The sequence below is a fragment of the Gymnoscopelus microlampas genome (assembly GCF_963454915.1).
Source record: "Gymnoscopelus microlampas genome assembly, chromosome: 2".
NCBI classification, from domain to species: domain Eukaryota; kingdom Metazoa; phylum Chordata; class Actinopteri; order Myctophiformes; family Myctophidae; genus Gymnoscopelus; species Gymnoscopelus microlampas.
Window position 1 is genome coordinate 44,236,120 of NC_139939.1, and position 72,089 is coordinate 44,308,208.

At 40.7% G+C, this 72,089-nt stretch overlaps 3 protein-coding genes across 5 annotated transcripts; 1 reads left to right on the plus strand and 2 right to left on the minus strand.

The window, feature by feature from the left end:
- Positions 1 to 11,725: 11,725 nt before the first annotated feature.
- Positions 11,726 to 45,069, minus strand: LOC311064933 (growth factor receptor-bound protein 2-like). Of its 2 annotated transcripts, none has more exons than XM_084085004.1 (5): positions 44,700 to 45,069; positions 24,159 to 24,256; positions 21,558 to 21,680; positions 15,976 to 16,150; positions 11,726 to 14,598 (listed from the first exon to the last, which is right to left on the minus strand). In XM_084085004.1, exons 1-5 carry the CDS (start codon positions 44,775 to 44,777, stop codon positions 14,416 to 14,418), a joined length of 657 nt encoding a protein of 218 aa, XP_083941130.1. In that variant the 5' UTR covers positions 44,778 to 45,069; the 3' UTR covers positions 11,726 to 14,415. The 2 variants fall into 2 exon arrangements, with proteins under 2 accessions (XP_083941130.1, XP_083941129.1); XM_084085003.1 differs by having other exon boundaries at positions 15,943 to 16,150.
- Positions 45,070 to 52,643: 7,574 nt separating this feature from the next.
- LOC311065212 (kelch domain-containing protein 3-like) lies at positions 52,644 to 53,888 on the minus strand (the record flags this gene model as incomplete). The annotated part of the gene is made up of 1 exon (XM_084085434.1): positions 52,644 to 53,888. One exon carries the CDS (start codon positions 53,886 to 53,888, stop codon positions 52,644 to 52,646), a length of 1,245 nt encoding a protein of 414 aa, XP_083941560.1.
- Positions 53,889 to 62,516: 8,628 nt separating this feature from the next.
- Positions 62,517 to 70,460, plus strand: LOC311062073 (monocarboxylate transporter 13). 2 transcript variants are annotated; one of them, XM_084080839.1, is made up of 5 exons: positions 62,517 to 62,640; positions 64,635 to 64,866; positions 65,296 to 65,439; positions 67,664 to 68,443; positions 69,880 to 70,460. In XM_084080839.1, exons 2-5 carry the CDS (start codon positions 64,665 to 64,667, stop codon positions 70,131 to 70,133), a joined length of 1,380 nt encoding a protein of 459 aa, XP_083936965.1. In that variant the 5' UTR covers positions 62,517 to 62,640; positions 64,635 to 64,664; the 3' UTR covers positions 70,134 to 70,460. The 2 variants fall into 2 exon arrangements, with proteins under 2 accessions (XP_083936965.1, XP_083936966.1); XM_084080840.1 differs by lacking the exon at positions 62,517 to 62,640 and having other exon boundaries at positions 64,794 to 64,913.
- The last annotated feature ends 1,629 nt before the right edge of the window (positions 70,461 to 72,089 follow it).

Genomic DNA, 72,089 nt, shown 5'->3' on the forward strand with positions numbered 1-72,089 from the left:
GTGTGATTTATTGTAGGAAAGAGGACAACTAACCTTTCACTGTTTTTCTCACCTGTGACATATTTTACACTTGATATTAGGTTTTGTCAAAGATTGTATGTTGAGTCATGTGCAATAGTAGGGCTGCGGAACTAGGTATATACTGGGCTATTAAATGTAGCTTGGTTTGGATTTTGTTTGCTGTGTTTTCTTTGTTACTACATTTGCTTTTTCTCTTGCATATTTATCTTATTTTGATTTTCTTATTTGTGGTGTAGGATTAGGTTAGAGGCCCCTTTAGTAGGCCCTGAAGCCTTCACCCCCTATCCCCTATTTGCCCCTTGCTGGGCTTAGTCCCATTTTAGGATCTTGCCTTCCCAGTTATAACAACCCCCCTTTCCCTTTGTATTCTAACCTTTTTATACTTGTTGAATAAACTTGACACTTTTGATACATCAGCCTCTGGTTCTGTTCATTCTGAACCCTGTTCAAGTACACTGTCCAGCGCATATATGTAATGTGTATGCATGCATGCGTGCATGTGATTCCTCACTATTTGTGAGGGGGTGTAGTCATTTCCTTATATAGCTGTGCCACACTCCCTTAGTGTTTATACAGTGGAACTGTATACCGTCCGGATGGCATTGGAGTGGGTGGAGCAATTCAAGCCTAAGAGAGCATTAATATGTAGTGACTCAGCATCTGCTCTGGTCAGTTTAAAACTAGGAACATCTAGGAATAGACAAGACATATTACATCATGAGATATTGGAAATTCATTCATTCAAGAGCAGTAAAGCAAGGCAACAGTCACATTCATCTGGATTCCGGTACATCGGCATTATGGGATATGAAAGAGTTGACCTCACCTATTAGCAAAGCAAGCATTAAAAAAAAGAAAGAAAACATAGACATCATAATGAATCTTTCCAAGGCAGAAGGAAAGTGCATTGTTTGGAGGGAAGAAAAGTAAGAGTGGCAGCAGATATGGGACCAGGAGGCAAGAGGGAGACATCTACATGACAGGTTACAAAACAGAGTAGGTGCTGAAAAGATGAGGAAACAAAAGAGAAGAGATCATAATGACCAGATTGATGATAGGGCATAGCAATCTTAATGGGACATTATAGGTAAACACCCAACTGGACTGTGAGCTCTGTCAGGCACCATATGAAACAAAACATATTATACTGCAGGAAGTAGCCTATACAGAAGAAAGGAAAGAGGAGCTGGATTAGCTAGGAGTAGGAATAAAAGGAACATTTGCTCAATTTCCTAAAGAGAACCAGACTGTTGGATAAGATTAGTGGCAGGTGTTAGTAGTGGGAGGTAATTAACTCCAGCAGGTGACAGTAATGCAACACAATTAAAATCAACATAACAAGTAGCACATGCGCAAAATACAACCTAGCGTTGCCATGTCCGCTTATTATAAGCGACTTTGTGCTTAGTTGCTTGTAAATATTGGTGGTTGCGGTTCTTTTGGGCTTGGTTCTAGTAGTGGTGTTTAAAACCAGTGTTTCTCAAACATTTTCAAGTCAAGGACAGCCAAAAATTATGTAATTAATGTATGTAAAAACTATATTTGTCTGAGGACCCCCATCTGAAAATAGTTTATGCCAGGGAGTGGGACTCCCATACAAGATTAAGATTTGTGATTGATGTACTTTATTTAGTAAGACATGAGAAACGGTACATGGACTGGATAACTCGTAAAAGCACTATAAGCTTGTTTAAAATGAGTTCCCATGCACACAAATCATGACGACATGAGACAGACAGATATACACTACTATACAGAACGTCATACGATCAGCTTCCTGTGTTGTTGTGAACAAGGCCAAAATTGTATCACATTTGACTTGCCAATATCTTGAGATATAGCACTCTTTGTTTTGTCCTTCAATAAATATTTCGAATCAAATTCACAACAATAAAATATCAATGCACAATAAAGTGCTGGGTGCGTAATTATTGTGAGTCCAATCTGAATACTTTTTGTTTGTAGACTACGCCACCTTTGGTAAAGAGGAAGGTCCCCTATAAACACTCTTTCTTTCACAAGCTTTCACAGGTTCTGGTTATACTGGTAAGTTTCAATACTTTTAGTTTGAGAACACACTTCAGAAAATTCCCTTAAGAAACTGGACAACGGATTCAAATCTATCAAAAAGGTAAGTATATTTATTGGTCCCTAATATAGTGGCATCTGTGCCTTAAAAACAATCAAAAATAAACACTATACTAATAAAACTAACTAAAACACAACAAAACAATTTACACAACAACTATAAAATAAATTATAAAGTTGTGCAAATTACGCAGGGCCTTTGTCAACAGGGTTTCAATTAGCAGGGGTTCTGTGCAACAAATACTTCATAAGTAAAGTGCGGTACCAATAAAGTGCTCTGGGATACTCAACACGGGTTGTTCAGGGGAAATGCATGTCCATATATGGGGGTGAATAGGAAGAGGGTTTTAGGCCAGTCGTCTTTGTCTTCTTTCTTCTTGTTCTCCTTCTGAAATGATAGAAACTTGGACCAGTTCACTGTGCATTTATAGAGTACATTTGCGTATTCTCAGGTAGTGGTTATACAAGGATATACGTTGCAAGGACCAGTACTTACTCACAGCCAGGTTTTTACACCTGGCGCTGAGTAGGTTGCGTGTGCAACGTTATCGCCACTCTCCGTCTCAGCGCTCCTTTTATGGTCTGGTCTGATATGGTCATCCGCTCATGGTCTGGTCTCGCTCTCTTCCTCCCCTTCAGTTCGGTCGCTTTCTCCCTCTTTTCTCGTAGGTAGGCACACCTCGGCCTCCAACTCCTAGGTGGCTGGTGTGTCTCACTCACGTTTCCTTCACTTTGTCCCGTGTCTCCCGCACAACCTCCTCTGCTGTCTCTCCCCGTATGACACCTCTTTCTCTCTGGGGCTCTACTTCCCCATTCAACTGTCCCGCCTCCTCTTTTGTACCTGTCAAACCACACCTTCCTTCTCTTTCATTCGTCCGTGGTGACATAACGTCTGGCGACATTGGCCATGACCGTGTCCATGGGCGTGCCCTCGTGACCACCTCTCTGCCACTGAATGTCTCTCAATGAAATGGACTAAGGAACCAGGGGAAAACAATTGTAAAACGCACAGTGCAAAATGGTAGTACAGAAAATAAGATGGTGTTTGTTAAATGGGAAAATAATTATACATTAAGCACCAATAAAAACATTTACACAAATTTTAAGAAACCCCCGTTTCACCTTTGTCACATTGTTAAAATGTTTCAAAAATATTCCTTTTTTTCTTTTTTCAAATTCTTAAGATTTTGTTTTTTTGAATGGTATGTTTAAAAGGACTCGCTGCTTTTGGGCTTGTTTTAATAGACCTGGTTGCTTGTTTCTCTCGCAAACAAATGGCAACGCTGATACAAGCATATCCTTGGCCTCAGCGTGTTCAGGTAACATCCCGTTTATTTTCAAACAGAACGCCGGGTAAACTTGGGTCAGTCGTGTCTGTCTCATTGATACCAGACGGTTTAATTATGGCATCGAACGCGGAGAATGTGGAGAACGAGGAGACCGTGGGGTTCATCGATTTGTCAAGCGTGGCAAGTGCAGCTAATTTGAAAGTATATGCCATGGTTTTGATGACTGGCTGTGTCAGTGCAAAACAATACGCCATCGATGTGAAAGACCCCACAGCGGAAGAAAATGCAAGTAAGAATCATACAATTAAATGTTCTAATATTTTTTTTGACACAGAATCCAATAGAATACAATATATGTATCCGTACTGCACATTTTTTTGCTAATTGACATTTTATTTTTTTAAGCATAATTTTCAGTTTTCTTGATCAAATGGTCAGAAATAACAGAGATATGGATAGGTTTCTGTTTCTCTCGCAAACAACGCTGATACAAGCATACCCTTGGCCTCATCGTGTTCAGGTAACATCCCGTTTCAAACAGAACGCCAGGTAAACTTCCGTCAGTTCAGTCGTGTCTGTGACTCATTGATACCAGACAGTTTCAATATGGCATCGAACGCGGAGAACGTGGGGAACGTGGAGCTCATTAATTTGTCAAGCGTGGCGAGTGCAGCTAATTTGAAAGTATATGCCATGGTTTTGATGACTGGCTGTGTCAGTGCAAATCAATACGCCATCCATGTGAAAGACCCCAGAGCGGAAGAAAATGCAGTTAAGAATCATACAATTAAATGTTCTAATATTTTTTGACACAGAATCAAATGTTTTATGGCCATGATTCACCAGGAGCATGGACGGCTTGGTTTCAGGCTTAAAATAATTGATATATCTTTGGAAATCTCTATGGGGCTTTCGATCTACGCCACCACGAAATGGCCGCCATGTGCTATGCCCTATGTCGTTCTTTTCAAGCGACACTGTCAACGTTAACTAGTTTGCTTGGCATGGATGCATAACGGGTTGTGTGAGTGGTTAAGTAACTGGAAAAGTTTTGTGCCTTTCACATTAAAGGGGAATTTGGGACCACGTTTTTTTGATTGATTGATGTACTATATTTGATTTATGTATGTAGCACCCGTATCGCCGAGGTTGACCACTGGACTAGTTCTAGGTTCTTGTGAGTGGGGAACAATTTATTAGACCAGAGACCACTTACTTTAGATGCAAAAGCCGGCAAACTTTACTACTACTAAGTAGACAAAACATACAACATACAATGACAATCACCTTTAAAAATAATAAAACAAAGAAAAATATCTTGCAGGTATCTAAAAAGGTAAGTTTCTCACTTTCCCTTTTTTATTTACTTTAAATCTAAATTTAGAGATAATCTAGTTTTTCTATTTTAGATCACTAGTTTAGGTTTATGAACTAATTTTTGTCAAATAGTTTGTTCCTATTTTGTCTCTATTTTTGTTTCAACTATTCTTGAGTTAACTCTCTTTCTCCAGTTAGAATTATATTCAACAAACCAGGTTTCAATAAATTCCACAGGTAGAGGTAAGTAACAATATCAAAAAAATCTAATCAAAATATGAACACTTCCAATCACAGCTTGATGCAAAATGAAAATACAATACAACAGATGTTATACTTAAATGGTTCAGTCGGTTCAGTTCAAAAACGTACTTCTGTATCAAACAAAAAACAATATATATATATATATATATAAACAAAATAAAGGTTATGGCACTTTAACTTGTCCATTTTCAGTTGTGCGTGAACTCAGTTCAGTCCAAAAATAAAATAGATTGAAAAAATAAATCCTAAATAAATCCCAACACTCCTACCGCTCTGGCAGTGAGTGTCACGGTGGTCTGACCATGCAAAGTGGACCCTTGCAGTGGGGTGTAGATCGGTTCCTTGAATCCTGGGCTTCCTAGCTCGCCATCTTGTATCTCCAAGAAATATCCTCACTGTTTTTCAACAGGGACAAAAAAACCTGACCTGTACAACAGGTCATAAAGAAAATAAATCACTATCAATCAGCAATGACTCAGATCACACAACAGAGGGCTTCAGGTACTGTGGGCCAATTAACACTAGCTGCAGTGGACAACTAGACCCAAATTGATGACTGATTGCTGTCAGCTGGCTGCCCAGCTAAGCTGCTTTGACCAAACAATTTGGTTTTTTACATGAATCTTTCCATTTTACCATCAAAAATCACACTCTTGTACTCAAATAATACAAATGTTTGCATTTAAAAGAGCAAGTACAAATATTTAGCAGTGGTAAATTAATTTGTTTCTAACTCACCAAAACACTTGGTCTTTACAAACACCAGCACAAACCAGGCAGGTGCTGCTCCTAAATTTGACTCTTCACAAAGGTGTTAAGACACTCTTTATGGCTGTATGAAACGTTTTTTATCAGTTTATTCTTTCTCAAATCAATTTAAAGTCACTTTCTGTCTTCTCTCTCCTTCCACTCTCAGCTCCAATATGACACCTTCTCTTCGCAGATGAGTGAGGCTGGGACCGAGGTTAATATGACACACTATGTGTCGTTAAAGGGGAAGTCAATTCACTGCCAGCCTTAAAGGGATGTGTTCTTTTTTTGTACAAGGTACAGTTTTACTGTTGACTCTAAACTTTATCAAACCATTTTCATTTCAATCCTTATTTATCATTTATGCATTTAATGAATTACTCATTCACATTTTAGTGACTTATTTATTCATTTTAATGAACTGGTTCATATTTATTTAGTTTGTCATAATGTGTACGCCCTAATTTGACATGGGGGTTCTCTTGCAAACAACTGGCAACGCTGATACAAGCATATCCTTGGCCTCATCGTGTTCAGGTAACATCCCGTTTACTTTCAAACAGAACGCCGGGTAAACTTGGGTCAAGAAGACACAATTCAGTCGTATCTGGTTTAAATATGGCATCGAACGTCAAGAAGGTGGAGAACGACGAGGAGAAAGACGATGAGAAGCCGAAAGGTCCGGTGGCAATTGAATTGTCAAGCGAGAATAATGCAGATAATTTGAAAGTTTATGCTGTTTGTTTGATGACTGGCTGTGTCAAGGCAAATCAATTCCACGTTTGTGTGAAAGACGAAGCGAGCAAGAAAACGCAGGTAAGAATCATACAATTAAATGTTATACTATTTTTTGACACAGAATCAAATGTTTATGGTCATGTTTCACCAGGAGCATGGATGGCTTGGTTTCAGGCTTAAATTGATATATCTTCGGAAATCTCTATGGGGCTTTCGATCTACGCCACCACCACGAAATGGCCGCCACGTGCTATGCCCTATGTCGTTCTTTTCGGCAAGCGACACTGTCAACGTGTCGTTTACTAGTTTGCTTGGCATGGATGCATAACGGGTTGTGTGAGTGGTTAAGTAACTGGAAAAGTTTTGTGCCTTTCACATTTAAGGGGAATTTGGGACCACGTTTTTTTGATTGATTGATTGATTGATGTACTTTATTTAGTAAGACATGAGAACATCATATGGAAGTGCAAATTCACAATACAAGGTCTACTAAACTGGAAGGCTCATAAAGCACTAAGCTTGTTTAAAATGAGATACCCATGCACACAAATCATGATCATGATCTTACCTTTTCTATGTTATGATATCTTAGGATGAATGGTACAGTATGGTACAGAGGATGGAGTTGGGATTTTTTTCTACTGTACCATTCATCCTAAGATATCATAACATAGAAAAGGTAAGAAAACCGTAGTCCAAAATTCCCTTTAACCACTTGAGTCTATTTTCCAAAGGTCAGACATTTCCAAACTTGCTTGATGGGAAGGAATTCAGCGATGACCCAAACGACATCTGTCTGTAAGTAATTAACCTGGAGTGCTTCCTCCCAGCTACTTAAAAATCTCTATATTTTATGTTGACTTCACTAAACACTCACTTAGCCACCAAGCACCAAAATTATAAGAATTGGTAATACAATATCCGTACTGCACATTATTTTTGCTAATTGATATTTCATTTTTTAAGCATTATTTTCAGTTTTCTTGATCAAATGGTCAGAAATAACAGATATGGATAGGTTTCTGTCATATTAGGTGATACAGGCTCATTCGTTGCCTTTACTGTTGTGAATACTGTAGTCATAACACGGATGGAGCATGGTGCCGTTATGGGTAGTCAACCTCCAAAGGCTCATTCTGAGCGAGGAACAAATGTCTTATGTATACATTAGAGATGCACCGATTGAAAAATCCTTGGCCGATACCGATTACCGATTTTTTAAAAGTCTGACCTGCCGATACCGGTTTTACCGATAACGATTTTCTGTCTAAGAACTAAACAACTAACTAGAATTTGTTCAGGCCAAGTTTAAGTACTTAATTTTGTGTATTTACCAATATAGAGTATCAATAAGATTAAACCAGGAAAAGAACACTTACTGTATGCCATATCATAATAGTACAATATCCACAATCACAGACGATATCCAGTCTAATATCATGATATGGCTATAATATTGATGCCCTAACTATATAACCCTATAACCCTCTTTGTTTCTTTAAACCAAATTTAGAAATAGACTTGATCTATTTTAAAACTAGGTTTAGTTCTTTTAGTGTCCTATTTTAGGTCAACTATTTTAGACAGGTTTCTAACTAATTTTTGTCAAACTAGTTTCTCGAGTTAACCCTTTCCCTTTTCTCCACAGGTAAAATAATAACCACAATTGGGTCACCACGTTTCACAGGTAGAGGTAAGTAAAACGTTTTTAAAAAAATTTAAAAAAATGTTCTCAATACCTTTTACATCACAACATGATGTTATGACCATAAAATAAAACAATGTTACATTTCAACAGGTTATAGAGATCAATTCAAAAATCTGTATCAAACTAAATATGTGACACTGTAACTCTGTCCTTTTTCAGTTAAGTTTGTGTCTTAAATCCAAAGAAATGTAGCACTTTGACCCTTGTCTGTTTTTCAGTTCAGGTTGTGCTGTCCAGTTGTGTTCAGTCCAAAAATAAAAATAATAGATAGAAAAAAAAAACTAAATAAATCCCAACACTCCTACCGCTCTGGCAGTGAGTTTTACAGTGGTCTGACCATGCAAAGTGGACCCTTGCAGTGGGGTGTAGATCGGTTCCTTGAATCCTGGGCTTCCTAGCTCGCCATCTTGTATCTCCAAGAAATATCCTCACTGTTTTTCAACAGGGACAAAAAACCTGACCTGTACAACAGGTCATAAAGAAAATAAATCACTATCAATCAGCAATGACTCAGATCACACAACAGAGGGCTTCAGGTACTGTGGGCCAATTAACACTAGCTGCAGTGGACAACTAGACCCAAATTGATGACTGATTGCTGTCAGCTGGCTGCCCAGCTAAGCTGCTTTGACCAAACAATTCGTTTTTTTACATGAATCGTTCCATTTTACCATCAAAAATCACACTCTTGTACTCAAATAATACAAAATGTTTGCATTTAAAAGAGCAAGTACAAATATTTAGCAGTGGTAAATTAATTTGTTTCCAACTCACCAAAACACTTGGTCTTTACAAACACCAGCACAAACCAGGCAGGTGCTGCTCCTAAGTTTGACTCTTCATAAAGGTGTTAAGACACTCTTTATGGCTGTATGAAACGTTTTTTATCAGTTTATTCTTTCTCAAATCAATTTAAAGTCACTTTCTGTCGTTCTGTGTCTGCTTCTCTCTCCTTCCGCTCTCAGCTCCAATATGACACACCAGGTGCAATGTGTCTTTAAAGGGGAAGTCAATTCACTGCCAGCCTTAAAGGGATGTGTTCTTTTTTTGTACAGGTACAGTTTTACTGTTGACTCTAAACTTTATCAAACCATTTTCATTTCAATCCTTATTTATCATTTATGCATTTAATGAATTACTCATTCATATTTTAATGACTTATTTATTCATTTTAATGAACTGGTTCATATTTATTTATTTTATGTCATAATGTGTAGGCCTACACCCTAATTTGACATGGGGGTTACATCTGTTTCTCTCGCAAACAACTGGCAACGCTGATACAAGCATATCCTTGGCCTCATCGTGTTCAGGTAACATCCCGTTTCAAACAGAACGCCGGGTAAACTTGGGTCAGTTGTTCAGTCGTGTCTGAGACTCTGTAATCTGAGTTCCCAGAAGTTTTCGCCAGCTCTGGCGAGGAGACTCTGTGTCTCATTGATACCTAGCCCTGAAACATGACTGTCATTCCACAAGCGTCATGTGAACCATGGCTAATTGATACCAGACAGTTTCAATATGGCATCGAACGTGGGGTTCATTGATTTGTCAAGTGAGGCAAGTGCAGCTAATTTGAAAGTATATGCCATGGTTTTGATGACTGGCTGTGTCAGTGTAAATCAACACGCCATCGATGTGAAAGACCCCACAGCAGAAGAAAACGAAGGTAAGAATCATACAATTAAATGTTCTAATATTTTTGACACAGAATCAAATGTTTTATGGTCAGAGGATGGAGTTAGGATTTTTTTCTACTGTCCATTCATCCTAAGATATCATAACATAGAAAAGGTAAGATAACCGTGGTCCAAAATTCCCCTTTAACCACTTGAGTCTATTTTCCAAAGGTCTGACATTGCCAAGCTTGCATGAGGAGGACTGTCCTGGATGACCCAAACGACATCTGTCTGTAAGTAATTAACCTGGAGTGCTTCCTCCCAGCTACTTAAAAATCTCTATATTTTATGTTGACTTCACTAAACACTCACTTAGCCACCAAGCACCAAAATTATAAGAATTGGTAATACAATATATGTATCCGTACTGCACATTTTTTTGCTAATTGATATTTCATTTTTTAAAGCATAATTTTCAGTTTTCTTGATCAAATGGTCAGAAATAACGGAGATATGGATAGGTTTCCGTTTCTCTCGCAAACAACTGGCAACGCTGATACAAGCATACCCTTGGCCTCATCATGTTCAGGTAACATCCCGTTTCAAACAACGCCGGGTAAACTTGGGTCAGTTCAGTCGTGTCTGTGTCTCATTGATACCAGAGTCAGACAGTTACCTCAACATTGTGCTTAAGTACAGTACTTGAGTAAATGTACTTAGTTACTTCATACCACTGGTCCACTGGTGTAAGAGGCCCATTCTCCTGGCATCTGCCTCACTAGTCTATTAATGTTTCCCGTTCTAAATCCTCTATTCCTTGACTTTCAGGATTCTACATACCCTCCTGTTGTGTGCTTCGTGAGTATGACTTCGTCAACTTGAAAATGACCTGGAACGATGCTCGGAGCTACTGCAAAGAGAAACACACTGACCTGGCCACCATAGAGAACATGAAGATGTGAAGAGTCTGAAAGCAGTCGACTATGATGGCAAATTGATATGGTTTGGACTGTACGTACTGTACTTAAAGTACCAAAAGTAAAAAGAGAGGGAAAGGGAGAGAGTGATGGAGAGATCGAGAGAGGGGGCGGAAGAGGGGGAGAGCTTTTGGGAGGGATGAGGGAGATGGAGGGAGGGGGAAAGAGAGAGGAGACAGACACAGAGGGATGGACAGAGATAGAGGGAGATTGGGTGGGGGTTATCTCCTTGTCCTTGTTGCACTCAACATGACAGAAAGACAGAGGCTGAGTCACAGGAAGGATTTTTTCTTGAGGTCGAGACAGAAATGAAAACGATCTTCTATTCCTCTTCTTCAGATACACGAAGCTCTAGCCAACCAGGGAGCAACGGACTTTCAACTGCGCTGGACAACTCAACCGGCAAAAACAGCAGAGACTCAACCGGCAAAAACAGGAGAGTCCTGAAGTTGAATTACAGCAAACGGCACTTTACGGCAAATTCCAGAACAAGCCTATATGATCTACCAGACAGACATACAGACAAACGGATAGATGGATAGATTATGGTTTCTGGCTTATAAAAATTTGCACAAGAAAAAATCTAAAATGTTTGTAATATGTTTGTAATTTACCTATTTCACTTTGCATAAAGTACACTGTAGCTACGTAACAGCAGTTTTCACATTTATTTTTATTGTAATATGTACGATTATTTAATATGGTGTTAAAGAAAACTGTAATTCCAACAGAATACACCCGAACCAAGTGTACTTCTGTTGGAATTGCAGTTTTCCTTATCCACTTTTTTTTGTTTTTACTGTCTATGAGTTCACTACACAAATTCTCATCTGAAAATAACATACTATGGGTGTCAGTATGGCTACAAATCTATTGTACTGATCTTCAGGGGAAAATATATGAAAACGATCTGCTGTTTAGATCTCCTAAAGAAATAATAAAGGCAGCAGTCACACATACAACAGAGGAGTGGAGTCTTTTATTATACGTCTTCTTCCAAAGATGATACATAATCACATCCAGAGTTCAACACTTGACGGAGAAATGTGTTTGCATCCACACACACGGATGAATGCATAGACACACGCAAACACAATCTTTTTTTCTTTCTTTTTTTAATAAATCTCCAGCATTGTAATTAATCACAGGTTTGTTACTGAGGGGCTGTGAAATTATGAAATTATTTAAATGAATGAAAATACACCTAAGCTGCAGGAGGAAATGAAACGAACAGAACCCTTGTGTAATTTGTAAGTATTGTGTGGATTGATTCCACTTTCACTAAAGCAAGTCCTTATCTCACAACATGTCCTTGTATCACACAGGGACATGAGGAAAAAGGGTGAAGTCCAACATAACGTCATCAGAAAATGGCCAACATAATTCAGCATAGCGGTAAAGGGGACCATGCAATGCAAAACAGTGAATCCTTGTATCGCCTTTTGAAAATTGACATCTTTTCACCCACCAAACATGAATTTCTAGCCTGCGCCTACGTACATCAGTGGTTCCCAAACCCAAAAGAGAAATGAGGTCCCGTCCCACTGTTTGGGAAACAGTGATATACATTGCACCAAATCACGCAGTATATCCCCTGTGACTTCTCCATAATACTTTAGGGGAGGTGGTCATGAAATGTGTGTGGTAAAACAATTTACCGTCCCCGATATCCAGTTCGTTACATTTGAACCAAACCATCTCCTGTTTTAACAACAAATTGCATTTAACAATAAGTACACAAGAGTTAAAAAGAAGCCCTTCTGATTATCGTCCACTTGTCCAGTTAAAAATTCAGTCCACTGTACATTGCAACAGAGTTGGACAGACACAACAAACACCACACATCTTGATTATTTCAAAGAAAGACCAAAAATAGATAGTTTCAAACTCGTAAAGCATTTTAACCCATTAAAACCGGTCATTTTAGATCTTAGCGTTGGGCTATTCAAAAATAGCAGATATACAAGCTCACAGCGTGTCACTTCGTGCCGCGCTGCGAGCTTGTACATCTGCTATTTTTTAACGTTTTGGAAAAAAATCTTTGAAAGCGTGATAACTACTGATTTAGAAGGCATTTGTAGAATCGGCCTCAGGTCTTGATGGGCTAAATGCATTTACGGAATAACACTTGTTTTACGTCCTGCGTTGTATGAGGTTACGGGTCAGTATTGCCGCCCCTGACCCGTTTACTAAAAAGGTCGGACAAAAGAAGCAGAAATGACATGCAATAGAGAAGGCACTACTGATTGAAATGTTAGAATGTCCTCAATTCACCTCCAATGCACTCAATATTTGTATTTTTGTTTTACAATAAATTGTTGTCATTTGAATTAATCCAGTCATATACTCCCTGATGCTAATAACCTATAGACCAAGATGGCTACATTCGTGTTCTCAGTGTGCTTTAATAAATATGACATTTTAAAATGAAAGTCTTTACGTCATAACCACACTAATAACTATTTTATCAGGTAATCAAGAGTGGGATACCAAAGAAATGTAAACAATGACAAAAATGTATACCATGAGACTTTCACATGCCCATTTGGATAAATTATACAAACATATTTCGGTAATGCATGGTGGTATGTAACAAATGCAATTTCACATGGTAAGCTGCTTGAAGATATGAATAAGTTGTATTTATGTTGGTACTGCTGGTCCACACAGAATACTAATATATGGCATGCTAAAATTATTGATTTGTTTTCTTCCTGAATTAATATTTGCTCGGCATCCCAAGACGCCAATGAACTTGGTAAAGACAGACTAATAGTTGCGTTCAGAATAAAATGGCAACAACCAAAACAGCAAATAGTCCATCAATCAAATAGATACAATACTGTACATTACACAGAATTCAGGCAATTAAAAAAAAAAAGAGAAAATAAATCTTGCCGACATCTAAAACAGGGCTGACATTAAAACACCAGTCTTTGGTTTCTGCAACCAATACCTTTTCATGAATCCACTTTTCCACAGGCGCCTTCAACAAATGGGTAACTAATTCATGAGGAAAGACACAACAAGAGAATACGAGGGGGGGGGAAAGTTGGGACATAGTGCATCATTTGAAAGAATGAAGAATTTCCTTCCCCAATGTATTCTACAGTAGGATTTAAGGGTGGCAAGAGGCAGAGCACGCTAGTGGTTAGAGAAACTAGCTGGCAAGCTAAAGGTTACAGGTGCAAATCAACATTGCAGAGTCAATACAGCCATTAACAGCTCTTTATGTCCTCAGACGTATGCACCCTCTACTGTAAGTCACTCACTAACTAATAATTAAAGCGTAATCCATGCAGAGGGCTCTGCTCTCTGAATCTTTTGCTCCTGAGCATCACGTGGTGTCCCGCCGTACGGGCAGCTGAACAATGTCTCAGTGTTGAAGAATCACAGTTTGCCAAAAATTCTCTGCTCGACTCTTTGTCTCCTTCCTTTATCCGCACAATCACCATTCTTCATCCCTCTCTTCATTTCAGGGGCGAAAGGAATAAATCAGAGCTCTAGCCCCTGTTTTCCTCAAAGTGAGATTCTCACCACGTGCCGTTTGTTACAGTGGATGTTGTTGATGGCTAGAAGCATGAAGGTGCATTTTTTTCCCCGTGTCCTCTCGATCGAGTTCCTCTGTGTTATTAGGATGAGCGTGGTTACATGTGATGGTTGACTGGCGTGACGTAATTGCGGGGAAAGGTTCCCATCTGGCCGTGGCACATACCTTTCCACCAGTTGGCATGGGAGTTGTCCAGAACGTGGATGATCTCTCCACGTCTGAAGCCCAGCTCGCCCTCCTCCTGAGGCTCAAAGTCAAACAACGCCTGGACGTACAAATGCTGCAGGAAAACACAAGAGAAAATGCACGTTAAGACGAAATGAAATACATGTACTGTAGGAGGATTTCACTACTGTACTGCAGAGAGAGAGAGAGAGAGAGAATTAGCTGGATGGTTTTACACAATGTATTATTGATTTTTTCTTTCACATTAAAAGGGATAGTTCATCCCCAAAATGCCTTTTTTATCTATCGATTAGTCACCCCATGGAACTTGAATTAATGGATATCTTTTAGTTTTTGTCGCATTCCTAAGCCAATAATTTGATGACCAGCAGCTGTTTCGGTAGGAGACACAGAGAGTCTCCTTTGTGTCTCCTACCGGAACCGCTGCCTACCGGTCCACTGGTCATCAAATTATTGACTTAGGAATGTGACAAAAACAAACCAAAATATATATTCAAGTCTCCATGGGTTAACTAATCGATAGAGAAAAAGTCTTTTTTTGGGGTGAACTATGCCTTTAAGTGGGGTTTAAATTTAGAGGTAAAAAAGCAAACACACAATACAGATCAGTTGTACAGATCAGATTTTATATCTCTGAAATTGTCGCGAATATATTGATTGTCAACAGTAAAGCTTTTGCATAACTGACTATAGGTGAAGACCTTGATTCAAACAAAAACATTACTTTGATTACTACTGCAAGCGGCTAAGTCCTGATGTGATGTAACATCATTTGTCCAACAGATGGCAACATAGAGGCCTTTTCAAAGAATGAAAATCCAGATTCTGGGGCTCCTTTTTAAACTATTAAAGTGGATCTGAATTACCCTGATATCTTTTTTTGCTACATACCTGGATCAGTCTGATCTTCCTGATTGTGTGCTGATTTTGTGTCAGTTTTACATTTGGTTTAGGTGGTGTGCCAGACAGCGACAACATAAATAAAGTATATTATTATTAGATGGATGAAGGTATATCTTGATGATGAAGGTATGGTGCAGTGTTGGAAAGTAACTAAGAACATAACTAAGTACTGTACTTGGAAGTACTTTTACTCCACTACACTTATTTGAAAACTTAGTTACTTTGTAGATGTTGATTATCATTACAAAACATACATCAACCACTTCAGCCCCATGTATACTTGTATACGCATTGTGAGCTTGTAGATCTGCTATTCTCAAAGCATTTTTATACATTTGGAAACTTGTGAAATGGGACATTCTGCATAATGAGTACTTTTTACTTTCAGTACTTGAGTATATTTTAATGCGAATATACTTTTGTACTTTGTACTCAAGTGCATTTTTGAATACCGGGAATTTGAATTTGTAACAGAGTATTTCTAACATTGCGGTATCGGTACTTTTATACTTTTATAAGTACAAAATGCGAGTACTTCTTCCACCACTGTGTCTGTGTTGCTTCGGACCTGCTGCAGCTGGACCTCCTCCATGTCTCGTAGCAGGATGGTCTGGCTGCGGGACACCGAGGAGGTGCGGTGGTACTCCACCAGCTCGTTCAGGGAGTTGAACTTCACCACCCACAGGAAGTACTTCCCGGAGCCGTCGCGCAGCACCTTGAAGTGCTGGACGTCGTTGCCGAACCTGGAATGAATGAATATAAACATGTGAATGAGCCTCTCAAAGCCTGATGATTTTAGTTCAGTTTAGTTCAGGGCTCTTCAGGCTAAGGACCCCTTAGCTGAGAGAGAGATGAAGCAGGGACACCCCCCAACTACATTGTATAAAATTGTGTTGCAGATTTCAACTTTTTCATAGCTTGAGACTTGTTTGACAGCACTATCATCAGTGTTGTGGAAATGTATGTTTTACTTTGTTTATTTGGTTTATTTACACACTTTTTTATATTTTGGATTCATGTTGATGTGTATTTTCAAGACATTTAACCACTTATAAACTCTCAATACTTGACTTCACATTTGGCTCTGTACTTTGTGTTGTTGTTTTTTGCCTCGACACCAAACTTCTTCACCAAAAAATTGCAGATCTACAAGCTGACAACGCTTCGCAGCGCAACACATTGTCAGCTTGTAGATCAGCTATTTTCGGTGAATGTTCCCGGCAGAATAGGGATGCTGGGGTTCAAGTGGTTAGTGTAAAAATACCTAAAAGAGAGAGAAAATGATCTATCTCAAATAGATTTGGCGGACCGCCTGTAGTAACTCTGAGGACCCCCTGTTGAGGACCCCTGGTTTAGTTTATTAGCACATTGTAATATAAAATAGAAACAATACATTTCAAAAGAAAACAAGAGTTATTGTGCAAGAAAAGGATGAAGCCAGCAGGCTTATTTGAAATCCTTTCCTTAAAAAGGAAGAGGTCATTAAATAGCATACATTAAAAGTTCAATAAGAACAAGTAGTGCAATAAAGAAACTAAAACTGCACAAAAGAAGGAAAAGACAGAAAAACTAGTCAGCATGAAAAAAATGCTGCCACCATCTGAAAATATGCGTGTTGTGAACCCCCTCAGGGATGCCACTTTGGGAAGCACTGGTTTAGACAGAACTAGTTACCACTGAGGAGATTCACTGGGGGAAAAACAGAAGTGTTACCGCAGGATGTTCTATCTGTCATTCAACAAACTGATGCAGTGCAAACGTTGATGTTGAACATTGGTAGAACCATGGAATGCATAGCTACCTGGACAAATATTAATCGTTTTATCAGACCCAAAATCTATGCTAATTAGCCTCGGGTTCCGTGAACAAAAAAATAAGAAATCTATTACCCCCCAAAAAAATCTATTTCAACTGCCCCAAGCGACCTAACGGTAAGGACAATGGAAATGGCAGTGGATGTGTTGGATGCAGCTCAAAGCGAACTTTACTCAGGTATCTACTTTGTCGCTGTGCAACCTTCCTAGCCTGTGTTATTATTAAAGAAAAACGTGCCCGTTTTCAATATGTTTTGACAATTATCTCTGGAATAAAAGGTCTGATCAGTTCAAAGCTTGTTGGATGTGTGACTTTGAGGACATTATGCACATAATGGCAAATGTTGTGTTTTTTTGGGTGTTCGGGCTTAAAAGTATGGTAATTGTTCGGGCCAAGCCTCGGGCCGGCCCAGTAGGGCCCAGTTAGGGCCGGGTCTTAATTCGCAGGCCCGTTGAGAACTCTAGTTACTCCCAGTGGGGTACAAGAAGTCAAGTTTGTTTCATAGTTAAGGCCTCTAGTTTGAGAGTGGTAACGAAGTGAATGTTTATCTGCAGCATGGCTGATCAGAAGGTTCAGAAGTTTCACACAGCAGTGGAATCGGTACTGGTGTTGATTTCGTCAACTAAAACTAAGGCGGAAAATATCGTCGACTACCTTTTTTGGACTGGCGAAAACTAAATAAAAACTAAGCTACGATGACTAAAACTAAGACTAAATATATTGACAATTTCATCAACAAATAAAAACTAGACTAAAATGACGAGTGGAGAAGAGATCCGGTAGAACTAAAAGACAAGTCATTTTATGTTTGGTTGCGCTCGGGTGTTGCGCTCTGAAAATAGCAGATCTACAAGCTGTTGTGAGCTTGTAGATCGGCTATTTTCAGCATGCAACCAATTGTATCAAGGCCCGCCAAAATGCATTTTAGTCGACTAAATCAACTGTAGATTTAGTCGACTACCTTATGATATTTAGTCGACTAAAACTAGACAAAAACTAAAACATTTCAGATGACTAAAATGGAATTTTAAGTTTTCTATGACTAAAACAAAATACAAATTTGCTGTCAAAATCAACACTGATCGGTGCAGCTGCCCACAACCCATGAGAACGTCGCCTTTTACTGCATTTTATTTTGCCATTTTATTATCAGTCCTATCCTGTCAGCGTGATTTTCCAAATAAAGGGGAAGAGGGATGTGATATTTGTTTGCCAGTATAGGTCTGTCATCAGTCAAACTTGCGCAGTGTCAGCGGAATATTGCTGACACACCTACCAACAGAGAGCGTTTAGACTCAGTCACTCACACAGTACTGAAGAGAGTGCAGAACGTCTGCATTGACAGGATATTTCCTTAGCGCCTGTGTGTGGAACCAGTGGTGGAAAGTAACCAAGAACAGGTACTTAAGTAAAATCTTTAGGTATCTGTATTTGCTTGAGTATTTCCAATTTCCAATACTTTTACTTCTTCTCCACTACATCTCAGAGGCAAATATTGTACTTTTCTCCACTACAATTATTCGAAAACTTTTGCTACTAGTTACTTAGTACATTTTGATTATTCTTACAAAACATACATTAACCACTTCAGCCCTAAATACATTTCGGCCATCTGAAAATAGCCGATCTGTAAGCTCACAATGCGTCGCATCGCGACGCAGATCTGCAATTTTCAAAAGATTTTAACCCATTTAGACCTGAGGCTAATTCTAAAAACTTATTCTAAATCCTGACCTAAGTTTTCTGAAATATTTGATGTTGCTATATACTGTACATAACAATTACCCCAAAAGAGGTTCCCGGATTGAAAGGTATAGTTACGTATAGGGGTTCCAGGTCTAAATGGGTTAATACATTTAAAAACTTGGTAATGGGACATTCTCCATAAGGAGTACTTTTACTTTTGATACTTTAAGTACATTTTGATGCCAATACTTTTGTACTTTTACTTAAGTACATTTAGTATTTCTGTATTGCAGTATTGATACTTTTACTTAGGTAAAAAATGTGAGCACTTTTTCCACCACTGTGTGGAACCCACTCACTCAGAGAGAAACAGTTCTGTGTAGTTATTGGCAGAGTATGCCAGTTTACCTCAAGAGCAGAAAGCTGTAGTGCAGCATCAATCATTTAAGGGCTTTACAAAATTACACCTAAATCATTTTTTAAATGGAAGGTCCATTAAATGATTCCCCAGTCATGCTGACACAGATTGTGGTTTTTCAAGCAGTTCCAGTCAGAATAGGTCACAAGTTCACTGTGGATCCTGCATGTTGTCTTCATGAAACATTTAAACCGGTAGTTCTCAAACTATGGGCCATTTGATAGTGTACAAATGGAACCAAACGGATCCTTAAAAGATCAGAGTTACAGACCGGTAATGGTCCATTTGGTTCCTAACTATCAATCATTTAGCTGGGGCACCTTGCAACCCCCTCAAAAGGTCCATTTGGTTCCTAACTATCTGCTCACTGGCTGCTCACCAAAACAAAGACGGTTTTAAGGTGTTGAATAGAATAAATCTTGTCAATAGAAAAAATCCATTTAACAGATCTGTAGGTGGCGCACTGGAGTAATATTTTAATATTAAAATGCAATATTTCATTTTCTGGGCGTTGTCACATATTATACAGCCCGAATACCCAATCTCAGCACCGGCCTCAATGGCTTGCCTCGTTAATCACAGGACTCCCAACCCACACCTCCAGGGTTTGTCTCCCACTGACACCGCTATTTTTTCCAATAACCGCGGACTACTTTTGTTCGCCGATAAAGTATGGTTTTGGATTGCGACGGAGGGGCGTAGTCTGAAGCGAACTTGAGCCACGAGAAGCACCACTGAGCATGCGAGTTGCCTCGCTGAACGTTGAGTAGGCTTGAGTCTGCTCAGCCCCATCCGAGTTATGTACCGATAGGCACAGAATCGTAAATGATCGCCCCCCCCCCCCAAGGCAATGCCAGCGCCGAATATTATTTTCCACCACAGAGTACTGCATGACTAGGGGCGAAGCAGGGGGGCGTGTCTACTGAGATTGGACGGGAAACACACGTTCGCCCGTTGGCGTCCGAGACCCTGTCTCAAGAATCTCCTGTCACCAAGGCGGGGGCAGCCACAGGATAAATGTTTGTTGTGATACATGATCCTGTTATCAGGCTTGGACTGATGTGTTTTCAACCAGAGATAAGTCACCGTATTGGGCCAAGGCAGGCGAACCAAGGACCATGCAGGCTATTTAACAGATAAGAATCTGCACAGAGGGAACAGGTCTGTTGAATACCGTTTATACCAGAGAACCCTCATTGGTCTTTTCTTGATTTATGGCAGCTATCAACTAAACATTAACTGTCTTAGCATGTCAGAACAGTTATGTGTTGGCTGACACGAGAGAGAGAGTAACTTTAGAGGAAAATTTGAGAGAAACCAAGTGCATGTGTGCGCACACACACACACACACACACACACACACACACACACACACACACACACACACACACACACACACACACACACACACACACACACACACACACACACACACACACACACACACACACACACACACACACACACACACACACACACACACACACACACACACGTGAGGCCCAACTGTCCTAACAAGTGCTGTATAGTGTATTTTGAGAAATAGACATTGTGAGGTATTTGGCTTAGAATGAGGAAAAGATTCAGGTTGGGGTTAGGATTAGACATTTCGAGGGTAGGTTTAGAGTTAGAATTATGCTTGATTATACTTAGTTTTGCGCTGGTGTCGTGCACCGAAAGATTGTGCGACACGTTGTGAGCTTGTAGATCTGCTATTTTTCAGCTTTAGGCTGCTTAACCCATTCAATGAAATGAAAAATCATGAGAATTTGTGCAAATCTTTGAATATATATCTTTTAAAGTGAACATTTGTAAAATATTTAGTTCCAGGGACCCCCAGGAGCAAAAATTAGAGTTACAAATGTTCGCTTTACAAAATGTATATTCAAAGATTTGCTAAAATGTTTACGATATATTTCTTTCTTTGCAGATCTACAAGCTCATAGCGTGGCACTCGGAGCTTGTATATATGCTATTTTTTAATAGCCAAAGAAATGTAATATGACAGAGATGCGTTCCCGGATTGAATGGGTTATAGTAAAAAGAATGGCATTCATAAAATCACCATCCTAATATGTTGATGTCCTCTCAAGTATAGCAATACAAACGTGTGTGTGTGTGTGTGTGTGTGTGTGTGTGTGAGAGTGTGTGTGTGTGTAGTGTACACAGTACTGTGTTTGTGTGTGCCCTTCCCCCCAAGCCTTGTCATGTGATGTGATGACAGAACCTACTTGACAGACAGTGAGAAGTCCCCCGGCGTGCTCTCGCTCTCTCGGATGAGGAAGGCTCCGTCCAGTCTCTGTTTGTTCAGCACCTCCTCAGCCTTGGCCCGCGGGATCTTCCCATGGAACCAGCTGTCGACAGGAGCAACAGCAGAAACAACCCACTGTCACTTATAGATGCTATTGTGAATGGAAAGCACTTCGGGTCAACTTCTGTTGTTTTTAGATGTGCTATACAAATAAAGGTGACTTGACTTGACATCGTCGCTGTCGCGCAGAAACCTTGTATAACTCCAAACCGTTTCTTTTCAAGAAATGGGGGCGGGGGGGGCCCGGTCCGCTGGCCTAGTGGTCCAGGCACCTATAGGCTCTAATGTACTGTAGCCTGACAGCGCATCATGGGTTCCGAGTCCTGTTGCCGACGATCTTTTCTGCATGTCGCTCCCCGTCTCTCTCTTTCTCCCCGTTTCTTGTCTGTCTTTACTGTAAACTATAAATAAAGACCAAAAAGCCCCCAAAAAATATATTTTTAAAAAATAAATGGGGGGAGAAAAATAACCTATGTTCCAGTGGATTCAGTGTAGTTATTATTTAGTTACAAGCTCTTGTTTAGCACTTTTTTAATGGTTAAATATTTAGAAAACCCACAGACAGACACTTACAACTTGGCCTCCCTATTTTGGGTATGTCATTATAGGCAAAAAATTATCATAATTATTTCTTTTTTGTTGCCGTTTAAAAAATAGTAAATCTATGAGCTCACTGTGAGGTTGTACATCTGCTATTTTTGCTACATTTGTATGACACTGTTTTACAATTAAGTATAAAATAGGCCATTCTTTATGAACAGACATAAAAAGGTGAAATATGGACATAAAAGGTTTCTGCCCGACAGTGACGGCATGTAAGCCAGTCTGGACGTGACTATTTACTAAGAGCTGCCTTTGAAGGCAAGGTTGACCTACAAATACAGTACAACATTGCTTACAGCATAACAACAGCACAGACATACAGTGCTATGTTTTTGATGATGTTGGGAAAATACTGCTATGGATGAGTGCTACTAAGGCACAGTGGGATGCAGTGGAAGCTACTGTAAAGTTTAAAACACTGTGGCAGTGACGAATAAACAATAAGAAAATCACCAGTGAATATCGCTTATCAAATCTATTCATATATTTGATGCCTCGCTGATACAGGTTGATGCCTTTATTTGTGGTGTAAAATCTACCTAAATAAAAATGTCATCGATTTAACGTCGAAGAATATTCATGACACAAACAGTTTGAACAAATATAAAGAAAAGGAACCCCCCCCCCCCTAAGGACCTTAAGAAGCGCTTGGAATATAAATGGCATTTAAAAGGTATAATGCAGTCAGGTATTGCATACTTTCTTATACATCCCCACCCAAAAGTGTATTCGTTGGCTGGCACTGGCAGCACTTAATATTTAATTAGACTATGCTTTAGTTTACAAGAAATTGCAGAATTGTTTCTTTTTTACTAACTTAAGGGTGCCACATCTTTGAAAAGGTAAGGCAAAGTGGCACAAAAAAAGAAGAAAACATCTTCTAGAGCCACAGGTAATGGACGTGTGTGTGTGTGTGTGTGTGTGTGTGTGTGTGTGTGGCTTTTGCACTGTAGGTACATCCTAAGTGTCCACAACCTCATTTTTTTCTAGTTATCTCTGGCACTCTGGGATATTATATGCACTATACAATATTGCCCCTCTCTAGCAGAATGGATGTGGACGCACAGAACACCAAGTTCCGATCGTCTCTGGAAGATGTCCAGAGAAAAAGGACATCATCTCTCAAACATTAATTACAGTGGGTCTACTGGCTTAGGGAACGAGGCTGAAGGGAATACTGAGACACACAGCAGACTCAGCAGAAATCATCTCGGCGCCAGATGATGAAGACCTTTCATACAGATAGAGGGCCCCTGAGCAGCACAAACCAGAGACAAGCGAGACCACAGGGATCTGACACACAGCCCAGACCGAACCCAGATCATATCCCCGTTCCAGGCCACACTGTAATAACAAACCATCCTTTATCTTTGCGCAAAAAGCAAAATCAACAATGTTGTCAAAGGTCTCATAGTCTAGTGGTCAGATAAATAGTGTCGACTTTGCTCATTTTGTGAGATCTCTATCTACAGTAATGTTTTTTGTTGAAATTGTGTTCCATGGGCTTCATTTGAGCAGAAATAATGTCACTTTTAAATGAGGAATTTATAATACATGATATGTAGAAGGCATCACTCTCTCACACTCACACACACACGTGTTATGTCTCTACCATGGTGCAGGGAATCAAATCCCCCAAAGCTCCAATTCTGAATGAAAAAAGTGAATTCCCGCACACACAAAAGGTCAACATTTCAGTCACAAGGACCTTTCTCAGGACCCTCAGCCTGATCTTAAGAAAGGTCCTAGTGACCGAAATGTCAGCCTTTTTCAATAAATCAACGTAGAGCTGATTAGTGTGTGTGGGAATTCACTTTTTTCCCTTTGGAAATTGACTTATGTATAACATGTACCATTAATTTGTATACATGTCAGCATTACCCTTGAACGGTTTTGACAGTTGCAATTGATGTCTTACCCACGAGGTTTAACTTCAATGTAGTTCTTAGGGATAAGGCCTTCCTTCCCGTTCTGCTCTGCTTTGTACCAGTTCTGGTCACAATCCTCATTCAGAACCTGGAGAAATGAACAGGAAAACATTTTAGACACTTAGAAAATGACTGATGCTGGCGTAGCGCTCCGGGCACCTAGGCAATAATGTAGCCTGACAGTGCGTCGCGGGTTCGAGTCCCGATCCCGACGGCCTTTGCAGCATGTCACTCCCCATCTCTCTCTCCCCATTTCCTGTCAGCTTACTGTCCTATCAATAATAGAGGCCCCCAAAAAAATAAAAGTTTCAAGATACACACTACAAGCCAATCAACCTGAACATATCACCTAGTGCAGTGGTTCTCAACCTTTCCAGGCCACGACCCCCTAAAATAATCAGATTTGAACTGGGCACTCCCCCTAATAATCATATTTAAACTGGGTACCCCCCGCCCTGACAAGCACTTGGAATCGTAGGAGCTGAGGCATTTAGTTGACTCGGTTCCACAGATAAATACTGTGAAAAAAGCCGATCTACAAGCTCACAACGCCAGCTTGTAGATCAGCAATTTTCTAAATCTTTGCCTTTCTTATATTATTTGACAATTTGACCAATGTTTTTATCAAAATTTTTTGAAGGTATTAACCCATTAAAGGTAGGGTAAGTGATTTGCTTTGGTTAAAATAAGTGTTAAATAGCTCTATATTCTGATAGTACTCATTGCTATAGAGTGTTTGTTCAGGATTAGGAGTCTCCTTGTCTCTCCACCTCTTTATTAAACAGAAAATGCATTTTCGTTTCAGTTTCAGTTTCATTTCCAATTTTATCCAACCAGGACAGAGAACTCAATCAGGATACAGATTAAACAAGTGAAATTGGAAGTGATGACACTAAGAAATGAGCAGACAAAATTGGAACTGGAACACTATACAAATTAAGCTTAAAAATGGGTACTTTCTCCTGATTGGCTGAGATTTTGACACCTACCGAAAAACGTATTTTCTGTTTATTAAAGAGCTGGAGAGACAGGGAGACATCTGTTACTGAAAAAACACTCTATAGCAATGATTACTATCAGAATATAGTATTTTAACCTTTTAACAAAATACTTTTTGTTTTAGCCAAAAAATATCACTTACCCTACCTTTAAGACCGGGAACGCATCTGTGTCATCTTAAGATTTCTTTGGCTATTCAAAAATAGCAGATATACAAGCTCATAGCGCAGCACCGGGTGCCACGCTATGAGCTTGTAGATCTGCTATTTTCTTTTAAATCATGAAAAAATATATATTGTTTTTTTTCAAAAAACTGTTAAGATTTAGAAAACATTTTTAGAATCGGCCTCAGGTCTTAATGGGTTAAGAAGGTCTTAAATTGTCTCTACTGTCCCGACCCACAGGTTGAGAACCACTCAACCACCATAGTGTGTGTGTGTGTGTGTGTGTGTGTGTGTGTGTGTGTGCGTGCGTGCGTGCGTGCGTGCGTGCGTGCGTGCGTGCGTGCGTGCGTGCGTGCGTGCGTGCGTGCGTGCGTGCGTGCGTGCGTGCGTGCGTGTCTGCCTATAGTGTACAGTATGTACTATGTAGTATACTATACAGTGCCTATTCTGCCAGACTCCCACAGTCCCCAGTCGACCTCCGCTGATATCCCATCTGTCCTTGTCACCGAGCATCAGTCGTGTCACTGATGCCCTCTCAGCAGGACAAGGACTCTCACATACTGTACTGTGCTGACGCAACACCAAAACATGCTATATAAACACAATAAACACCCTTATACTGGTGGCTTATATATGCGTGGCTTTTATGTGTGATTCAGAGTTACAAGTCCAGAACCAGCCCACAGACACTACCTCACTAGGGCTGTCTGTCACAATCACAGATTTAACCCATTAAGACCTGAGGGCGATTCTTAGCTAATGTCTTCTAAATACCAACGGTTTTCTGAAAAACTTATGTTGCTATAATCAGTGCTTTTTCATGTCAAGGACCCCCAAAATTATATGTATTTGGCCGTGGACCCCCAACTCAAAATATTTTGTTCCAGGGACCCCCAGAAGCAAAGTTGTGAGTTAAAAATGTTTGCTTTAAAAGAATATAAATATATTAATTTGCACACATTTTCTCGATTTTTCAAAAATAGCAGATCTACAAGCTTGTGCTATTTTTGAATAGCCAAAGTGTAAAATAATGCTTTTTTGCTCAAATCAAAAAATTACAAAAAAAAGTATGCGTTCCAGGTCTTAATGGGTTACGTTGACGATTAATTGTCACTCAAATAATTGCGATTAATGATTTAATTGTGTATTTGGCATTGAACATTGGAACATATGAAGCCTTTCAGGGCAGATATGACAAATAACTGAAATATACAATGAAATGATTGACACATTAAATAATTTGAAAAAAATTAAAAATAGCAGAAATAGCTGATCTACAAGCTTACAAGCTTGTCACGAAGTGACGCGTTAGTTGTAAGCTTGTAGATCTGCTATTTCTGGTATTTTTAAAATTTGAAAATGTGTGAAAAATATTTCAACATGGAAACACAGAACGTGGGATGCATATATACCAATCAACAGGCGTAATCACAACCACCCAATCACTACACACCCCTTAACTAGATAACAGTCCAACTGTATTCGCAGCAGAAAAGATTTACAGCATCATCAAAATAAATTAGAATATTGTGGAGGAAAATAAATTGTTTTTTTTCCGTAATATATATTTTTTAAAGTGAAACTTTCATAAATTTTAGATTCATTGCACATAAAGTGAAACATTTCAATCTTTTCTTAATCTTGTATACACTAGTACACTGTATGACGTTTTCCACTATATTTTTAGATGATCATCCTGTACATAGGTTACCAAACGTATAAAATCTTCTAGCCATAACCCATTGTCAAAACCAGGTGACATGTATGACATGCATCACTATACAATTTCAGAGAAATGGGGAGACATTAAATTAAAGTCTTCATTTAGCCAATTATCTATCTTTTCAGAAACCATTTTTCATGTCTTCTATAGACATCGTCACACTTTCAATGCTTTGAAAGTGTCATACTGTCAGAACAGGAGCTCCTTCTTCTCACATTCTGATATCAGCGCAGCAGTTGACAAAGCCGATCAATAATGCATGATAAAACTGCACACGATGTGAAAAATGACATGTATGATACCGTAATGTATCATTTATCATGTATCCATCCATATTGAAGAATGGAATTTCCATGCAGCAGGGGCACTGATATCTTGGCAACAGTGAAAGAAATGAAAGTCATCATTAATAATGCACTAAATATCAAAGAGAAGCGTTGAAACTCTGAAGGTGGTAGAAATGTAAAGCAATAGGCTAAGGATTATGTATTGTGAAACTTTATGGAATATATTCAAAAACGTCTCTTCAAATTGCTGATGCGGAAAATCAGATCTTATGCAGCCTACACAGTAAAATCCTCAGTGTCGGTTTATGCATTTGTAACTCCTAGTGTACAAAGGAAACCAAATGGACCCTTAACCCATTAAAACCGGGAACGCATCTGTGTAACCACTTAAACCATCATTTTATACTTTGGCTATTCAAAAATAGCAGATACACAAGCTCATAGTGCGGCACCGAGTGCTGCTTGTAGTTCTGCTATTTTTGAAAAACCGTGAAAATGTGTGCAAATCTTTGAATATACATATTTTTTAAAGCAAACATTTTTCCTCAAATATTTGCTTCTGGGGGGTCCCTCGAACAAAATATTTTCAGATGGGGGGTGGGGTCGGCGGCCAAATACATATCATTTTGGAGGTCCTTGACATGAGAACCACTGATATAGAAACATAGGTTTTTCAGAAAACTGTTAGGATTTAGAAGACATTTGCAGAATCTGGGACGTTTCATCAGTGTTGTAGCCTGGGGTCGACGGGTGTTTCGGGTCTAGCAACATACTGTACACCCTCGCCAAGGTGACCCAGCAAAAAAAGAATATGGGTTCATCTTGGTCAACTGTGTGGTGGTTACCACTATTCCTATGCCACAAGGAAAGTGTACTGACAGCCACATAAAACATCCACAGGAGGGAAAATAACAGTGTCAAAGAAGAAACATGCACACACAGGTTTACGTCGACACAGAACAGATACTGAACAATCAGAGAGATCAGTATAACAACTGTATTTTCCGTGTTTATATCAAGTATTTATCTTTCATTTCTGTTCAGCTGACTACTATTTCAATAATCACTCACAGGCTGAGGCATACAGTTTCCCCCATCGAAAAAAAGAAACAGAAGCAACCTAAAGCTTGTGTTGCAGCTTATAGGGTCTTTTTTTCCCCCTGCAGAAAGAAATCGGCATTAATGCAAAATCTGCCCCAATTCCGGTTCTCTTCTCACTCGCCAATCCTCAAGCAGCAAGGGAGGGGGGTTTAAAAAGAATAGACGAGCAGGAGATGCAAGCCAACAGAGAGCAGGAGAAAACTAAATAGTCTTCCTGAATGATATCAATGTACGGTATGTAAAGGAAGGTCATTTATTAATGTAATAAAGAATACAAAATAAACGGTTTGTAACACACCTCTGTATGTTAAACGTCATACAAATAGCACAATATAAGCATGACTATGAATAAATAAAAACTCAGTATCACTATCAATAGTATTGCATATTTGTATGTATTTGTACGTTTTTAGGATTATTATTTTTTATTTACAAAAACACTCTGTTGCTAAGGCCTATATTGTCGTCCAAACCCTGCCCATAGTAACTACATTTTAGAGGATACCTAGTATGAGTGGTCGAATATTCAAATAATCGTTATTAATAGAATGATAGTATTCAAACTTCATTTTTGGTCACTTTTACACATCCCCACTATGGTTTCTGTTAACGACTGGTAATCTGCAACTGAACTACCTAACGGTGCATATTCAGCACTGTGGGTGTCATTTAGCATAATCTCTATCCCTTTTGTTTGAACACATCTGTGCGTGAGAGTGAGTGTCTCTCATCTTTGTGTTCCCTAAATCCCCGTGTGTATTATAATTACCAATCTCAGTCAAATTGGTGACCAGATTGGTGTGCTGTTCTCTCCAACCTCTTCCTCTTCCACAGCTGCCCTATACTACCATCTGTTCTGTTCTGGGCCTGGCTGCTGCTGCCAATTCTACAACCTGCTACCGTGGCTAACAGCTGTCCCTCTCTTCCCCCCAGCACAGCATGGGGGGGGGCAGAGAGAGAGAGAGAGAGGAGAGCCCCGTGTGAGTCTACTTCGGTGTCACGCAGGTGTCACGCACCGGAAATCAGTGGTGGAAACAGTACTCACGTGTTTTACTTAAAGGACAACTTTGTTTTTTTACAACCAAGGTTTATATTTTAGCTTGTAATTAAAGTAAATAAAAGATGAGTGTTATTTTATTTTTCATTTACTGCTTTCTATAGTTTTGGCAATTTTCGCGATATTTTTTACAGTGGGCGGGGGCATTCTGTCCGGTGGCTAAATATGCCTTTTTTACACAATAAAAAAGGTCCTGTGGTCTTTGATGGCCAGATGTGAGTTATTGGGGTCTAGAAGAGCTACTGTAAATTATAATACTGAAAACGCCAGGTTATTGTGTAAAAAAAAGACATATTTAGCCACCGGACAGAATGCCCCCGCCCACTGTAAAAAAAGATTGCGAAAATTGCTAAAACTATAGAAAGCAGTACATTTAAACATTTTAACAATCATATTTTATTTGCTTTAATTACAATCTAAAACATAAACCTTGGTTGTAAAAAACTAAAGTTGTCCTTTAAGTAAAAGTAGCAATACCACAACATTAAAATACTCTGTTACAAGTTGTGTTCAAAATGTTATTTGAGTAAAAGTACAAGAGTATTGGTATCAAAGTGTACTTAAAAGTACCAAAAGTAAAAGTACAAAATGTTTGAAAATAGCAGATCTGCACGCTCACAACGCGTCGCGATGCGACGCGTTGTGAGCTTGTAGATCGGCTATTTTCAAATAGCCTAGGTATAGAATAGGGCTAAAGTGGTTAATGTATGTTTTATATTATAATAATTCATATCTACAAAGTAACTAGTAACTGAAGTTTTCAAATAATTGTAGTGGAGTAAAAGTACAATATTTGCCTCTGAGATGTAGTGGAGTAGAAGTAAAAGTATTGAACAGTACTTGAGTAAATGTAGTGTAGATCTAGATTGGCTATTGTCAGCACATGACAGCATCATACAAGGGAGTATAAATTCAATGTAACTGTTCCAATTCAAATTCGCATCTAGAGGACTGTGATTAACTCAGTGTGCATTCATTGCATACACACTGTTATGTAATCTAACTACTAATGTAATGTAGTAGGTATTTCTGTAGGTATTTTGCACTTTCGGTAGTTTAGATCTTAATATAATAATATTTATTTAAGCAGCTTAGTTTTTTAACATTGATCACTTTTGACACTGAGTCTTTAACGTGGTATTGTTGAGACTGCAGCTGCTGCTGTGTTGGTTTTGAGCACACAATGAATTTCCTGTGCCTTTTACTTGTAATTGGTATTGTTGACAATAAAGTTGAACCTTGAACCTTGTGATTCTGTATGTTTTGAAGCACCAGTACTTCTTAGAAACGTATCAGTACACGTCCCTATCGTCCCATCATACGCACGCAGAAATACGCAATTAGAAATACACACACACACACACACACACACACACACACACACACACACACACACACACACACACTTCAATACGGTGACTCAACCAGCCCAGGAGCTCTAATTACCTGGGCATGGCTCTGAAGTGATGATAGCAATCCACAGAGCGGCGACTCCGAGAGAGAATTAACGAGGTGCTTAATTGAAAGGGGCCACTGGTTTCAGCTGACGCACACGTATGACTCACAATGACAGTCTGTTGGACATGACCTCATGCAGCACTCTTTGTTGTTCCCCTATATATGGATCCGGATTGGCTCAGAGATTGGCATGAGCTAATTTGTGTGTGTGTGTGTGTGTGTGTGTGTGTGTGTGTGTGTGTGTGTGTGTGTGTGTGTGTGTGTGTGTGTGTGTGTGTGTGTGTGTGTGTGTGTGTGTGTGTGTGTGTGTGTGTGTGTGTGTGTGTGTGTGTGTGTGTGTGTGTGTGTGTGTGCGCGCGTGCACGCGCACGCGCACGCGTTCGGTGTGGTGGAGGAAATGAGAGGGGAGGATAATGACCCAGGCAACGGCCCCGACTGATAAAAGTCTTTGTACTGATGAATGGAACAAAGGAACAATCTGGCAACAGGAGGAGGAAGAGAAGAGAAAGAAAGTGGGCGGCTGAGAGAGAGAGAAATGGAAAAAAAAAAAAGAAGCAGGAAGAGGAAGAGAGATACACCACGAAGAGGGTGAGGGGGGGGCACAAGACTAGGATGAGATGAGAGAGAGACGAGTGAGAGTGAGACACACACACACACACACACACACACACACACACACAAGACTATGTCTGTGAAATGTTACATCTAAATACAGGGCAACGATGATTAGGCATGCACCGTCTTATTTTCTTCTCTCAAGTTTTCCTTCAATCCCTGTCTTCCTCTTGCCTCAAAGAGAGGGGGAGAAGATGACTTGTGTTGTGTGTGGGGGGGAGGGGGTGGGGGGTAGGGGCAGAGTAAAGTCTAATTTATGAAATTAGCAGACCTACAAGACCACAACAACACGCCATGTCCGCGACACGTTGTGTGAGCTTGTGTGTTTGGATGTTTCCGGCGCACGTGACACCGTCGTGCGACAAAGTATGCATCGGGCTTAAGATGAGATGAGGGAAAAGGAGGATAAAAGAGAAAGTGGGGGGTAACATTTTCACGCCTCTCGCGTGCCAAAGGGGATTTAATCTCAAGCACTGTATTATTCAGAGGGGTTCTGTGTGCGTGCTGAAGGCTGAGCTGCAGAGCAGCAGACATCGTAAAGACTTAAGCCCTATATACTTTGTTTTTACGGATAGCGGAAATAGCGTTGCATTGCTTATGAGCTTATTATGAGCTTGTAGATCATCTGTTTTCGCTCTTTACATTTTGTTTTCATAAGACACAAACATTATTAGAAAATGTGGTTCAGTAATCCAAAGTGAGGTTACAGACACATTTCTGACTTCATAGGCAAATGATCATACAGTTACTGGCAGCATGAATATGAAAAAGAAAACGAGATGTAGAAGAGGGAAGTGGGAACAAGAAGGTTATAAAAAGAAAAGGAGAAGTGAAAGAAATAATGAAAACCAGGCAGAATAGGAGGGAGAAGGAGAGGAGATAGAGGGCTCTTGAAACAGCATGGGTGTCTGGGTGAAGGTTCATCATCAGAGAAGAGAAAGAGAAGTGAAAGTACACAGGGTGTGGGTATCTGTGAGGCCAGGACACTTTGGCTCAAATGACTGAAACACGGACAGACACGCGTCAGGTTTAAAGGGCCATACCGGTAGGCTGGTGGTACATACAGTAGGCTACATACTGTATATACCATTTCTAAAGCAAACTGTAGTTTATCTGATTTTCGTGTCATGACGATGATTTATAAAGACAGGACACTTGCTTGAGATGGGTAATCCAAGACGCTTAATGTCATTGTGCAGTCAATTTCGAGTTACTTTATTGTTGCGCGTTGAGACTATGCACTTATAGATTGGCTATTTCTATTTCCAAAGTCTGAACATTTTTGAAATGTGTGAATAATTTTGAACAAAACAAATCTTCTCTTATTATGGGGTCCCTGGCACAATCCCTGTCCCTGGCACATCTTTTTAGATGGGGGTCTGTGGCCTAATATACGTATCAATTTGGGGGCCCTTGACATGAAAATGTTTGAGAACCACTGGCATGTGTTTCTGGCCAGAAGCTAATTAAACCATTTGTTTTAACCCTGAAGTCCGAATTTTGGGTATGTTAGGCAAAAACCTTCGAAACCTTTCAAATTGTAAAAGAATAATCCGAATCCGAAGCAGATCTACATGCAATGGATGGACCACGATGTGAGCTTGTAGATCAGCTATTTTTGCTATTTGTCGTACAACAAAGTATATATAGGGCTTAAGTCAAGTGGTTGGTTAAGCCGAGTTCAGATCAGAAGAGACGCAATGAGAAGAAACCGTTTTAGAATGTTGCAAAAGAATCTCAGCGGTCTGAATGACTCTGTTGCTGGTCAGCCGAAGCCAGCTGATTTAGTCTCATGAGATTCAACTTGTCAAATCACAAGCAACAAGTTTCAGATCATACCATTATAATGTCTCTGTTTATCTGTCACTCTTGCAACTGTTACAGTACATTACATATCCATATCATATTCCAAAGTCAGAGCACTGAGGTCCCAAATGGCAACACAACACATTTAGGAAAACGATACAACAAGAAAAATACAAATCAAATGTTTCACGCACACATTATTGTTTTCGCTCCCACACCAAGGAGGGACAGGTCCGTCTACTGTATAGCCTGGAGTTGATTGTCTACAATATGATATAAATAAAAGAGGAACACAATATAGATACGAGATAGGAGAAAAGGTTTTGCTGAAAAGGTTTTGCTGTCACATGCTCTAGTCTGCGCTTCAAGGAGGAAGACGGTTGATTGATTGATGTACTTTATTTAGTAAGACATGAGAACAGTACATGGCAGTACATAACAGTAAATGGAAGTACAAATTCGCAATACAAGGTCTACTAAACTGGATAGCTCAGTTAAGCACGTAGCTTGTTTAAGATGAGATCCCCATGCACACAAATCATGTTGAATGGTTGACGTGGCAAGACAAAGACAAGAGCCGTTGCGGTCTCAGCTCGTCGCCTTGATGTGGACTGTTCAGTTTTAGTGTTGCAAACCACAGTTTGGGGCATTATGTTGCAATACAATTGCAAGTTTCAACTCGGCTCATTGCAAATCTTTTTTTCTAACTAACTAGCCTTTAGGCTTGAAGTTTTGAATTCAACATTACATCATTGCAAAATGTAAAAGAGAAAAACAAAGTAAGACAAAAAGTGCCTAAAGGCCCCGCTAGCGGACCTCTACCCCTCTAGTCAACTGGCCAGAGGCTTCTCCTTCTTTTCTTTTATAGTAACAAGCAGTTCAAAAGTTGAAATGAAATGTCTATCAGTGGTCAATGATTTAAAAGAGGTGGGACAAAGCTACACTAATAGAAGCCCTAAACAGGTGGCAGGGCTATCCAAACCTCAATATGGGCGCCCAACGCCACCCATTCTCAGGGCCCACAACCAAACCACAAAATGCAACCATATTCTTCAGTTGGTTAGCAGACACATACATGTGTGTAAGAAACATATACACAACTGAAATTTGTTTTAGTTTAAGGCAGGTGAATAGAAGAAATTTTACAAATGGCAAGTTACAACAGTGTGAGGGACTCTTTCATTCTTGTAATCATGTGCAAGTGGTTGCACACACATGCACACAACACCAGTATTGACCATAGATTGAGACAGTCGGATTTCAGCAAAAGTCATTAACGTCATACCCTCCTCTGATTCTCCAAACCACCATATAGTTACTGCATTTAGTGCAACCAGCCGTGGGCCATGTTAGTCCTGATGTCATCCCTAAGTGATTCATCCACTGGTCCCTTTATGCGTCTGTGTGCACCTGGGTTCGTGCATGAATAGAAGATGGGTTGTTTGTGTGTGGTGTTAGCAAGATAGGATGAATCACTGTGAATCAGCAACTGTTCATCCCCGTCACAGCCTTTGCCCATATCAAGAATGTTCTTGCTATTTCAAAATGTTGGCTTTGCCGAAACAAGTATTCTGAACATTGCATGGCAGAATTACAATTTAGGCATTTAGCAGCTATGCTCCTATCCGGAGTGACTTGCAAGCGCAAAATCGGAGTAAATGGCATGAATCCTATAGTCAACAAGGGTAAAAATAGTCACGCAGAGTGAAAAGAGAAACTAGGTAAACAAAGAAACTGCTTCAAAGAAACTAGGATACCAGGTAAACATCAAACCTAGCATCTTTCTAAAACAACATTCCATCTAAATAACATTCTTTCCAATTGTGGTCAAGCTAAACAAATGTGAATACCAAAAACATGTGGTGAACAAGTAACCAAAACATACATACATATGCAATTCTGCATCGTAACAAGCCTCTATCAAAAGGAGACGAGAAGGGAAAAAAGTAGAGAGGAGTGCTATGGGAGTGAAGTGGAGTCTGAGTTTACAGACTGAATGTCATGCGAGGTGAATGTCCTTCATTTTACTCTAATTCTTTTGCTCTCTTAAAAACAAAGACAGAGAGGGTGGGGGGTGAGAGAGAAAAGCAAAAAATGAAGGGTACAGTATGAAAAACCATTTGGTAAGATGGAGAATTGCTCCATTTTTCTTTCAACTCAACCACTGCTCTTGAAAGAATCATGCCATTTCCTGGTGTTGAGGCAACAATTAGCTAATAAACTGCAGCAGCATTTTTTCATGTGTTAAAGCTCATGAATCATTCACAATCTGGTAGTCAATATGCATAATGCAGACAGTTTCACAAAAATTGGCATGTAGGCCTAGATATTATCAGCTCCCTTTAGATAATTGCCATGCCATGTCGTCCTCTTCTCCCAAGTCTAATTTCCTTGTTTTTACCAGCTTGAACAGCAAGCTGGTCTACTCTAAAGACACAGCAAAAAAAGGGGAGTGCCTGTGATGTTTTGATTGTTTTGGATGACAATGGGGGCGTGCCGTGCCCGTCCCTTTTTGACGATTGGTTCGAATGACAGGCATCTTTTCCCATTGTCTGCTATTGCTTTTCCATGCTCTGGAGGGGCGCTCTGGATCTCCGACGCTGTAAGCGAGCTATTCTGCGTACAGTGGCCGTCCACAGCGCTCCTCAGAGCGGACGCCGGACACAGGCTGCTTTCGCTGGCCGGTGCTTGTAGATATATACGATTTTCGCCTTAAAACGGCTCGTTGGATCCGGGCTGGCGAAGCGCATCCAACGGTGCCTGGCCTGGCTCCGCGACCGGCTTGGGCGAGAAAGACCGCCTTGCGCGGAGGTTGAGGAACGTAATAGGAAGAGTGGGCACCTCAGGTCAATACATAAATAGAACATGATTGAACAGTTGAAGGGTATAGTACATTTAAGTCTGATAATGATGTACTGTGCATGTTCAAATCATGTATACTTTACATTACTTATTTTTTACACTTTGGACAAAATTGCACATTTTACACTGAGGTGCCCAAACTTCCTTAGTGCCTACTCTTCTTATAACCTGAGGCAGACATACAAATAAACAAACTGCTTCACATGAACAATGTTGGTGTTAAGAGCTTCGATAGGGGATATATGTTTTATATACACAGATTTACAAATAGTTAAGAAATGGGAGACATACAGCTACACTACACAGTCATACCCTGTGTGTGTGTGTGTGTGTGTGTGTGTGTGTGTGTGTGTGTGTGTGTGTGTGTGTGTGTGTGTGTGTGTGTGTGTGTGTGTGTGTGTGTGTGTGTGTGTGTACACAATATGTGTGTGTGCACTACCAGTGTGAAGATATTTAATTTGACAAGAAACCATGTCTCCATTTCCACACTGTGGAACAACAAATAAATATCCCCTTAAAACCATGGGTAGTGAGGCACTGACTCAGGAGAGATTGTAAAGAGCTGAGTGGTTGTACTAGTGTGAATGAATGAATTTATTTGCTGATAAAAAGGAAAGAGCACATCAGCAATTCCACAACATAAAACAGACACAATATCACAGGGAGGATAAAAAAAACACAATAAAGCCCTAAGGCTCATTTCCATTATGTTCCTCTAAAAAAAGACACAGACCAGTCACAACATAAAAAAGCAACTACACATAACAGACTATGACACAAGTAGCAGCATCAGGCAGTAGCATTACAGTTTCCTGGAAAACAGTCTACGCGCCTTTACGTATTTTAAATTACCAAATTAATTTACTAACTGAAACCAGGAGGGAAAAAAGGGCATTACATACTAAACTACATATAAGAAGCTAAACATTGTTAACCAAGGCAGAACAAAATAACATTATATATATATATTTGTTAAGCCATTCCCTCTAAAATCTTCAAAGGCTTTTTGACTGTGCCTAAATCCTATCAGAAATTGATTGGACCTTAAAACCCATTAAGACCTGAAGCCGATTCTACAAATGTCTCCTAAATCCCAACAGTTTTCTGAAAAACGTATGTTTCTATGTCAGTGGTTCTCAATCTTTTTCATGTCAAGGATGATATGTATTTTGCCTCGGACCCCATCTCCAAATATTTTGTTCCAGGCACCCCTAGAAGCAAAGATTTGAGTTACAAATGTTTGCACTAAAAGAATATATATTCAAAGATTTGCACACATTTTTGCGATTTAAAAAAAATAGCAGATCTACAAGCTCGTAGCGCGGCACTTGGTGCCGCGCTATGAGCTTGTAGATCTGCTATTTTTGAATAGCCAACGTGTAAAATGAAATGCTTTTTAGCTCAAATCAAAATAGTGACACAGATGCGTTCCAGGTCTTAATGGGTTAATATTCACTTCAACATCATATCAACATGGCAAAGTATTAGGCCGTTAGGCACTCCATAGTGCCCCACTGGATAAAGCAGTGTTTGCTAGCAGCTAGGGTCACAGTGACCTACTTCTGGCACGCAAAACAGCGTTTTTTAAATATGTTACCATACATAAGTATGGTCATCCATGGCCTTATGGTATGCTCCAGATATCTCAGACAAAAAGCAGGGTGAACAGATGTACTGTTACTGTAGTGCAAAACTAACAAACTAATCGATTATCAAATCTCTCCTCCATCTTAAAATAATTGATTTGTAATTTTTCCGGATAAAAAAATTGCCTGCCTGCCTGTGCACGAGCGTGCGTCTGTGTGTGTGTGTGTGTGTTAGGGCTGGCCCTGAAGTTAATCATTAGAGTTCAGAGGTGTGTTTGTCCCCCCCCCCCCCCGCCGAACGAATTTTAAACCTATTTTTCCCTAGGACAGAGTCTATCTTACAGATGCCCATGTTCTTTGATGATGGAGACATTTACATCATCATAATCGTCATCGTTAATGACGAATAACTCTCTAAACCGGATGGCTAGAAAGATGAAGAGTAAATAAATAACGAAGAAAACGGCTGAACCTTCGGGGCCAGCCCACACACACGCACAACAAAGATGAGTGTACCTGGACTGAGTATCATTAATCAGCGATGACATAACTGTAGCTCATTAAAACTTCCTTTACTTCCAAAACACTTTGTGAGGTAGCCTACTTAAACACCCCGTCTCCCCCTTGCGTGATTCACCCTTTCTTCAGGTTGAGCAGAGCCCCAGGATGTTTCCCGGTGAACAGACACGCAATGTGTTCCAACTAATGCACACTGGCAGCCGGGATGAAGCAGGAAAACAGGCGAGGCAAGCTTCAAAGAGAGGAGTCCCCAGAATGTATGGTAAATATAGGAGGCGCCCTGAACTCTTACAGGAGGTCTCTTGACAAAATAACGCCAGCCGTGTTCAAAGTGATGACAGCACGGGTAGACTCAAACATCTGTGCAATGGTGTGCTAGCCTTCTTCTAGCCAAGTGATCCTTTAATTGGGTCAGACATGATTTCAATGCTAATAAGTAGGTTCCAATGACTGTGGGGGGAAGGGATGACACAACACTGCATTTTTTTGAACATCCTGAGAAGAAGTAGCCTCTAGTGCGTTACCCGAAGCATGTCGTTTCATGGTCTATTCTTTCATAATATTTTTCAAAAATTATAAAATGTATAACTAGAATTTTTGTTATAGCTTCTGGCTGTGTTGTACATTATCCTTTCTTTCAAACTCATCTCAGCCCCCACCCATGTCTCTTCGGCTTAAGCACACACGCGACACACACACACACACACACACACACACACACACACACACACACACACACACACACACACACACACACACACACACACACACACACACACACACACACACACACACACACACACACACACACACACACACACACACACACACACACACACACTCCCCCGTGGGGAGAAAAAGCCTGAAGGGAGATTTTAAATTAAAACCGATTATGGAATAATAAGCTCAAGGAAATCTGCTGAAACTTATAGCTGAAGCTTTCAGCTATGATTGTTTGGGCTTTGCCGCTGTTCTCTCATCTACTGAGACAGAAATGACAACGTTGAGTACAACAAGGGCCCCGATAGGACCGTTTTATGTTTAGCCCTCTACAACCGCCTGCCTGTTCCACCTCACTCAATGCCTGGAATTGAAAATGCAATTCCATCACCACTGCTGAACCCCACCGTTATCATGCACCTCCTCCATGAGCACGCTGTGACATTTCCAACTACTGGCCTCAGATTAAATACAACAAACTGATGGAAGTGACAGATTGGAATTGAAGACAGAGACTAAAGTCATGGGAAAAGGTAATTGTTTAACAGAAAAAGGGGGTGAGGCCGATTCCACCCATTGCTTCATGAGTATTTGTGTGTGTTGCAATCTGTGTGTGTGTGTGTGTGTGTGTGTGTGTGTGTGTGTGTGTGTGTGTGTGTGTGTGTGTGTGTGTGTGTGTGTGTGTGTGTGTGTGTGTGTGTGTGTGTGTGTCTCTGCCAGTAACCTACAGGAGGGGAGAAAGAACATAAACAAGACAATTTCCTCAGAGCTTCACACTTCCTGTCCCCCTCATCTCTCTCTCTCTCTCTCTTTCTGTGTGTGTCTGTCTCTCTCTGTCTCTCTTTTCAAAGGGGCATTATTGGCACAGGAAACAGTCATTGTCATTTCTAAAGCAAGTGTGAAATAAAAAGAATCAAAAAGGAAACTAGAAAATGTATGTACTATAGAATAAATGTGTTAACAGATCAGCATAACATTGCAACTTTGCAATCAAATATAGCAGGTGGAAAACTTTGAAAACACACTTGTGTTTTTGCTGTTGGACAATAGATATAGATATACCGGTAGATATAGATATAGATATATATATCATTTGTTTTAAATATATCTGTTCCGTTTGTATACACAGGTCTATGTATCAAGATCAGTACAGTGCATATAGTTCAGGAATACACACATGATTGACAGTCTTCATATAAAGGGGATATGCCATCTCTCTCTCTAATCTCCCTGGCATTTCTTCCAGGTGGAGAGCAGTAGCGGCACTGTGGCTGTCAAGAGAAGAGTGTGATGGGATAGATTACTGTGTTCTGGAGCTGCTCTATAAATGGCCACAATTGATTTGGGTGTATTTCCTCCCTTACATCCTTCCACCTTCCTGTCAGGGCTCTCAATATCCACAGTAAGGGGTGGAGGGACTGAAAGGGGAGAGAGCTGATAACATTGCTATCAACAGGGGTGAATGTAATACTGATAATGTTACAATTGTGATGGCCAGTCACTCTTCATAAAAAAGAGACATTGAGGAACTCTTGGATCCAGTTAGAAGAAGACATTCATTTATGACATTTATGCTGACTATTCCTGAATGCTCTGTGTGGAATAGCCCGCAGAGATATTTAAGAGAGTTTTAACATTTTATTGAGTTGGTTTATGAGACAGAATCAAGTGAAAGTTGCTGAGAACTATTGTGGTCTGCCGAATGGAGTCAAATAAGCAAAATAAGGCCTGGGTCGCTGGCACATCTCACTCCCCATTTCCTGTCAGCCTACTGTCCTATCAATAAAGGCATAAAAGCCCCCCCCCAAAACATAAGCAAAATAATAATGGGTACAGTGCAAACCAAGATAGCTGGAATGTAGGTGTAGCACCCCCTTCTTGTCATTAAGGGGCTATAGAAAAGCAGCGATCATTCCTTTTCTGCAGCACACTGGCGCTATTGGGAAAAGGCCTCACATAAACAGAGTCACGGCGTCCAGGTGGTGCAGGTGTAAATTTCCACCATGGAGACTGGTGTTTTATTCCCCCCTCCACGTTGCCTCCGGCTTGGCCAGGTGTTGCAACGAACAGAACTGGCAGTGTTCATGCCATGTGTGTATTAAGCCAGGTGGGAAGGTTGATCTCTGTCACTGCACTAGTGAGTCCTACAGGTGTGTCGGGTGATGCGTGTTGTTGACTAGTAACATTGGAGTGTTAATTTCATGCTGATAACGCTTAATTGTAAATGTGCAGGTACAGCTCACAAACGCAGAGATAAGCATAACAGGGATGCATTCAAATGATAAAGACTGCCCAGACTAGGCAAGGCTATACTGTGTGGGCCATGTTTGATACAGTATTTAGGCAAACCAAACCAAGCATGTAGCCGACATGCTACACTGTAATGAATTAGGGAAAAGAGGTGTCTACTAGCGCTTGCAGATAAGCAGAAAATTCAAACTGACGTTGCCCAAGTCAAATTATGTATCCAGCCATGGGATTCTGCATCTTCTGGTTCCGTCATGTCAAAAGGTTTCATAACAAATCGTGTTGGTTTACGAAACTGTCAAAAATAAACAGGTTTATAACCTGGAGCTTTAATATAGGCACTCTTTTTAGCTCTGTGAAATTCATCTTAATTGGCCCCTTGGTGGAAGGGAGAGTTGAAGTATTCGAGTCACTGATGGCACACAGTAAAATTGCCAGCGTTAATTAATCTCAAGAGTAAAAATTGCCCCAGTTTTTCAGTCCTTGCAGCAAGACTGACAGACACACAACTCTCGATATTACATCCGATTCGAAAGGGAAATTGAGGATGACGTGTGCATTGATTGCTACATTCACTGAGGAGCCAAAGGTAAAACGTTAAGTGCATCACACAGCACGGTCCTCTCTACAATTTGATTATGGTGCAAGTGAATCACATGCAGCACTGCACAGCAAGATCCTCAGCGCTAACCTGCAGTATCTCTTAAAAGAACAACTTACAACCTGGCATCCTATTTTGGGCATGAACATAAAATACCAGATCTACAAGATGACAACGAATTGCAATGCAACACGTTGTGAGCTTGACAGATCGGCTATTTTTTTTTTTTGCACAATAGCATGACCACATATAAAATAGCAGGGCTTGTGGTTAAGCTAACAGAGTACAAATGACAAGAGGAAAGCCAGTAACCGAAACCAAAAAGGAAGGCAGCTTTGAAGTGTATGGTTAGAGAGCAAGAATGAGACAGACAGCGAGAAAGGAGAAACGGAGAGAAAGACAGAAATGGAGACCGAGAGGGTTCTGCTGACTCCAGGAAACCCAACCAATCAGCCCCCTCCTCTGTTGTCTATTATTCAATTAGGAACAAGGGTTAGCCAATGTTCCTGAATCAGCTCCAGAACATTCTCTTTGGACTCTTTTTCTTCCTCCCTTCATTCTCAGAATCCAGCACACGAGGCAGTTTGCGACAAAGCTTTCCAGAGAGGTTGCATTAAGACTTGCCCAACACAGCAGAACTTAAAAAAAAAAAAAAGGAGTAGACTGCTGAGATCCGCGCCAACTGTTGCCACACACACACACACACACACACACACACACACACACACACACACACACACACACACACACACACACACACACACACACACACACACACACACACACACACACACACACACACACACGTCTCCTGCAGTCTTTTACCCTTTGTTTTACATTCTGTAAACATGTTTGGAGCCATGCACTCACTGTCTGTCGCACATGTTATTTTGAGTATGTATGGCATCAGCAGTAACTGAAAAATATCTAGTAATGTACAGTAATTGTATTTTATAAACGTGGACTCAAATAAAGGAGTTAAAGTGTGTGTGTGTGTGTGTGTGTGTGTGTGTGTGTGTGTGTGTGTGTGTGTGTGTGTGTGTGTGTGTGTGTGTGTGTGTGTGTGTGTTGATATTCCAGCATGTGCCTTCCATCATTCACCTCCACCAAATGTCCTTCAGCAGACCTCCTACTCCTTTACAAATAACTTTGACAGAAAAGGCTATATACAGATTTGCGGCGCCAATGGACGATTCAAGCTCAAGTTAGCTTAGTAACATTATTGACAAGATTTACAGGAGATAAAAAGCTCAGAATTGGCTTACAGTACATCTAAGAATAATAGGCAATTCTTACTCTGATACGGGCCACAGAGTTTACACAGTGCCAGAATAACCGTTGGGAAAAAAACAAGTGGTCCAAGACAATATACAGATACACACAGACAGGCTACCCTGTGTAGACAGTGGAAAAGCATCACTGCTGAGAAACGAGCTTTCATTGCGAAAGAGAAGATCAGCCTGCCAAGTGTCCCTGAGCAAGACACTTAACCCCTAGCTAGCTGCTCCCTGGGTGCTGTGCCTAACCACTGCTGCTAAAAGTTCCGTTAGGATGGGTATAATTTCACATTATGCGCAAATGTAACAGGAACAGGAACTTGTGGAAAATAATGTATTCTGCAAATAACCGCCATCAGATTGAAAATTGCCTAGCCTTAATAATCCCCTCATGAGGACTGATAATGATCCATCTTTAAAAAGATATTGCTGGAAGGTTCATATTAACAGGACCATATAAAGCATATTTGAAGAAAAAAAAAGTTAATCTAAGTACGGAACAGCTGTGTACTTTAATCTGTAGAGGGGGCTGAATTATTAGCCTATGTAGGCTACTACAGAGACTAATGTGTAGCACAGTAGCCTTGCCTGTAGCCCAGATGCCCCAAATCCCCCTTGGCCAGGGTGTGGGGATTCCCCTTTGGGGTGAGCGGTAGATGTCTGGTTTCCCATACAGGAGACCTCCTGGGTCTGAATCCAGGTCACAGGTGGTAACAATTGCAAAGTAACCACCACTGACTGACTGTACCCATGACATGTTGGCTGCCTGCCTGCAGTTTATAGTCTCAGATGTAACACTACTGGGGTAACACGATGGCTTTTAAAAGCCACTCTCACTGACCATGTCATGGTTGAGTGTGGAGTTTTCCTCTGACAGACCCTGAAATTACAGAGCTGTCAAATTCCCAGGGAAGGGGTGTGGTTGTAAACACAGGGCCACATTTACCCACCACCACCCTCATGCCCCACCATGAGGCTTATGTGAACTTTTAAAAAGGGTGGCATATATAAATATATTATATAGTCTGCTGTATGAGCTCAAAAGCCTAATATAATGTAGGCCTAAGCATGCGATACATTATACCTTTCCCAGATAAGTTGCTAATGCTAAAGTGGCAAAACAGTTAACTAATTGTCCAGTTTAGACATGTCTGGAACCACATGACATATGTATTCGAAATACAAGAGCATGGAGTAGGCTACATTATAGCCTACATATAGACGCTTATAGCAATGTATCAACATCCCTTGTATGAATATAAGGCATATATACAGTACCACACGAATGGGCTAATTGTGGTCTTGACTATAAGCCTAAAATACTGGATATTAACAAAGTATCTCTAAGCAAATTAGCCTGTAAGATGTCAGGCTGCTAACAAGAAACTGACAGTTTACACATAGGCCAGATTACAGTATATATATTGTTTTCTTGCAGATGGTGTAAGTGTAGTAGGCCAGCTGTATAATAGAGAAACAAAGGATAGGAGGATAGATATGATAACCTACCTTCAATATAGTTCCACGTTTAAAACTCATCTCGTCATCCGCCGTAGCTGTGAAGTCGAATTTGGCTATGGCCTCCATAGTACTAACACTTCAGGATGTCAAAACTAAAAGCCCAGAGAAAAACCCCGGTTTAAAGTTTCCAGCAGAGTTTTATTCCTTCAAGAAGCTACATTAAATGGACACAGTCATTGAGTCGTTTCTCCTCCCCTGAGCTCACACTGTCTGATGAGACGTATGTACTGTTTCACCGCGTCTTCAAGAAGAATAGACTTGTACCAATAGTACCAGAAGAATAGATACAATGTAACAGTGTAATGTGGTAACAACAGCTCGCTACACTTCAGACAATAACGCAACACCACGGACTGAGCTCTGCTGTGATGTGCTGTGTGTGCCACTTGCCAGATTGTGAGAGAGAAATAAGCAACCAGGTCAGTTTAATCCCTTCCTTTTATAACAAAGCGTTTTCTTAATTATTCTTGGTCCTTTTTTCTTTCTTTTTTTTGGTCTTTGCCGTGTTTTTACCTAGTTTTAATATGACCCTTTAGTTTAGCCTAGTTGGGTCCCATGTAATTGTTTGGTTGCTTATGTTGTTTTTATGCCATGTTTTTAAACCTTGTAGCACTCTGAGATTCGCAAGAATGTAACGTGCTTTATAAATAAAATGCATTATTTTTATTATTATTATTATTATTATTATTATTATTATTATTATTATTATTATTATTATTATTATTATTATTATGAAAACAAGCCCAAAAGAAGCCACATAATATGAGCACTATTTGAAAATAGCCGATCTACAAGCTCACGTGCCACATCGCAACACGTAGTGAGGTTGTAGATCTGCTATTTTCAAAGGAAAATCTTGAAAAAAAAGTGAAAATTTAGGAATATTTTCAAATCCACAAAATCTTGTATGGGAGTCTCTGGCACAAAATATTTTCAGAAGGTTGGGTGGGTCTAAAAATATACATTAATTTAATTAGGGGGTCCTTGACATGAAAATGTTTAAGAACATTAAACAACATTAGGAAATAAGACCAAAATAAGCAACTACACTTTAGAAACAAGCCCCAAAAACCGCAACCCGCAACTACCAATATAAGCAACTTTACAGAAAAGGAAGCACAAAGTCGCTTATAATAAGCTGACCTGGCAACATTGGTGACGTGCTGCCGCACCCACACAATACATTCTGTGGCGATATATCTATGAGTGTGACCAACGGAGGAAGAAAACAATATGATTGACATCACGGCAGGGCCAATTAGAGAACACTTCAATATGATTGACATCACGCAGGACCAATTAGAAAACACTTTTGCAACAAATTAGCCAATAGCACCATGACAAGGGAAAAGCCCATATATCAACCGGTAGTGTGTGGAGAATATTGACAACCAGATGTTTTTAGATTAACAGTTAATCTAATAACATCTGGTTGTCAATATTGATGTAGTTAATCATTAACTACATGTTTATAACAAACCATACAATACATACACTCATACACAGGTTCTTCGTGGACTTATACAAAAAGATGAGACAAAATCAATTATAGGCCTGCTGTTTCTACACATTTTCCTAAAACAAACCATTGAGAGTTTTAGGGAAGCTGACCTCTTTTAAAAATGAACAATTTAATTGATTCATATAATAGCATAATAATACTTTAAGACAGGGGTCTTAACCTTTTTCAGGCCAAGGACCCCCTAGCTGAGAGAGAGATGAAGCAGGGACCCCCTACTCTATATTGTATAAAATTGTGTTTCAGATTAAAGTTTTCTTTTTTACTTAGTCTGCTCTTTTTTCCCTCTACACCTATAGCCTCTTTAGCCAAAAAATTGCCGATCTACAAGCTCTCAATGCCTCGCAGGGCGTAACTCTGAGGGCCCCCTAGGGGTCCCAGGACCCCTGCTTTAAGATAACTCGAGGGATGGAACTCATAAGATATTCCATTGGTGTTTTGACATGTGGTGGAGACAGTAATGCCCTCTTCTCTTCACTGTGCTTGCTACAAAATTGCAGATATACTAGCTCACAATGCCTCACTTTAACTTTAGTGAGCTTGTAGATCGCTTGTAGTTGTAGATCGGCAATTTTATAGCCAAGTATAAAACAGGGTGAAAGTGGTTAAACTGATTTAGATGCTTGCTGGAGACCCTCTAGAACCCAATCAAGCCCTGGGAGTCCCCAGATCGCACTTTGAGTCTCTGTCTCTGTCTCTCTCTCTCTCTCTCTCTCTCTCTCTCTCTCTCTCTCTCTCAGTCTGTGTGTGTGTGTGTGTGTGTGTGTGTGTGTGTGTGTGTGTGTGTGTGTGTGTGTGTGTGTGTGTGTGTGTGTGTGTGTGTGTTTGTAAGAGAGAGAGAGAGAGAGAGTGAGAGTGAGAGTGAGAGTGAGAGTGAGAGAGAGAGGGAGAGAGAGAGGCAAAGAGAGAAAATTGTGGGGGTGGGGAGGGGGTAGGTGGTCATAAATCGTAATATGTAGATGGAGATGTGTAGATGAAATGTTGAAATATTTCAGTATGTGTGAGTGTGTGTGTGTGTGTGTGTGTGTGTGTGTGTGTGTGTGTGTGTGTGTGTGTGTGTGTGTGTGTGTGTGTGTGTGTGTGCGCGCGCGCGGGGGGGGGGGGTATTATATAAATGTATCCTTTTCATGAAGAACAGTTTGAGTGTATTATATATGAAATGTGATATAATAGATAAGATTGACTTGACATAACAGGAACTATGGTTAGGACTCAAATAAGGGGCAGTGCGGCCATCTAGTGGTTCAAATTGGGGAATTTCTGTAAACTGGAAAGTTCCTGACACAGCAATCTGACTGGCAGTGACCAACAGTGACCAATCATATGTGATGCCTCCCCTGCTCACATAGGCCCAATCCAATCAATTGAAACAGGGCTGTTAGCGTCACCATGAGACTGATTTGAAAGATAATCATAATCATAACACACACACACACACACACACACACACACACACACACACACACACACACACACACACACACACACACACACACACACACACACACACACACACACACACACACACACACTAGGCAAGTGGCCAAGATGGCATTGCTGCTGAGCACATACTGTATCATGCCAGTGTAAGAAGATCTCCTCTCCTTGTGTTATGTTTTATTGGTTTTATGATTCATGGTATGCTTCCTGATTCCATGCTCTCTGTTTTATTAGTCCTAGTTATAAAGGACAAGGTTGGTAAAGTTAGTAGCCTGCCCTAGACAACTACAGACCCATAGCTTTAACCAGTATACATGTCTAAAGTGCTGGAAAGGATTTTATTGGACAAAATAAATAAGTACATTGACACCACAGACAACCAGCTTGGCTTTAATCTCTCAAGAACAGATTCAGAGTGAAAAATGCTGGGGGCGCTGTTTTTCCTTTTTATTTGACGATGGGTTCCCAGATTGACTTGGCTTTAAACCTAAGCATGGCACTGACCTCTGCATTTATGCATGAAAGGAAATTGTAAACAAATATAGAGGGCAAAACTCTTCAGTACTTATGTCTTATATTGATGTGTCAAGATTGTTTTTGAGTGGTGCTAACCACTCCTATATCTGACAATAAACAAACATTGATGACAACATCAATACGGGGCTCATCAAAGGCACCACTCTCTTCACACAGGGTGTGATTTTTTTATTAAAGGATCTACAACATGCATTTGAAAAAAACGATTTAATATTTAATATCATATTGTTTATGTCCCTCAAACGTTTTTCAAAAGGTTTGAGCCTAAATCAAGCCTCAGATATACTCATTCCAACTAACTTCTCTCTGGCTAATAAAGCACTTTCACCTGCAATACCACATTGTCCTGATTTGGCACGTGGCACTATTGAGCCAGTTTGTATGCATGTTATCTCCTGGTTCTGTGTGGAAAAAGTTTTAAAAAAAATATGTTGGAACTGAAAAACGGGAGGGATTGTATCACATGTCCTTGGCAAGACTTGTCTATGTCCACGGCACTTTTTGGTTTTAAAAATTACGAAAAATGGCGTCAATAATTGTTCTAAATATTCACAATCTAATAAAAATGTTTGAATCATTTTGGTAACTCATAAAGTGTCGAGATGTCATGCTCATTAATATGTTGCAAGAGATTTGTGGTATGTTTGGATCAGGTGAGGACAATAAGTCAGCTAGAAGTAATGTTTCCAAATAGCTGCCTTAATTCCCTGAAAATGTCAAAACGTACGTTCAATCCTTTGTGGGATTGTATATATTTTTAAGATGATGGATTCATTTAATGGAGTGTATGAGGTGTGTCAAACCACAGTGAAAAATGGTGCAGGAATAGAGCAAAAACAGATGGCATGTCATCTGTTGAGAAGGAGCTCCACGGCAAAGGAGGGCAGAACTGGAGTAAAGCTAATTTTCGTCAATTAAGAGAAAGTGTTAATAATAACTATAACTATAATAACACGCCACAATCATAATCCACAGCCTCACCATCAGACCTCCTCCTCACCTCTGATCAAAATTAGGCACCTTTGCATCAAACTATTGTGACCCTGCATTCCTTTAAATCCTGTCTTTCCCTTCATTAATCACTCATCATGTACATAATTACCTGCTGTGACACTCAAGTATCTTTTTCCATTGTTGGCATACCATAGACTTTCTCATCAACATAGATCACAGTACCTGTTCACCTTAATGGAAAACACAACTATTGAAGCTACCTTGACAAACACAAAAACTAGTTTAGCTGGTAGAACTTCTTGTCTCCTCATGTCCTCAATTAACACTGTCTATAAGCCATCTGTCTATATGATAATAACCATAGTATAATATGCACCCACTCACCTTTGCAGCTAAGTGGCCATTTTGCTCCTGCAATGTTTAGATGGAAGCACTGTCTGTACTGATAAGTAGTGGTGTGAAGTAAGTAACTAAAGCACATTTACTGAAGCACAGAGGTCATGTCTGTACACGGACAAACGTGTCCATGGTAAGACATGTCTATGTCCGTGGCACATTTTTTAAAAGTCAACGGCATGCAAGGGACCACAGTGAGAAAATGGTGCAGGAAAAGAGCAAGAACAGAAGGCATGTCATCATCTGTTCAGAAGGAGCTATTTGCTACCAAGGCAAAGGAGGGCAGAACTGGACAAGTAAAGCTGGTTGTCGTTAGTTGAGAGACAATGTTTCAAAGTGTCAACTAATGACAATAACAACTACAATAACACTCAATCAGACTGGTTCCTTCTCCAACCTAAAAGTTAGCTCACCTCTGATCAAAGTTAGGTGCCTTTGCATTAAACTATTGTGACACTGCATTCAATTAAAATCCTGGCACGCCCTTCATTAATCACTCATCATGTAGGCCTACATATCTTTTTTGTCAGTGTTCCATTGGCATTTTATCCTTGACGTTTCCGTGAGAAGCATTTAACATGTAATTATTACGTCTAATACATCAAATCAAGTGTTTGTAGTGTGTCTTTTAGAGTACCTGATCACCTTAATGGACACCACAACTAGGTACTGTACCTTGCCAAACTAAACCGACCGTTTTTCTGGTAGAACTTGATTTGATCTCCTTCTGTCCTCAAGTAACACTGTCATTTGAAAAGCTAGCAAGCTCTATAGAAGTCATATGATGTATAATACACAGTGTGTATTATACATCATATGACTTCTATGTGTACACACCCACTCACCTTTGCAGCTAAGTGGCCCTTTTGCGATGGATGATGGATGTACTGATGAGACTCAATTATTATTATCCAAAATAATTCGGATTTAGTTTTGGGTGGTTAAGTGGCTCAGTAGTTAATGCAGACATAACATACTATTGTCTTAAAATGTGCAGCACATTGGAATAGACCCTATGACACATTAGGAGGCCATTAGTATACATTTAGGGCTAGGCCAATGTGCTTTTGGTAAGACGATTATTTTGCATGTGTGTGACGGAAAATGAAATATTAATGAAAATGTCCATCATTAGCTGCCATGGTGATGACACAGGCAAACATCCTTGCACGTAAGTTCAGCATGTGCTCAGAAGCAGTTAAGATCACTCTACACTGCCCACTTGTGGTCAAGCTACGAAAAAGGAAGTTTTCAGAAACTTCAAGTAGCCCATAATGATGACATGAGAATTTTACTCAAAAAGGCCTAGATGGTGCAGTGCGGGTGAAATGTCTGTGGCTGCAAGAATCAAAACTTTTCAAGCTGTTCTTCGTAACTTAATGCATAGATTCATGTGTCGCTTGGACGAGTCTGAGTGTGAATAGCAAACATCATTGTCAGTGTAAGTAACCCTGTGAGGAGCCGCACTAGATACTCTTCTAGCCTTAGGAGGCATCGACTTAAGAGCCTGTATGTATAACTGTCACAAATGCCCTGTCTAACATGTTCATTTGGAACGTTTTTTATTGATGTGTATTGTTGTATGTAATTGTTTGTTTTTTCTATGGAACATGAGTTTGCAATAAAGATATTCATTCATTCAAAACGAATTAATAGCATGTCAACATCATGGAAAATCCAATATGGAAATCACAGTTACAGTAAATGCAAGACTTATATTTGCAATGTAGAAGTTACTGTATTTCTGTTTCCATGTTTTGCTTTATTATGTGCATGCAACACACACAAGACAAATACTTAGACCTTGTGAATAAGGAACATGTAGTACTGTTGAGAAATGTAGCCTGTTCAAACTGGTTTGCTATACACTGACAAGATAATTCACAATTTTAACGTGTTACCTAGAGGCAACAGAAGGCCTAACAGTGACAGACTTCATCGGGACACGCAGGCTATACTGTGTAGCCTATTAATCCATACTCGGGGATGCACATAAACCACATATATGCAGACCTGGTATCTCGACCGTGACTACAGGAAAACAGTGACGTTGACGGCTCACAGAATGTTTGCACAGTGCATACCAAAAAGGGTGAGGCCTGCCAGAAGCACCATGTTCTGCATTGACAGCATTATGTTATAGTGTTGATTCAATACGATTTATTACTCATTGACACAAAGTATACCCAACAACCATCCGTCGTCGCCCTTGTTATCCAGCATTTGACGATGATGAATACCTGTGGGAATACCTCTAGGGCGTAGAGTATCCCCAAGGGTGCCTAGAGTCTGGCACCCACTGTATAATCATGTTAATTTTAAACTATTGCATAATGTAGTATAAATGATGAGATCATGTAAAAATGCTAATTTACATGTTAGGATTTTATTATTATTATTATTAATTATATAGTACTTAATTGTCTCCTCTTTTGAAGGAATATACTAAGACATCAGTGTCTTTCTGTCTTACTGAATGGCACTCAGTGTCTTTCTTGGGGTGGGAGAGTTCCTTGCTTCAATAGGACTGATATCTTATATTGCTTATATACGGGTATGTAACTTATAAGCATGGTCATGACAATCTGTCTATGGGGGATCTATTGGGGGGTCAGGTGAAGATGGTGTTAAACATTACTGACGACTTATGTGATCTCTTGTAGAGCAATGCCTTAGTTGGGCAGCAGTCACACGTATGTCAGTGTCAGAGAGCGAGAGCTTGTGAATTGTATTTGCTTGGACACAACTGAAAAGCCTTTATAATTGGCAATTCTAATCTCCTATCTACTGCTGGTTTTATTATTGCCTCAAACATGATAGAGTGAATTAAAAAAAAACATTAAAAAATAACACAAAAGGTCTCCACCTTTGCGGTCATTTTCATCTCCCACTCCCAGTTATCCCTCCTGGTGTCCTCTTCCATAACTGTCTGTTCCTTTGCCCAAAGCGTGTCTTTGTTTCCACATTCATTCCTGACGAAGATCAACTGGGTGTAGAAGTTTCTATTCTGAGATCTGTATAGCCATGTCTGCCCTGGCACCGTTCATTCATAGTAGAGTTCTCTATATTCTCCTGTATGGTGCTACTTAATTCCTGGTGGGTATCAATGCATGAGCACATTCCTGAGCTCTACTTTCTATCCCCTCTGAATGAAGGGAGCCATCTCCTTGTCTTACATTTTCTGTTCCATTGCCTGGAACTTGTTCTCTGCAGTTGTCATCTTTCTTCTTTTCATCACGTTTGCTGTTGCCGTTGGTAGTCATAGCTTCCAATTCCCACCTGATGTCGTGTGGGAGTCCCGACTGCACCAGACCGCATTGAATTACTGCTAGCTTGCATAACGTTTTCAGACTAGGACTAAAGTCTAAGATGTACAGGTCAGACAGCTCTGCGTCATCTTCGTTAAGATCTTCAACATCCACTGACGCAGCTTGAAGAGTGAATCTATATCCTCCAAAGATGATGATACGATCTCCCATCATGCAACAGCACATCCTAGACATCAATGGACACGGGCCTTTCCCCTTGGGCTCAACCTTCTTCCATGAGAAGGTCTTTGGATTTAATTTCCATAGATCATTGAAGAAACGGTCCAGAAGAAAGTTATGACCACCAAATATGTAAAGCTCTCCATTGTAGGCAAAGGCTGAATGACACCAGCGTCCTTCAGGAAGAAGCTGTGCAGACGGCGTACTCACCCAGCAGTTGGTCTCTGTGTCAAACACTCTGATGCTATTGTAGTCTGGTCCCGGCTGGTCCCCTTGGCATGCAAATACAAACATCCTTGTCCCAATGATGGTGGCAGAATGACATGCTAAAGCCTGTGGAGTGCCTGTGGTGTTAATTAAAGACCAAACCATGGTGGTGGTGTCCAGCTTATAAATGTCATTAGTGCATCCAGTCTGCTCATTAAATCCTCCCAAGATATACATTACCTTCTCCAACACACAGGCTGAGTGGCCCCACCTCGCCCCTGGAACAGTCCCAGAAATCTTTGGCTTGAACCATTTATGGGTGTTGACATCAAATGCATAAAGCTCATTGCAGTACTCGCCCCCCCAGATGTAGATTATATCGTCTATCAGCACAGCTGTGTGGCCCCAGCGCCGGGATGGAACCTCAAGGGGATGTTCTCTTCCAGTTGTAACTGGGGGTAACTTCATCCAGCGCAAAGACACTGTATTGAAGACATGCACCCCGATCTGACCCATGTCGTAAATGGAGTTTTCACCATCACCGTAGCCTCCAAAGGAGTACACCTTGTGCCCCACTGTCACAGCAGCATGACGTGTTCTCTTTGGTCCTTTCAGATGCAAGGACCAGCGGATCATTTTAAACACCTGCACCACGGTGGTTAAAACTAAATTCTTCAAATGTTGCCCTGTACAAGAATGGTGTTGTATTGCGTGCGCTACAACTTATATTGGAACAGCGGCACAAATGTCACGTGACCCTTGGCCAATCCACGAAGCCGATGGTTGGGTTGGCCAATCAGGGAAGCCGATATCTGTTACTCTCCCCAATATGGAAACTTGATTGCCTCAGCAACCTCAACCCAGGCAGACTCTGGAAATCCTGTGTCAAGCAGCTGGTCAGTGGTCACTGTGTAAAAAAGGCATGGTTATTTATGTGAATCGTATCAGTTGTATGTGTTATTGTATTGAAACATAATATGTATATTTTATAGTGTATTGGTTACAGTTGATTTACAACACTCCCTTTCTGGGGCACAACTAGCTAACATGTGTTCCACACTAGTGAAGCTTGCCTTTCATTGTCACAAACTGCCCTTCATAACCTTATTCCAGTGTGAGTGATTGAAAAAACAAGTGTTAGCCTAATTCATTGTTATACAATAGTTGTTTGTGTTAACAGGTGACATAACAATGTAAGCCAATGTGATACATTTTATTGTATTACTGCACTCGCGCAAGCCGGTTGTTCATGTATGCTATACTACCAACTTACCAAGTATTATTACTGAGAGCTTTCCAAGCCAAGTCTAATGAACTGAACTTGGTTTATAAAGTATTCCCTCCGTTTGTTCATTCTACAGTATATATCTCATGCTACTTCCTTTATATCAGGAGAGTTTTTCATTGTTGGTTTAATGATTCAGATTAGTAATTCCTTTCAATTGTACTTGTGTGCAACAGCAATCATTTATTTTGTAGGAAGATACTAAGACATCAATGTTTGTCTGTCTTACTGAATGGCACTCAGTGTATTTCTTGGGGTGAGAGAGTTCCTTGTTCAATAGGACTGATATCTTATATTGCTTATACTGTATACGGGTATGTAATTTATAAGCATGGTCATGACGATCTGTCTATGGGAGATCTATTGGGGGGTCAGGTGAATATGGTGTAAAACATTACTCCCACTACTTATGTGATCTCTTGTAGAGCAATGTCTTTGTTGGGCAGCAGTCACACTTATGTCAGTGTCAGAGAGCGAGAGCTTGTGAATTGTATTTGCTTGGACACAACTGAAAAGCCTTTATAATTGGCAATTCTAATCTCATATCTACGGCTGGCATTATTATTGCCTCAAAAATGATATAGAGTATTAAAAAAAAAACACAAAGATCTCCACCTTTGCAGTCATTTTCACCTCCCACTCCCAGTTATCCCCCCTGAAGTCCTCTTCCATAACTGTCTGTTCCTTTGCCCAAAGTGTGTCTTTAATTCCTGACGGAGATCAACTGGGTGTAGAAGTTTCTATTCTGAGATCTTTATAGCCATGTCTGCCCTGGCACCGTTCATTCACAGTAGAGTTCTGCATTCTCCTGTATGATGCAACTTAATTCCTGGTGGGTATCACTGCATGAGCACATTCCTCAGTGTAGCGGACCCAGCTCGACATGAAAGAGTTGAAGCCTGACCGAAGAGTTGACCATTTTATTTGTAGTCTCAACGTGAAAACTAGAACAAACCATAACGAAATACAACAATAAAATCACTAACAACAATAATATCAATATCCCTCAACAATAAGACCAAAAACATTATATAAGCAAAACCATTAAACGGAAATATACCATGTTCCTCCTTCCAGCTAGGTGCTGCTAATGTTTGTGGACACTGGCATGTCCGCGGCGTCCGCTTTTTCCAAAGTCTTGTTCCGTTTTGATTGCCGTCCTTCCTTAACTGTCCTTTCCCTTCCTTCCGTAACAAACAAACTTTTGACACCACGTTAGTCGTGCTGGTTCTTTCCTTCAAGCCTTGTCTTTTCCACAGACCATGAAGCAGAGTTTATCCTTCCACCAAGGCCACACAGCTGAGTTTGAACCCAATCAGCCCGATTCCCTGCAGCTGGTGTACCCCCGAATGACACAATATCAAAGCATCCCAGATTAACGTGCAAAACCAGACACGGGGTCCATTACACTGAGCTCTACTTTCTATCCCCTCTGAATGAAGGGAGCCATCTCCTTGTTCTTTTCATCACGTTTGCTGTTGGTAGTCATAGCTTCCAGTTCCCACCTGATGGGAACCCGACTGCTCCAGACCGTATTGAATTACTGCTAGCTTGCATAACGTTTTCAGACTAGGAGTAAAGTCTAAGATGTACAGGTCAGACAGCTCCGTGTCATCTTCTTTAAGATCTTCAACATCCACTGACACACCTTGAAGAGTGAATCTATATCCTCCAAAGATGATGATACGATCTCCCATCATGCAACAGCACATCTTAGACATCAATGGACACGGGCCTTTCCCCTTGGGCTCAACTTTTTTCCATGAGAAGGTCTTTGGATTTAATTTCCATAGATCATTGAAGAAACGGTCCAGAAGAAAGTTGTGACCACCAAATATGTAAAGCTCTCCATTGTAGGCAAAGGCTGAATGACACCAGCGTCCTTCCGGAAGCTGTGCAGAAGGCATACTCAGCCAGCAGTTGGTCTCGGTGTCAAACACTCTGATGCTATTGTAGTCTGGTCCCGGCTGGTCCCCTTGGCATGAAAATACAAACATCCTTGTCCCAATGATGGTGGCAGAATGACATGCTAAAGCCTGTGGAGCGCCTGCGGTGTTAATTAAAGACCAGACCATGGTGGTGGTGTCCAGCTTATAAATGTCATTAGTGCATCCAGTCAGCTCAGTGAATCCTCCCAAGATATACATGACCTTCCCCAAGACACAGGCTGAGTGGCCCCACCTCAACCCTGGAACAGTCCCAGAAACATTTGGCTTGAACCATTTATGGGTATTCACATCAAATGCATAAAGCACATTGCAGTACTCGCCCCCCCAGATGTAGATTATATTGTCTATCAGCACAGCTGTGTGCCCCCAGCGCTGGGATGGAACCTCAAGGGGATGTTCTCTTCCAGTTGTAACTGGGGGCAACTTCATCCAGCGCAAAGACACTGTATTGAAGACATGCACCCCAATCTGACCCATGCCGTAAGTGGAGTTTTCACCATCACCGTATCCTCCAAAGGAGTACACGTTGTTCCCCACTGACACAGCAGCATGACGTGTTCTCTTTGGTACTTTCAGATGCAAGGACCAGCGGATCATTTTAAACACCTGCACCACGGTGGTTAAAACTGAATTCTTCAAATGTTGCCCTGTACAAGAATGGTGTTGTATTGCGTGCGCTACAACTTATATTGGAACAGCGGCACAAACGTCACGTGACCCTTGGCCAATCCACAAAGCCGTGGTTGGGTTGGCCAATCAGGGAAGCCGATGCTTCGAATATGGAAACGCTGCGTGGTGCTTTGTGTTCGTTGGTCTCTGTAATATATAAAGCCATAATAGGAGATGTTCCCAATGGAGCTATGCCCAAATATGGAGTGTGTTGTCTGACCTCAGCACTTCCTGTCCAGGGGGGTTTGTATATATAGATAGGGGTGGCTTTAGCGGGGGACAGGAAGTGCTGACTTTTCTCAATTGTATATATATATATAGAAATATATATATTATAGTGTATTGGTTACAGTTGATTTACAACAGTCCCGTTAATCATGCTGGCCACAACGATATCTGGGGCACAACTAGCTAAACACGTGTTCCACACTGAGTGAAGGACATTGTGAAGCTTGCCTTTCCCTCCTTGACACTTCATTGTCACAAACTGCCCTTCATAACCTTATTCCAGTGTGAGTGATTGACAAGTGTTAATAATTTATTATGTTATACAATCGTTGTTTGTGTTAACAGATGACATAACAATGTAAGCATTATGATTTATATTTGGCTATGTACAGTATAGGCCTAATGCTTTATCCTTTATATCAGAGGTGTTAGAAAGGCTCCAAGCATAATATTAAGCTGATTATTATTTGCGTATTATTTACCACCTTAAGAACTGTGTTCAGAGTAATATGCACCTGCCACCTTAAATGCGCAATGCATTATGGGTCTTTCATTCATTCCCGTAGTAACGGCAGGGAGAGAGGTGAATTCCTGTCCAGTTCACCTGCTACAAACTCCTTTCTTCATTTGTACAGCACTGCAGTGCCAGTGTGCGTCTTGGACTACTGTAAATGCATTATTTAGTTTATGTAGCTGTGATTCTGCTATATTCATTTACCATGCTTATATGAGAGTTACTGCCATTTCTATATGTTTGTTGGTCTGACTGACAGTGATTGATCACTCCTTTCCTTTCATGTCTATCAGTGTCTACTGCATGCCTCAGGCTCAAGCACACCTTCCTTATATCTCTTCTGTGATGTAATGTCATGTAACATGTGAAATTTTCCGTGAAATTGTGCACGCACATTTCCACTAGGCCGAGGAAGAAATGCCACTTGAAGATTTTCAAATCAGCCTCATGGTGGCGCTATAACATGCCGATTAGCGTTTTTACCTATAACTGCACCGATCTGCGTAAAACATCTTATGCGCATCCCCTAGAGGCCAAGGAAAAATATGCCCCTATATGCCTATCCCTAACGTTAACCTCACAGAAACTGCTCTGCCTAAACCTAACCTCAAAACCACACCTAGCTGAGGCCAAGAGGGGGACTCTTGCCCTCAGGACTTGTTTTTACATGTGTTCATGACTCAATTTACTACCAACCATGAGTGTAATCCCTATGTAACTTGGGTGGTATACAGTAGGCTATAGGTCAAGAGTCAAGATTCAAGATGGCTTTATTTGTCATTTGTTTTCCATCTGCAAACAGTGTTAGAAAAATAAACAAAATTATGTTTCTCCTAGTAAAACAGCAGAATTCATAAAATAATACAAACAAACAGTGCAGAAACAAAGAATTCATATTATAAAAATGCATACCCAGATAAAAACAATGTATTAAAACTGAATGAATTGCATCCATAGTTCATCTCAACTATTTTGATGCAGAAGAACACATACACCTCCCAAAGTTCATCTACTAGGGAGATTTGAGTTCAAGAATCTGATTGCCTGGGGAAAGAAAGTGTTCCTCGTACTTTCTGTCCTGGCACTGATGCTCCTGTAACGTTTCCCAGACAGCAGAAGGGAGATCAGGCTGTGAGAGGGGTGGGTGGTGTCTCTTAAAGGACGACTTCACCCATTTTCAACCTTCATATATCCTCACTAATACTCATGATAAAATGCTACCATTTTTTTCTACTCGGTCTGTGTCTCAGAGGAAGACTGTGGACAGTCCAGAAACCCGTCTACCAGTGACATCATTGGTAGGCAGGATTTTTTTTCCAACAAGATTTAACATTTTTTATTTCGATTTGTATTAACGTGAGAACAATGGCTTCTATTATTGAATTGCAACTTTCGAGGAATAGAAAGCCTGTATTTTCTATTAGCTTGGATTCCCCATCGATGATGTCACTGGTAGACGGGTTTCTGAACTGTCCACAGCACTCCTCTGAGAGACAGACTGTGTAGGAAAAAAATTGTACCATTTCATCATTAATATTAGTGAGGACCAATTATATGAAGAAGATAGGTTGAAAATGGGTGAAGTCGTCCTTTAATGATGTTGGTTGCCCTCCTCATGCATCTTTGTTTGTATATGTCTGCCAGAGATGGCAGCGAGGTGCCAATGATCTTTTCCGCTGTTCTCACTGTTTCTCTCCTCAGCTGTGCTGTTATCGTACCAGGTGGTGAAATAGTAGGTGAGAAGGCTCTCGATGGCACCTCTGTAGAACATGGTCAGGGCTGGAATGGGAAGGTCCACTTTCTTCAGCTGACGGAGGGGGTAGAGATGCTGTTGGGCCTTCTTTGTGATGGCAGTGGTGTTGCTGCTCGGGGCCAGGTTGTCTGTCAACAGTACTCCCAGGAATGTTGTGCTTGTTAGTTGTTACCCTCTCCACAGCTGTGCCATCGATGTCCATTGGATGGTGTTGTGGCCTGATCCTTGTCCTAAAGTCAACAATCATCTCTTTGGTTTTCTCTGTGTTGAGGGCGAGATTGTGCGTTTTGCACCAAACTGCCAGCTGCTCCACCTCCTTTCTGTAGGCAGCTTCATCCTCATCAGTTATGATGTGTAGTGATCTTGAAAAGATCTGGACACATTATTACCATGGGGATTAAGTGGTTAATCCTAATTGATGAGGAAATACCATGGTTTGTATTCTGTTGTCCAGCTTGTGACAGGAGTCAGGACGTGCATGATATTTAGATTCTCACACTCGGACAAAGTGTAGTGTGTGGGCATGAGGAAATCATGGAATGGTTTTAACTAAGATAATGTAAAAAAGGCTTTTTCCCTAATTCCAGTCTTAGAATCTGACTTTTTATTTCACAACATATTCCCCCACTTCCATTGGGATTTATGGGGCGAATGAATGAGTGTGGCAACAGAGTATTTGGTTTGGAACAGACCCATCTTGTCTCTTTATGTCATAATGACAAATGACAGCATCAGATCATGTGTCCCTATCCAAATCAGGTTCTCCAATAGCCTCCGTTTGTTTTTCCGGTGGTGTCACCAGCGAACTTTAAAATGTGGTTGCTTTTCAACCTAGCCGCGCAGTCATGCGTAAGCAGAGTGAACAGTAAGGGGCTCAGTACGCAGCCCTGAGGAGATCACTTCAACAGGTTTTGATGTGTTGCTGCCTACTTTGACTTGGTTTGGACAGCAACACATCAGAACCTGTTGAAGTGAACACAGGATCTCCTCAGGGCTGCGTACTGAGTCAACTACTACCTACAGCTGAAGTAGTTGAGGGTGTCTGATGATAACGCTTTAATGGGCCTGAGGCCGGCCGCTCAGCATACCAGGATACCAAGTCCTAACTAAAATAAAGTTCTGTCTCATGTGAAGGCCAGGCCCCTATAGAGCCTCAGGACCCCCATCATCCTGACTTAGATTCACGACCAATGCAGTCCAACAGTGTATCCATGATGAGAAACAGCTGCAGGAACATGAGCTATGGGAATCACACGGGTGAATGAAATCATGGGGATGTGATAGGATGCGGCCGTCTGTTTGTTCGCCGCTTCTCCATCTGAGTTTTGGATTAGTTTTCCTTCTCAAAACAAGGCACAGCACGGCAACAAGGCACAGCACGGCAACCTGGCTCCCCCCTACCATTCTGACCTCTTCCACCCTCATGTCTCCTCCGGCTCCCTCAGGTCTGGTGACGCCAACCCTCCTGGTGGGCCCCAGGAGGAAGCACCACCGAACCTGGGGCGATTCCACTGGGAGGGGGCTTTCTATTACAGCCCCCTCCCAGTGGAATGCACTGCCAAGAAGCCCCCACCCTCCCATCCTCTCAAAACCCACTTCTTCAATATCTGTTCAGCTTTTTTAACAAAGTTTATTCTTTTTTTTGTGCAGTAAACTTTGAGTAGCCTACCTAGAAAAACACAATATAAATTGTGGAGGATTATTATTATTATTATGATTCATGATTATTCAGGGTCAGGGATTGATCAGACAACCCCAATTTCTTTCTATTTATAAGCACAGGCTATCTATGACTACAACAGAATATATATGCTCTAAAAGTGTGAAAAACATATTTTTCTTTTCATGACGCTTTGTGTCTGTTGTTATGTCTTGCTTTAAATTTGGTTGCTGTATCTACCTTGTGCAAAACAAATGTATCCGACTGGTACAAATAAAGGACCATGGTGACCTTGTCTTGACCAATTCTCCTCCACGGCCCCCACGATCGTGTGTCATGTCATGAGTTGGAGGGCTGTGCCGAAATTGGTGACCGAACGATTTATGTTGCTGCAGAGGTCGCTGTATCTCGAAGGTGAATTTACCATCGACGCAAAACACTCAAAAGAACAAGCTGTACTACGATAAACAAACCGCAAACACCTACCAAATGTGTTCCAGTAACATTACCATTACCCTTGTGCGACAGCCAAGCCACCTGAATGGCCCAAACTACAACACTGCGAGCTCTAGTATCACAATTCCAGTGGTGGAAAAAATTACTCACATTATTTACTTAAGTAAAATTATCAATACTGCAATGTAGAAGTAAAAGTCGGGAATTCAAAATGCACTTCAGTAAAAGTACAACATGTACTTAAAATGCTAGATCTGATGCATAGCCTTGAAGGTTCATAGGCTATGAATCAGAGCTATTAAAATGCCAAAGTATAAAGCACTAATTATGCAGAATGTCCTGTTTCACAAGTTTTCAAATGTATACAAATATTTTGGAAATATGCAGATCTACAAGCACACAATGCGCATTGTTGTAGATCGGCTATTTTCAAATGGCCAAAATATATTGGGGCTGAAATGGGAACTGTATGTTTTGTAATATTAATCAAAATCAACAAAGTATAACTATAATTAAGTCTTCAAATAACTGTAGTAGAGTAAAAAAAAGAACATTTTTTGCCTCTCGAGATGTAGTGGAGTAGAATTAAAAGTACTGGAGAAAAAAAAACTAGAAATATTCCAGTAAAGTTACTTACTTGTACAGTACTTGAGTAAATGTAATTGTTTATTTTCCACCACTGCTGGCGACTGGTGTCATAATTCTACGGGTCACACATTCCATTGTAACACGATAGCCGGGTGGGCGGAGGGGCGTGTCCTTCCTTCCTCTTCTCCCTGGCGCTCGAGCTCAGCTGCTGCTGGACCAGAAATGTCACCTATCAGTCAATGGAAACAACACAATCCGCGGGGAATCGCCGAAGAAACGCTCTCAGGTAAAGTGTATAAAGGTTGCTGGTCAACGTTCTTTTATGATGTTTTGTTTGGGTTTAGTCAATTTGGATTATCAAACTGTAAAATCATGTTTAGATGTTGCTGATCCACCTATATTCGTTCATTATAGACAGAGTTCTTGTGCCAACTTACACTGCCACAGTGCCACTAAGGTGCCAGCACCTTAGTGGCACTGTGGCAGTGTATAGTTGGCACACTATATCTGTAGGACAACATGGCACAGAAGTCTGTCGGGGTTTAATCTATTATAAGCCTAACTGAAATAGATTTGCGTCACATGTTTAGACTACTACACCACAGTACAGCTATTATGCTGTGGACGAACAGGCAGCAGCAGCAGACAGTTATCCAGAGAGGGTTTCATCATCAGTGGTTGAACAAGCTTCTCACATGTTTTACTTAAGTAAACGTATTAATATCAACATGTAGAAATACTCTGTACTGTTACAAGTATAAAAGCCCGGAATTCAAAATGTACTGGAGTAAAAGAACAAAAGTATTTGTATCAAAATGTAGTGTTACCTACTTAAAATACCAAAAGTAGAAAGTAGTAGGCTACTCATCATGCAGAATGTGAATGTCCCATTTCACAAGCTGTTCAAACGTATGAAATGTATAAAAATCTTTTGAAAATAGCAGATCCACAAGCTCCAGGCATTGTGAGCTTGATCGGCTATTTTCAAATTGCCGAAATGGCTGTAGTGGTTAATGTAATAATAATCAAAATCTACAAAGTAACTAAAGTATTCAAATAATTGTAGTGGAGTAAAAGTACAATATTTGCATCTGAGATGTAGTGGAGTAGAAGTAAAAGTATAGAAAATTGGAAATACTCCAGTTAAGTAAAAGTACCTCTTGTACTTGAGTAAATGTACTTAGTTACTTTACACCACTGGTCATCATATTATCTCTGCACAATTTGCATGGGATATTTTACATAGTCCCCTTGAGGTTTAGTGAGGTTTTACACTGCATTAGGCTGTTCAGATATATAATTCATATAGCCAGTGTTCCAAAAAGGCATAAGAAAAGCAACATAATTACCCTTCTGTTCTTACAATATAAAACCCTTTAGTACAAAATAATTTAGAAATAAATGAATAAAAAGGAAAGACTAAATAAATAAAAATAGAAAACAGGCAAGAGTTCCAAACGCAATTTACATTTAGAATTTATCTCAAAATCTTTTTAACATACCAAACCCACCAGCTCTCTCGACTAATAAACGACCTGTGGGAACAGTGTTCTAAGCAGATTAGAATACATTATAAGTATGTTTATAGTAAAGAACATTGTAAAGAACTACTGTTTAATGTGAGTTGAAAAGAACTTCCCTCCTCCCACAGATTCATGTGGCTTTACCTGCTGTAGAAATCCTGACTCCTACACACAAATTTGCATTCTTTTGTTTCACTTCACATGCTAAGGTGATAAACAAATTAACTAGTCTATGGTTGGGGGTGGCAAAAGGGGGATGAGACAAGTGTTTCTTATTCATGTGGGACAGAAGGTCTTTTTATGCTGTGAGAATTGTTTGAAGCCGCTTGTATAAAACCATTCAGCATAGGCGATTTTTGGAAATATATGAACATTTCATATACACACACACACACACACACACACACACACACACACACACACACACACACACACACACACACACACACACACACACACACACACACACACACACACACACACACACACACACACACAAATAAAATAAAAAAGTCCAGCCCCCAGGGGGGGGGGGCAAGCGCCCCCCATGCCCCCCCTAAAAATCGCCAATGCCATTCAGTGTGTGTGCTTTGAGTTCAGTGCTGGTAGGTTGCATACATTTCTTGTCCTGCTGAATTTGAAAGTTTTGAAACTCCTTTTGATATCAAAATATATCACCATTTTAAAGCCTGCCAAACCACAACATTTGAAAGCGTGTTTATTTATGAATGCTTATGTGTTGGTTGGTTCCTGATAGCTACATCTGCTGGGGGAACAGCTTGATAGGATGAGATCCAGGAAAGTGGACCCTCCTGACGGGGGCTATGGCTGGGTGGTGGTCGCCTCCGCCTTCCTCACCATGGGCCTCACTGCGGGGGTCATGAAGAACATCGGCTTGTTCTTCCTGGAGATTCAACAGCATTTCGGGGTCCTGAACAGTACTACCTCTTGGATCACCTCCATCACGATAACCATGTTTCACTTAGGAGGTAAAGAATGTATCCAGCAGAACTTGTGGGTGAGACAGTTTCTCCAGGTAATCAGGATTGTAATCAGGATATATATATCTGTCATATAGGGGTGCAACAGTTAAAAATAATTGATTTAATAGGTTATAAAAAAAATATGGATAATTGAAAAAATCAACTTGATTGATTGAATACTTTACTAGTCAAAGATGTAAACAGCACGGAAGTACAGTTGGGCTAAAAGCATAACACAAAAAATCCTGGGGACAGTTTCCATTGTGGTCCTATGGCCTAATGATCTATCCCCATTTTGGGCATGGCGAAAAGTTTCCAAAAATAGTCTGAAACTGTGAAAATAGCTGATCTAAGTTCACAACGCGTCGATAGAATAATTGTGATGAAAATAATCTACAGTTGCAGCCCTGCTGTCATATTTTGTTTTCCTCACAGCTCCCGTGGCGAGTGCCCTGAGCATGAGATTTTCCCAGAGAGTGGTGATCATGGTTGGGGGCCTCCTGGCGGCCTCGGGTATGCTGCTGGCATCTCTGGACCTCAGCCTGCCCTGGATGTACCTCAGCTTAGGCATTCTGCAAGGTAAGGACCTCTTGTATCATCCCCAGGAGACGCTGCGGTTTTGAATTCTCTTAAAAACAGTGATCACACTACTGCGTCTGCAATACACCATAAAGCACCGATTCTCAGGGGGTCCTTGAGGGGATTTCAGGGGTTTCCCGCTAATTAATTGATAGTTAATAATACAGGTCTGTAACTCCGAGAGTTAATTTAAAGGTAGGGTAAGTGATTTGCTTTGGTTAAAATAAGTGTTAAATAGCTCTATATTCTGATAGTACTCATTGCTATAGAGTGTTTGTTCAGTATTAGGAGTCTCCTTGTCTCTCCACCTCTTTATTAAACAGAAAATGCATTTTCGTTTCAGTTTCATTTCCAATTTTATCCAACCAGGACAGAGAACTCAATCAGGATATAGATTAAACAAGTGAAATTGGAAGTGATGACACTAAGAAATGAGCAGACAAAATTGGAACTGGAACACTATACAAATTAAGCTTAAAAATGGGTACTTTCTCCTGATTGGCTGAGATTTTGACACCTACCGAAAAATGTGTTTTCTGTTTATTAAAGAGCTGGAGAGACAGGGAGACTCCTGTTACTGAACAAACACTCTATAGCAATGATTACTATCAGAATATAGTATTTTAACCTTTTAACAAAATGCTTTTTGTTTTAACCCAAAAATATCACTTACCCTACCTTTAACTCAGTTATATTAACACTTATAATTTTACAGTATATTATCAGGGTCCCAGATATAAAAATCGTATCAAATGGGGATCCGTGGGCTAATGCATATCAAACTATTGGGTGTCCTTTAAATTAAACATTTTGAGAATCTGATGTTTATTTAAACATTTGTCACTTTTGAGAGGGTACAAATGAATTGTGATTTTGGTAGACCCTCGGCGTGGTCCTAATAGTAATACTTTACTAATGTACTATGGGTGGTGACTGGTGAGTGATGATTTAGTTTGAAGTTTTCCTCTGAACAAGCAGCTGAGCAAGCAGAAGATGATGATCTTATCATACGACAAGTCAAGTTCAAAGTTTATTACACACAATGGGGAATAGTGACGACTGACCAAACCAACACATAGAATCTTGAGTTTTTTTAATGTAAATCAGGGTAAGTATACAGAGTGGGGAGGGGGGAGGGAAGCTCAAACAAAGCCAACACAAATTCTTCCCGGTCCGGGGTAAGTCAGTGCAAACAGATACGTTTGCACTGTTTGATAGTCCTAAGTCTTAAGTTGCCTATGAATGAGAAATAAACACGCAACAATACTACACGTCGAAGAATAGTGGAGAGTATTGCTTACCGCCTGAGCACAGTGTCCAACAAGGAGAGCCGGTGAAGACTGAGACAGAGTGAGGGGCATTTCAGTCAAAACCTGATCAGCACCAACTCAGCGCAGCTGTCTCCAGCTAGTCAGTCATCATCACATCAGGCTGATTGAGTAAATGAATTGGCACGTACCTGAGCTGCCCTAGGGGGGCGGTGCTGTCTGCGGTGCTGAACTCTGTCTGTACCGCTGGCTCGCCTCGCTGGAGTGCTCACCTGTCTGGTGGTTTTGTTTTATTTGTTTTATTTATTCGCACAATAAAAACAATATTTGTAACTATACTTTTCAGGACGGGAACCCCTTTTGGGGTTCTTGTTGCTATGTACAGTATATAGCAACATACATTTGTTGTCATTTTTGAATAAATATTTGAAGTTTTCCAGAAAACTTAGGTCAGGATTTAGAAGGCGTTTTTAGAATCGGCCTCAGGCCTTAATGGGTTAAATGACGCAGAAATAAGTGCAGGTGAGAAAAGAACCCCATATAGGGCTTATACAAGGTTCTCACCTAAAATAATAAACAAGTAGGAAGTTAAACATTTCGTTTTTTAAACAGAGGAGCAGGAGTGGTTCCCCAGCGAGACTCCACAGAATACACAATATGTAGTACAGGACAGTGGACAGAAGATATGAGAGATGAAAAAGAAATAACAGAATGTAATAGGAATACAACAGATGCATCTCGTATCGTTGTGCACAGGCGCAGCCGCCAGTAGATGCTTTTGCAGGTGAGAGTGAATCAACAGATGTACGTATTTACTTTATTTACTGGTCAATGTCAGACCCATAAATCTCATAACAAAATGTAACCAAATGGACCCGTAAAAGTCCCATTTGGTCCCATTTCTTCACACTCAGAGTACAATTAACACGGAGGATTTTCCTGTGCGCTATCTCTAGGAACGGGGATCGCCTTCTCGTGGATCTCAGCCAACAGCATGGTGAGCCACTACTTCTTACATTGGCGTCCCTTCGCCTATGCCCTGGCCAGCTCAGGGGAATGTGTCTTTGCCATCATGTTCAGCCCCTTCTTCCAGTGGCTCATCGACGCGTACACCTGGCAGGGCGCCATGCTCATCATCGGAGGCTTACAGCTCAACCTGTGTGTCTGCGGAGCCCTCATGAGGCCCCTCGAAGCCCCCGCCCAAAGAGACGACCTCGAAACCAAAGGCGATCTTCTCGACTGCCACGCTCCAGAGGAGAGGAGGGTCATCTTCCAGTGGTCCCTGCTGAGAAAGCGTGAACTCCTCCTCTACATCGTGTTCGCCATCCTCGCGGCCGCGGGGTTCTTCATCCCGCCTCTCTTCCTGGTGCCCTTCGCCACCGGCCTCGGCATGGAGCATTACGCCGCCGCCTCGGTCCTCTCCATGATGGCGTTCGCCGACCTGGTGGGCAGGCTGACGTGCGGCTGGCTGGCCAACATGAGGCTGATGAGGAACCTGCAGCTACTGACCGGGATGGTCACCATGTTGGGCGTGGTGCTGTTCCTGCTGCCCCTCAGCCAGAACCACTGGGCCTTGCTGGTGTTCACCTCGCTGGACGGCTTCCTGTTCGGGTGCGTGGTGGCCATCCACGTCCCCGCCATCGTGGACATCGTAGGAATGGAGAGCTTCGACAGTGGCCTGGGGCTCTTCATGCTCTTTAGGAGCATCGGGGGCTTCATCGGCCCACCTGCTGCTGGTGAGTGAGCCTCTGACTGTGATCAGTACTGTCCGTTTGTCTGTCTGTCTGTTAGGGAAATAACTTGACAATAACAGGGCGGATATTAATTACAATTTACATATTGGCATTTAGCACTCATCCAGAGTGACGTAATCCGTTTAGACCTGGAACAACAATACGTAACTATACCTTTCAATCCGGGAAACCCTTTTGGTGTAGTTGCTGCTGTCACTCCCTTCACAGATGAGTCAGTTGGGTTTGTTCACTGGTAGTTTATTTAAGCACTCTTGCGGCTCCATATAAACCAACGTCAAACTGTTGATATAAAGTAAATAATGATCAGGAAGATAAACAACAAACATGTAGCATACACTTGAAATAGACATGAAATTACCTCTCTGGCTGCATAGTGCATGTAAAGGGAATGAGGTGCAGTCCAAGGTACTCAAAAGTTATCAGCGCCACGCTGCTTACAAACACACACACCCGTTCACACGGGCGTGTGGCACACACTGCTGCTAGGGAGCCATTTGACTGGGACGCCATATATGGCCAAATGTCCGGAATACATAGAAACGCCACTTCCGGTGCAACAATTTCAGCATAATAACTAAACATTAGCAAATAAAGAAAACGACAAACAATTACAACAATAAATGATAATACCAGCAGCTACACTCCCCACCAAATCACTTCTGGGATTTCAAATGACCTTTAAACTCCTTTAACATAAATATATTAGAACACAATATTTGGAAAGCCTCATGAACCTTGATTTCATCATAATACTTTTAAATTGAAATAATTCATCTTCTTTCCAAACTTCTGCTGCAAGCGGTATAACATTCAAAGGCATAACAAACCTTTGTACAACCCTCAAATCATAAAACTCAATGTCACAGTGACTCAATTCAATATAACAATTAAAATAAACTTCAAATATGCCAACATTGTGACTGTCCAACCTTTTGACCTTTTTTAATTGGTTTGAGACCTGTGAACAAGGATGAGCAACAGTAATGGCTTTAGTCAGGTGGTCGACTGTTTTTGCCTCCAACATTAGCACATCTTATGAGCCCTTTTTTCCTGTGCTCCTTAAAGTTCATCCTTTTCTTCCTTTTTCCTCTCCAGTTCATGTTATGCCCTGGATCCTTTTTGGAGCTATTGGTAGCCTTCTACAGCTGCTGTATACAGTATAGCAACAGTATGGTCACAATCCAGGCCAAAGTCAAAATGACATATTTGGTCATAACTCAGGAACCTCATTTGCACAATTTGGTTTTATCATGAAACGTTTTATCATGAAAAGGTACATTGAATTGGATAAAGGGCCATCAGGGCCATTTTTCACTGCACGTTTACTTGCTCCTGAATGAATAGTCAATAATGAATAGATTTATTTATTTATCAGACCATGTTATCTCCTATTTCCTATGTCTTCTCCCTGGCTGCAGGCTGGCTGGTGGACCAGACGCAGGATTACGCGTCCGCCTTCTACTTCTCAGGTTTCTGCCTCGTCTCCTCAGCACTGTTTGTCCTCCTCACGGACCTCCTCGTTAAGAAGAGAAATGTCAGAGGCACGGAAGGTACAGAGGTCGGTGCCCCAGCCCCAGCCCCAGAATACATCATAAGGACGTCAACGGACGAGAAGAGCGGAATGGAGGAGTCAGCACATAGCGTGCAGGACAACGAGAACCATGTCACATAGTTAGCATGCTAACGAATGAATGACCCGCTGAGAGCTGTCGAGTCAGAGCACGAACGGGATGTTTGACGGATGTCTTCTCATGGCTCTCACCTTGGGGGTGAATCTACATACAGTATGATACAAGCTGTCAGCAAATGGTTTGCGCGCATGACCAAAGATTGTTAAGAGGTTAAAACACACGTGTATTTTTTTAACCCATTAAGACCTGGAACGCATCTGTGCCACTTTTTGATTTGAGCTAAAAAAGCATTATTTTACACTTTGGCTATTCAAAAAGGTGCCGCGCTATGAGCTTGTAGATCTGCTATTTTTGAAAAATCGTGAAAATGTGTGCACATCTTTGAATATATATATTATTTTAAAGCAAACATTAACTCAAATCTTTGCTTCTGGGGGGTCCCTGGAACAAAATAATTTGAGATGGGGGTCCGCGGCCAAATTCATATCATTTTTGGGGTCCTTGACATGAAGTTTGAAAACCACTGATATAGAAACATACGTTTTTCAGAAAACCGTTCTTGCAGAATCGGAACCTCAGACCTCAGGGTTAAATTGGAGTCAGTGACACACTTCTCACCAGGAGATGGGGAAGATTTGTTCTCGGCGTACTTTTCAAAATGAACCCCCCCCCCCCCCCCCCAAAAAACAAAAACAAACAAAACAACAACAACAAGCTAAGGTCAGTGCCAGCGGTCATTATGCTACGGCAATTGATCCACCAAAGCTGTTCCTTAATATCTCTACTTTTTCATTTCACCCTGAATTGTAATATTACAATAGTCGTGTATTATGACTCGATCTGTGTGTGCTACTTTGAAACGTCTCCATCTAGGAGAATAGTGCTCGGTAACAGCCCAACTTGTATATACTCGTTGAGACTGGAAGGTTGTTCCCACACAGATCAGCTCTGTTCACAGCTGCCTTAACATACCTTAAGTTAATTCTGTCGCACAGAATAGGATTGTACCAGTCCAATGCCAAAGTACTCATTATGTGTGCCTAAATCTACTGTCGCAATGTGTTTTACATCTGTACAGTGTACGTATGCAGCAGATTCAGTGTTGATGGAATCACTCAGGATAATGGAGATGAATGAAGTACTATGAACCCACATATCCATTTGAAAGCTAGTGCTTAATGGAGGGAATAGAGCGTCTCAGTGTTGTTGAAAAAACAGGCCTTATCTGAAAAGTATACTGACAGGACCTTCTCAGCAATACAAAGGCGTGGTATATTTTAGTTGTAGTAAAAGTGTCCTTGGGTTGTAAGTGACAAAGTTATAGTTTTAAACTGTGTTACCTGTGGGTGGTGTGCTTTATCTTACAGATGGCATAACACGTCTGTTGTGTTGGACTATATATATATATGGACACAATATATATTATATTTGCAGACCGTCATGTACTGTAACAAGATAACTTGAAAAGTTAGACAGTACAAGTTTGTGTCAATATATCTCTCTATAAGCCATCCACATGATATTACAGGACATAACATTCTTTATGATCTCCCAAAGATGGACTTATTAAGCCTTCATGTTTCTAGTGTCCTGAATGTGAAATGTCCTACATGGAAAATGTATGTTGTTTGACACTGTCAGAGTACAATTTAAGGAATGACATTTGCATACTTTAGCACTTTACTTCTTAAGATACTGTGACTTAAAATACAGTTTAAAGGACAACTTTGGTTTTTTTCAACCAAGGTTTATATTTTAGCTTGTAATTAAAGTAAATAAATGATGAGTGTAATTTTTTTTTCATTTACTGCTTTCTATAGTTTTAGCATTTTTTGCGATATTTTTTACAGTGGGCGGGGGCATTCTGTCCGGTGGCTAAATATGCCTTTTTTACACAATAAAAAAGGTCCGGCTGTCTGAGATGGCCAGATGTGAGTTATTGGGGGCTAGAAGAGCTACTGTAAATAATAATAAAGAAAACGCCGGGTTAATGTGTT

Excerpts from the sequence above, each read along its gene's own strand:
- LOC311064933 (XM_084085003.1), bottom strand. The coding sequence starts at position 44,777 with ATGGAGGCCATAGCCAAATTCGACTTCACAGCTACGGCGGATGACGAG. Across the intron at positions 24,257-44,699 it reads AACGTGGAACTATATTGAAG|GTTCTGAATGAGGATTGTGA; the intron begins GTAGGTTATCAT and ends TCATTTCTCCAG. Across the intron at positions 14,599-15,942 it reads CAGACACAGTGGTGGAAGAA|CATTTGTACGTCCAGGCGTT; the intron begins GTACTCGCATTT and ends GTTTTCCTGCAG.
- LOC311062073 (XM_084080839.1), top strand. The coding sequence starts at position 64,665 with ATGAGATCCAGGAAAGTGGACCCTCCTGACGGGGGCTATGGCTGGGTG. Across the intron at positions 65,440-67,663 it reads CAGCTTAGGCATTCTGCAAG|GAACGGGGATCGCCTTCTCG; the intron begins GTAAGGACCTCT and ends CGCTATCTCTAG. Across the intron at positions 68,444-69,879 it reads CATCGGCCCACCTGCTGCTG|GCTGGCTGGTGGACCAGACG; the intron begins GTGAGTGAGCCT and ends CCCTGGCTGCAG.